Raw genomic sequence first — 53919 nt, 5'->3', positions numbered from 1 at the left:
GAGGCAGTTTTCGATTTTTCCCGCGGTGGCGCCACCGGGCTTTACCCACAATTTTTAGCTCATCTACCAGTCCTTTTGCTTCAATTTGGCCAGTGGGGTGTTCAAAATTAAATTTCGAGCGACTAAAAGAATTTTTTACCTTTTTTGGCGGTCGGAGGTGGCTCCGGCGTGGCCGTGGGTGGCGGTCGGCTCCCTTCCCAACGACTGGTTTTTCTTCTCCGGCGGGGGAGGGGCGGGCTGGCGACTAGAGTTAGGATTTGGTGTGAAGTGAATGAATTTGGTGCGTACATCGCATTTGATTTGGACCGTTTCTCGTTTAAATAGGAAATAAATCTGAATCGTTTATTGCGATTTGATCTGGACCGTACGATTGCGTTTAAAGATGGAATAAATCTAAACCGTTCATCGCATTTAATCACGACCGTCCGATTGCACCTGAGAAGGAAACGAATATGGACCGTCCACACACGCGGGAACAAATCCGGACCGTCCAATCGCGGGCATGCGGATTGCTAGCGTGGCCTCCCGCGTGGCATCGCATCAGCATGCCTTGCCACGCGGTGTGCTCTAATTCGTCAGTGCTGTTGACTGGGCGGTCCTACGTGGTATATTTTTTTTAAATTGCGTTTCGACCTCCAGTTTTTTATTTTTCTTTCAAAAATACCCCAGGAATTCAAATTTTCACCCATTTTTCCTAAAATTATTTTTAATTTCATCATCCACCTATTTTTCTTAATGTTTTACATTAAATAAAAATTCATAAATTTAAAAATTATATTTTATACATTAATTTTAAATATTTTAAAATTAATTTCAGGTATTACAACTCTCTCCCTTAAAAGAAATTTAATCTCTCAAATTCGTCTCTCTCTCACTCAATCAAATAGTTGGGGATACTGGACTCTGAAGTCTGATTTTAGCTCTCACGTGGCCTCTCTCTATGTGTGATTTTGCTATAGGACCTTAACGAATGAAATTTTATGGTTGTGGAGTACTCTGTTTTTTCGGTCCACAATACCGACCGGTACCTCCTCGTAGGACAGATCCTCCTGGAATGAAAGATGCTTATGCGCCAAAATGTTAGAAGGGTCCGGATTGTACTTGCGTAGTATAGACACATGAAACACATTATGGACTATGAAAAGTTCTAGAGGTAGTGCTAGTCTGTAGGCGGCGGTGTCAATTCTGTCTAAGATTTCAAATGGCCTAATAGACTGGGGATTTAGTTTCCCCCTCTTGTCAAACCTACTGATTCTCTTGAACAGAGTGACTTTAAGGAACATCCGATCACCTTTCTCAAATTCCAAATCCCTCCTCCGGGTATCCGCATAACTTTTCTGCTTGCTCTGAGCTGTCTGGATATTTTTCCTGATTTTAACTATTTTGGTTGTAGTCTCCTCCACAAGATCTGGACTAAATAATCTTCTATCACCCATATCTTTTCAACAGATTAGTGATCTGCATGGGCGGCCATACAATGCCTCATACGGAGCCATGCCGATACTTGCTTGGTAGCTGTTATTGTAAAAAAACTCTATTAGGGGTAAATGATCATCCCAAAGGCCTCCGAAGTCAAGAGCACAAGCTCAGAGTATATTCTCAAGTGTGTGGATCGTCCTTTCTGATTGTCAATCGGTCTGAAGATGGAATGCAATACTAAGGGACAGTTTCATTCCCATGGCCTGCTGAAAACTAGACCAGAACCGAGAAGTGAACCTGAGGTCCTTGTCGGACACTGCTGTCACTAGCACTCCATGTAACCTGACTATTTCTCGAATATACATTCTTGCTACCTTATCCAATGGATCGGTCATCCTGATAGCTAAGAAGTGGGAAGACTTGGTGAGTTGGTCAACAATTACCCAAATGCCATCATGTGTCAAGCGTGACTTAGGCAATCCTGTTACGAAATTTATTGTGATATGTTCCCACTTCCATATCGATATTGGTAATGGCTGAAGTAGTCTGCATGGGTGTTGATGTCCTGCCTTGATTTGCTGAGATACCAAACACTTAAAAATAAAGTTGACTACATCTCTTTTCATCTCGTTCTACTAAAATTGGGATCGCATATTTTGATATATCTTAGTGCTTCCAAGATGTATTACAAACTTTGAGTTATGGGCCTTTATCGTGATGTCCATTTTTAGCTCACCGTAATATTGAATACATACATTGTCCTGAAATCTAAGCAACCCATCAGCGGAGACTCGAAATTTTGAATTAACTCTATATTCTATATCTTTCTTGAGGGCTACTAGGGTGGAATCCGTGGATTTGGCTTCTTTTATTCTCTGGATCAACACAGGTTGAACAGTCAAATGACACAAACATGTGACTCTCTTCAGATCCTGAAGTTGTACTTGTTGTGTGGCCCCTATTGCCCTGCATTCTGAAACTATTATGTGAGCTAATATACCAACGCTTTTTCTGCTGAGTGCGTTGGCTACCATGTTGTCCTTACCCGGGTGATACAAGATGTTACAATGGTATTCCTTGAAGAGTTCTATCCATCTTCTACGACTCATGCTGAGATCCTTTTAAGTGAATATATATTTCAAGCTCTTATGGTCAATATAGATATGAAAGGTCTCCCTATACAAGTAATGACGTCAAGTCTTCAAGGAATGGATAATTGTGACAAATTCTAAGTCATGGGTGAGGTAGTTTTTCTCATGACTCTTCAATTGCCTGAACCCATAGGCTATGACCTTTCCATGTTACATCAGAATACAACCCAACCCCAGGTAGGAGGCATCACTATAAACTATATATCCACCTGTTCCGCTCGGCAAGGCCAACACAAGTGAGGTAGTCAACCGCTTCTTTAATTTTGAAAAACTCCTTTCACAGTCCTTGTTCCATTCGAACTTGACGTTCTTCTTTTAGAGCCGAGTCAAAAGAACAGCTAAACTAGAAAATTATTCCACAAACCTGGGGTAATAACCTGTCATTCCTAGAATGCTACGAATCTCCTTGACCAAAGTTAATTTTTCTTAGCCGAGCACTGCCTCAACTTTTTCGGAGTTCACTGACACTCTATCCCTTGATATGATATGTCATAGGAAGGTAGTTTGCTCGAGTCATAACCCACATTTGCTTAGCTTTGCATACAACTTTTTTTCTCTAAGAACTTGCAAAACCTAAGTCAGATGGTAAACGTACTTCTCTCTACTTTTTGAATAGACCATGATATCATCGGTAAATACAATGATGAACTGATCTAGAAAATCTAAAAACCCTATTCAGTTGCGCCTACTGGCGGTCTCTCGGTTCCGTAAATTTTTTTCTGGAGATTAAAACACGCCTGAAGTACCTAGAAATACGCTAAAAAACCCAAAATCGGTGTTAGAAATCCTTTCTAGCATATTTTAAGACTCCAGCATGGTGGCGTCGTCGTGCTCCGACGACGGCTCCGCCGCCTGAGGTGGTAGTTTGCCTCGGGCTGGCTATTTTCAATCAGTTTTGGCCAATTTTGGTCAGTTTTGTATTCATCCCTGCGAAAAAATACGTTAAGGGGTCTTGGCAAAAAAAAGTCAAAAAACAGAAGCTTACTGGCAGCGAAGATTTTCGGTGCGGCAGCTCCGCCGGCTCACCTTTGTTGTTGGGTGCTTCTCTTCAGTCAACTTGTGGAAAAAAAAATGGTGAATGAAATGGTAAAAAAATTGCACGAAACGGGAATCGGGAAAGGCCTCATCAAAGGTGATTTTTTATTTTTTCTGCAGTGGTGTCGCTGGATTTTACCCGCAGTTTTCGGCTCATTTGCCAGTCCTTTTGCTCCGATTTAGCTATGGGGTTGTTCAAAATCAAATTTCGAGCGATTGAGAGAATTTTTTTATCTTTTTTGACAGTCATATGTGGCTCCAGTGTGGCAACGGGCGGTGATCGGCTCCTTTCCTGGTGACCGATTCTTCTTATCTGGTAGGGGAGGGAGGGTTGGCGGCTAGGGTTAGGGTTTGGTGTGAAGTGATGTATTTATATCCGTCTCTTTTTAATATGTGCCGTCTATCGCGTTTGATTTGGACCGTCCGATCACGTTTAAATAAGAAATGAATCTGAACCATTCATCGCAATTTGATCTGGACTATATGATCGCGTTTAAAGATGGAACTAATCTGTACCGTTCATCGCGCTTGAGGAGGGAACGAGTCCGGATCGTCTGATCGCACGGGAACAAATCCGAACCATCCGACTACAGACACGCGGATTGCGTGGCCTCCTGCGTGGTACTGCGTCAACGTGCCTTACCACGCGGCGTGCTCCGGTTCATCGGGACTGCTGACTGAGTGGTCCTACGTGATACATTTTTTCTAAATTACGTTTTGACTCATAATTTTTTATTTTTCTTTCAAAAATACCCAAAGAATCCAAAATTTCACCCATTTTTCCCAAAATTATTTTTAATTTTATACTCCACCTATTTTTCTTAATTTTTTACATTAAATAAAAATTTATAAATTTAAAAATTATATTTTATATATTAATTTTAAATATTTTAAAATTAATTTAGGATATTATAAGTAATGTTATAAATATTTAATGATATATTTTATGCAATATAAGTAAACATTTATAAAATTTTTAATTAAATATATAATATATATAAATTTTAAAAAAATATATGTATTTACTTTTTTTTTTGTCTGTTTTAAAAAATTGAGCAAAATAATATATATATACATATATTTTTTTTGAAATAGGAAACAAGGGGAAATCTGAAAACTGAAAAGGCAAGACGTAGGGTCGGCTGAATCTAAAAGTGGCAAAGAAAAACCTAACACGTTCAAAGGGCTCACTCTACCCTTCCTTTTACTAGTTTCGCCATCTGACAACACCACCTACCCTTTCTACAGTTCTTGTCCCGAAATTATATGCTATCAGCGTCCTCATTCATGTTACCGTACTCCCTAGCATATATTCCTATTGTTATTATTTATTATAAATCCTAATTTTTCTTTTAACATAAATTTAAATTTAGATTAAATTTATTCCCTTATATTTGATATTTAAAATCTTTTTTTCATATTTTGTTCTCAAAACTTATAATAAATAAATATCAATTTTGATAAACATAATTAATTTATTTTATTTAAATAATTGCAGTAACTACATTTATTTTTATTTTTAATTTCTAGTCTAAACTATAAATGTTTTATGTTTACCTTATTTTTTCCACGTGGCAAAATTAGAGGAGAATCGCAAGAAATAAATATGAGATCACATCCACCGGAAACTACCCACAGAAAAGAGAGGAAGAGAAGCTGTCTGTTTTATAAGAAACTCCGCTCCCTTTTTGCTTTTAAAAATACACATCAAACCACCATTGGTATTTTCATTTTCTTGGCCTTTGCCTGCGTCTCAAAGGCCTCACCGAAATAACATCACGACCCTCGCTCCTTCTCTAGGGTTTTTGACGGACAACAATGGCCTTTTCGTCTCTCTTCCGATCTACGACTTCCGCTTCTCTGATCCAATCCACCAGAGTCGAATGCTCCTCCTTCTCCTCCTCCTCTGCCGATCCTTCCAAGGTTCCTCTCATCATCATCGTCTTCTTTATTGTTTTCACTTTCAGCTCTTGATCTGTAATTGCGTCTTTCGTCTTCTCTCTTTTCTATTTTTGCCGCCTGTTGTTTGTTTCTCTGTTTTCGTTTTAATTTCTTACTCTTAACATTCGGTTTCTATTTTTCGGTTGGTTTTTTTTTTTCTACTTTTCTTTCTTTTTTTTTTTCAGAAAATTGGAAAACTGAGCTCCAGGGAGCTTTAGATGGTAAAATGGTTTCCTTTGCCTGTTAGGACTTTGATTTGCTTTCCCTGATTTAAAGCTCCCGAATTATCTGCCTCTTATTTTTAATAATAATTTTGGCCTTTTGGTTTCACTTCTGTTTATTTTCTTTTCAATGAGAATTGGAAATTTCTGCTTCAACGAGCTTAGTGCATGAAATGCTTACGATGTAAATACATTTCAGTTTCGTTTATTGTTTTGTTTTCAAATTTTTATTTTCTTATATTACTTATTAGGTTTTTCCATCTTTCAGCCTTCTAGAGGAAACTAAAGAGAGTCTTGCGATTAAATTTCTATTAATAATAATATCAGGATTTTTTTTTAATTTACAAGTTTGTTAGATTTTTTGTGTAATTTTCATGTTTGTTGGATTTGATTCTGTTACCTTATGTTTGTTGGATTTGATTCTGTTACCTTATGTTTGTATACTGAGTAAATGAGCTCAGAAAGTAATTAGATTCTCACGTTTTACGTTTTTCTTTTTGCTTTTACATTTCATATTGTGTTTTGTTTGAATTGGGTGCTTGCTTTTTTATTTATTTATTTTTTCATGTTTCCAAGGGCAAAATCTAATTCGCTTGAATATTATCGATGCTGGAATTATTTTCTCATTTTTAGGGCTTCTTAACTTCTCTTGGCTTTGTTCTATAGCGTTAAACTTGAAGTGTAATTTAAAAAGAAAAATAAATGCAGCTCAAGCAACCTCTATAACATATCATTCAATTGCACTCGAGCACAAGGTAGTTTTATGTAAAGAACAATGATTTTAGTAGGATTTGGATTTCATAAAGGAGATGAGAGCTTATTTTAAATATTTTCTGTTTGGGAGTTTATTAGTATTTAATCTCCCTCATTCTTTAAATACCAGGTTCCACACCTTGGTTTTAGTGGCAATCTGAACTCGTCCAGCATTGTGGGTGCAGCACTTAGAACCGGGTCGTCTTCTTTAAAGTTGAGTGACCGTTATGCAATTCTTTTATATGAATGTTTGATTATTTATTTACTTTTCTAACTTTTGCACGCTTTTTTTGGTAAGATCCTAATTAATTCTGAAATATGTTGGGGAATATTTCAGGGAATGCAGCTCTAGGAATATCAAACCCATCAAGGCTACTGCTACTGAGATGCCTCCCATAGTGCAGAGTAAGAATCGGTTCCTGATCTTGACGTGTACTAAACTTTTGTTATTGTCGATTTAGTGTTTTGTGCTGATTTGTGGGTATTATTTGTTTCTCATTGTTTAGAATCGCGGAGCAGTGGAAAGACAAAGATTGGAATTAATGGTATGATTACCATCAAATGCCGTTGCGCACTGGTTTACACATCATTGAATGAAGATATGTTTGTAATATACCTAACTCTTTTTGAAGTGTTAATCAAATGTTTCTAAAATCCTTTGGCTGAATTTCCCTCTTCATGACTGACTTATTGATGTTATGATTTAAGTCGGCTGTTGATGGATGATTCCTGTCTATTTATTGCCCCTTTTGGTGTTTGCTATCTAGGGTTGGGGCTTTATTTTAACCATTTTAGTAACTACTTGGGGATGAGTTACAACAAACGAAAACAAGGGAAATGTTTGCTCTGAATAAAATCTGTGCTTGAAAATCCCAGAAGGTTACATCTTAGTGGAAGTGCCTCCAACTAAATGTTGTTTACAGCATCAAGAAAGAGAGTCTTCAGCGTTGAAATGAACCTGGAGCACTGTTGAGAAGGCTGCCATGTTTAATGCATTATAGTGCGTGTCTTTTGCCCACTTCAACTGATTCCAGAGGTTGGTTGGATTGTGTTCAAGTATGCAGATGATGAACAATTCCATTGGTGGATGACAGTTCTATACTTTTTTGATATGAAAATTTGAAACTCTATTATTACACTGTTTGATAGACGATTTTATTAGAATGTGGTCAGCTGTTCAATTTCCTGCTTTTGCGGGGCAAGAGGCTAATTCTTCAATGTGGACTTTACTTTTTCGTTTTTGAGAACTAAAAGATAATTAATTCATAAAAGCCACCAAGGGTATCTTGGCTCTATATACAAGTTACATAAGATTGAAAGTCAAAGGATATATGAAATCAACTAACTCAGCAGGTTTCCAGAGGAAGTACAGCAAAAACGTTCCTACTTACTGAACTACTAACCACCTAGTTAAGATTCATCAATTTTATACGGACTCCAAAGCCTTCTTCATTTAGGATATCATAGAATTAGGTGACCTGGGATTCATTCTCCTTTTGGCACATATAACATGCTTTTGCCATTGCCAGTCTGGATCTTTATGGCATGTAGGATGAAGCTCAGGAATTTAGAAAAGGCCGTGGGTGCTATGTTTCCTTAATTATGAAAAACCAAGTTGATCTCTTTTTTCTTTTCTCAACCCTAAAATGCATATCTTATGTTTTATTTTCTTTACAAGAACACCTATAATACTGTACTTGTGCAGGTTTTGGCCGAATAGGAAGATTAGTTTTACGAGTTGCAACATCCAGAGATGATATCGATGTTGTGGCAGTCAATGATCCTTTCATTGATGCTAAGTACATGGTGAGGATGTCAAATTCTTACCTTCTCATTTGTATGCTGGATATGAAGCCATGTTGTATTATCTAAGAAGTTATTGCATGTCAACAGTCAGTTATCATGGTAACACAAGATTTATTGTCTACTTTCTAACTGGTGTTGCCAAAGCTCGTTTTTCCCGTTTTCTATTAACAGGCAAAACTGCAACTGAGATATGAAGTGTAAGTAGAACGTGTACATGACTATGTATTGTAACCGTCCGGATATCTTCCGCTGTAGTTCTTATGCTGTAAATGGAAAATGGGAAAAATTGTATATGGTTGATAGGTTTAGTTGTGGGAACTTGATACTAACAGTAAATAATTTTGGCTCTGGTAGTAATTGATGGAGGACGAGTTAAAACTTGAAATTAGAGGTTTGATGGGTTTCTTGACATCACATCCAAGGATTTAAGGTCTAAGTTTAATAGTTTTTTGGGTAGAAAAGAAAGTAAGCCTCATATTTCGATCTCTATGCACTACAATAACTAGGGTGGAATTTAGTGGCATCATACAATCATTAAGCATTAACTTCTCTAAATTCTCTTAATAGTTGTACTCTTTTTGGAGAAATTATAGTTATTTACGACTACAATTTAATTGTAATCTTATTAGAATAGGAAATGCGAAGGTTTTGTTTTGTTCATTTTCCATTTAGGTTCTAGTCAACTTCTAGTTGTAATTAGAATAAGAACATGATTGTAGTGTAACATGTCAAACTTGCTAACAGAAAGTTCGAGGAGGATGTCTTATTCTCCATGTTTCTTTTTATTTTGTTCTCATCTTAATGATATTTGTTTTTCTATAAAAAAACGTTCTTATGTTAGTCTTGATTAAGGGTAGACAATGAATTTGTTCTTGCTCTCCATGTTTGTACTATTCTCCATGCTTGTACGGAATTTGCTTTCTTAGGTACTCCACCATCCCTTCAATTTTTTAATAGTATACACTCAATCCATACTTCTCAATGCCAATGAATTTCTAACATCAAGGAATTCAGTCTATGGTTGTGTTAACTTATACATAATGAATTATGTTCTAATTTATGCATGTTACGACTAATGTGAAATTGGAACTAGAGGTTTATTAGGAGCAAAATAGAAGTGAATCAAACACAGCGTAGAAAGAATATTAAGAGAACTTAACCCTTAAAAATTGTCTAACCCGATAAATGCCCAATCTTACCCATGCCATTACAAATACAAATTTGATAGAAATGCAAGTCCAAATTTATTTAGAAAATTTAACTAAACATCATCAATGTGTATTGTCAAAGAGGATTGACATGCTGGCGGCATCTCTTTTTTCTGTGGCATGAAATCCCCTATGTGGGTTTTGTAGTACGAGTTCAAGCAGTCATTATGGATGCCAATCTGGGCTAAAAAAATGATGATTTGAACACGTTATTTTGTTTACCATCAAACTTGATGTGAAGGTTCTCACATCCACCCTTTTTCTAAATATTCAGATTTGTACTTTTTGGAAATTTTGCATGGCTTTTCCTAATCTTTTTTTTTTAAATGAACATTCTTGTCTCTTGGAGTTTGTGCATGGAATAGGAGAGTGGGTACACAATAGGATTAGCTTAAGAGTCTGATTGATTGTACGTTATTTGTTCATCTCATTTGACGATGTTCATTTCCAAAAAGAAAAAATTTATTTGATGATGTTATAGTTGTTTTAGGCCCCAGGGTATGAAGGAATGGTTGTAATTCAATGTTTCCATTCTTGTGCAGGCTTATATGTTCAAGTACGATTCTACCCATGGAGTTTTTAAGGGAACCATCAGGGTTGTGGATGATTCTACCTTAGAGATCAATGGGAAACATATTAAAGTAGTTTGCAAGAGGTATTGCAAATTGATAGTTTCTATTTGCCTGTATACTTCCATAGGTAGTCTATGACATACTTGCTACAATTGCTTCTACTCGAACAAATATCTTGGGAGTTAGAGATATGTTTTAATAAAGTGTCTAAACTTGATTGTCATTTACCAAGGGACCCAGTAGAAATCGCTTGGGGTGATCTTGGGGCTGAGTATGTTGTCGAATCTTCTGGGGTTTTCACAACATTGGGAAAGGCTTCAGCACATTTGAAGGTCAGTTTGTACTCAAGTTCTGGTTTTCTGTTTCCCAATCTTGCCCCTCGAACATCTTGACATGCACATGCCCATGAAATTGCGTTTATCTACGTGCTCACAATGCCTCTGATTGACCTTTCTTTTAAGTTTTGTAGGGTGGTGCCAAGAAAGTGGTAATATCAGCTCCTTCAGCTGATGCACCCATGTTTGTGGTTGGAGTGAATGAGAAGACATACAAGCCAAACATGGACATTGTTTCTAATGCAAGCTGTACCACAAATTGTCTCGCTCCTCTTGCCAAGGTTGAAACACAGCCATTGATTCCAAGTTATATATATGTATACATATTTCTTTCAAAAAAAAATATATATGTATACATATATTTGGTAGTATCATAAAAAAGGGCTTATTATTTGATATGTAAATTGTGTCTGGTAAAAGCTGAAGTTATGGGATACTTGTTGTACTGTGATCTTATGTGGATTAATTTTTTAATATTTCTTCTGCTGGTAGGTGGTGCACGAAGAATTTGGCATCGTGGAAGGGCTAATGACAACTGTACATGCAACTACAGGTATCTGTCTCTGTGGCTTTCCTTTAAGTCATGGGTTTATCAATGGGCTTTGTGGTAAAAGTTATCCTCTTCTAATCTTCAGCAACACAAAAGACTGTGGATGGCCCATCAATGAAGGATTGGAGAGGGGGCCGTGGAGCTGGTCAAAACATCATTCCTAGTTCAACTGGTGCTGCTAAGGTATTCAAGAATAGACTTGTTCAGACTTAGGAGAAATTTAAAGAATTACCGGAGGAATGAGATCTCAGGTCTCTTTTTTTTAATGTAGGCTGTTGGAAAGGTTCTTCCAGAACTCAATGGAAAACTGACTGGAATGGCATTCCGTGTCCCGACACCTAATGTATCTGTTGTGGACTTAACTTGTCGACTTGATAAAAGTGCATCCTATGAAGATGTTAAAGCAGCCATAAAGTATGTTGTCTAATTTTCTGCTTTAATACACAATTTGCATTGATAGATCATTTATTTACTAATTTATTCTGGTGGGGTTGGGGTAGATTTTTGTCTGCTTCCTCAGTATTTTTCGCAAGGATTTTTATCTTAACATAGTTCTTTGTGATTCTAAAAACATTCTTCAATTTCAAAAAATAGGTATGCTTCAGAGGGGCCACTCAAGGGCATTCTTGGATACACAGATGAGCATGTTGTCTCTAACGATTTTATGGGTGATTCAAGGTATAATGCTTTCTCTCTCTTCTCTCTCTCTCTCTCTATCTATCTATCTATCTATCTAATCTGTGTTTCCGCCATCTCTCTTCAACAGATGTTTTTCCATTTCTTAGCATTGATATAATTACTTCCACAGGCCTGTGCCTGCTTGTAAATACATAAACAATTAACAAAGCAAGCAAATATGTGTACATGTTTTTCATGGTTTCATTCATTGAAAAATGTTGGTTGTGGAAAAGAGTGGTCATTTTGTTTAAAGTATGCTTAGATAAAAAGACCAAGAACCTATCACAGAGAGCATATCCCATAATGTGAAAAATAGCTTCTGAGATTTGATTCGGATTGGATTGCCAATTCCAGAGTTTTTATGGACATTTTGAACTCCCAAATGGTTGTTATAGTACTGATGGGCTTTGTCATTTCAGGTCAAGTATATTTGATGCTTTGGCTGGTATAGGACTGAGTGATTCCTTTATGAAGCTTGTTTCGTGGTATGACAATGAATGGGGTTACAGGTATAGTTCCTCCCCCTTCTCTTGCCGCCAACAGGAAAAACCAACTATTATACCCTTATTATCCATATCATAAGACAATTTGTTTTCATTATTGTTAAGGCAAAGTACTTGTTGATACTTTATGGTTTGGGTTCCTTCAGATTTCATTTACTTAAGTTTATTTTTAGTAGTTTCAGTATTCTTAGTTGCATTGTTATATTACTTGACTGATAATTATAACGATGTATATGAGCTCTCCATGTATTAAATTTTTTTTAAAATCTAGAATGTTTGTGTTCTAGCTATGGTGTTAACTGAAATTGTAAAAACTAAACTACATGCATTGGATCTTGAAAAATCCAGAATTGCATAATATCAAATCATACATCGATATTATTATTGTTACTTTTTGCCACATTACATTGTAATTGGTTTTAACAAGGTGTTGGGTTCCTTTTTTTTTTTTTTTTGGTACTCTCTTTGTAGCAACCGCGTGCTTGACCTGATAGAGCATATGGCATTGGTGGCAGCCAATCAGTAAATGGCAAGAGGTTTTTCTGGCAATGCTGGTGATTATGAAAATTTTGCACTCCATACCATTATTAAGTTGAGATATTAGTTTTATTAGTTTATTACTGAAAATCTTCTGTTTTTATCAGTGTGAATTTGGACATCAAGTGATGCTACTTATTAAAATAAACCAAGTCTCTGAATATTTTTGTGATCCAAAGCAATTCAATTTGGATGCTAAAGAAACTTCTATCTATATATCTAATTTTAATTGAATTTTAATTATGTTTTTTTCATCATGCATAAAGGAATTACTTTTAGAAGTTTACAACAGACTTTAATTCCATACAAACTCCCAAAAAAAGAGAGGTGAATAGGGAGATTCTAATAAGTCTCACAATGGCACACACGTTATATGCACTGGGAATCAACTATTTCTAATCTATTTTCAGAGATCTAATTTGACTCTCAAAAACAGAGATATGATAATGTGTTGGATGGAACACAGACCATATTTCTGAAACACCATTTAGGATTGTTTATATATGATTATGACAGGCTTTTGCAAGAAGTTCGAGTCTGATGATAGTCCAGCAGAATTCTATAATAGTAAATTGAGGGTCTGAGCTACAATCATCCATATCTGATCAATTTCAATTTAATATTTGATAGTTTACCCAGCTAATGTGAGGGTTTATTTGGTTATCTTTTCAGAATGTTTTAAAAGATCAGTGTTAGGGATTCATTTATGATTTTTATAAGTTAGATAAAAAAAAAATATATATATATATTATCTATATGTTTGATTTGAAAAATGGAACTTTGGACCGTAGAAAGAGGAGGTTATTCCGAAGCGGCAATGGTTTCTTCATAAATCTTAAAATTTGTATCGTTTAGCATGAGGATGAAATTGATATTAGAATATGTCAACAGAAGTAGAAAAATGACTGAATAGCGAAGAAGCTCAGAGTTAATAAATAATACAAATACAAACGTATGTAGTGATTATTAAATTCCAAAATGTTGACATTTAATGTTTGGATGGAAACACCAATTTGCAATCAAATATTGACAAAAAAAAAATCCAGTCAAACAATAAGCCATGTCTTTTACCAATTTATTATTTATACGGCGTGTATTTAATTTGGTAAAAGATATGGACATTCCTTTACACCACCCACCCCCTCTCAGTATATGCGCAACAATCTTGGTGTTCTTAAACAATTATTATTTACAAAAGAGATTACTTTACTTTTGACGAACCACATGTTGTTTCAATCAATTTATTAAAGAAAATCTATATTTAATGACCATACCAAAATTTAAATTTTGAGGTTGATTAAAATTCCAAACATTAAATTTTTAAACTTTTAACGACCTAAAGTGGTAAATGAAAATTTCAACTTTATGTGACTTTAAATTATAAACTTATATCCAAGTAATCAATAAATAAATAAATAAAAAGTAATCACATTAAAACACCGAAGAAAAATAACATTGATTTGAATTCTTAATTATGAAAGATTACTTAATGATTATTTTAATAAAAGAAATTTAACATTAAACTATTCAACATTAAGATTTAATACTGCTTTTAGAAAACTAAACTTTATGGATGAAAACCTTTATTAAAAAAAAAAAAAAACTAATTAGAATACCTTTTTTAATCAGCTTATCAGAAGAGCTTTTAAGTTGATTTTTGTGAAAGATGAGATTTTTGACCATAACATCTTTATTTATAACTCAAGGATCATAAGCTTCCCAAGTTCTAATCTAGTTCATTATAAAATTAATAATTAAACTTTACTTTTGTAATAACATATTATTGAATATATGCAGGCCCACTAGTGTAAGTGTAAATTATATTCAACATTGACTATTTTATCTTTTTCTATTAGAAAATTGAAGGAAATTAAACGATTGAATCAAATATAAAAATATTGAGTGACTAAATTATAACAAATTTCAAACTTTGAAAACTAATTCCATAATTTATTTTTTTATTATTAAAAAATAATTAACAATTTTATTATAATTAATCACTTCATAAACCCAAATTAATCAGTCGGAAAAAGTAATTTCCATTTCCGTAAAATTTAAAAAAGTTGCAGAAACGGAAACCAGAAGCCTATTTAAACCCCTGTCCATTACCTCTTTCTTCCTACGCCCCTTCCTCTTCGCCTCTTCGTGTTCCGATCGTACGACTGAGATGAGACTACCGTTACAGGCTTCCAAAGCATTCTAATCAAGCATTGTATCCTGATCAAAGGAAAAAAAGCAGAACGATCAATTCGAAAGCATCGATGATGCATCGGAAAGAACAGGACGGAGAAGAAGAAATTCAGACACTCATCGGCCAATCAAGCGCCGAAACCGTCGAGTCGAAAGAGCTTCTCTGCAAATCTCCAGATAACTCCGGTTTTCTTTTCCGTTTTCCGCAGAGTTCAATATGGTCCCCGCTGGTCCCTATTCCTTACGCCGCGTACGCCTTGGACTCTGACTGTCATACTGCCAGAAAGTTTTCTTGCGAAGGCCTCTGTAAGAAGGGTATTTTTAGTTTGAAGAACAAGATCGGTGATCTTGGGGTGAATCTGAAAGGTCTTAAGTTGATGAAGAAGAAAAAGAAGATGACGCCGATGAAGACGAGGAAAGGTTCCGGATTGTCTCCGGCTCCGTCGAAGGCTGCATCGTGTGCGCCTGTTGAATGGAAGAAAATGTTGAAAGTTGTTTCTAAAGGGTTCAAGAAGACGAAGAAAGACCGCACGGCTCATGTGAAGCTTTCGGTTTATTTGAATGGCCTTTGAGGAAGTTTCATATATTTCTTTAGGAATTTCAGCCAGTGAAGAAGAATTCACTGTGATTTTTTCTAGGGTGTATTTTTGAATTTTGGAAATAAAAGTTTTCCCCCACTTCCTTTAATTCTTTAATTCTTTTTTTTTTTTTTTTTTTTTTTTTTTTTTGCTATCTCACACAATTATTGAATGAAGATCTGTTTGTAATATAGTTTAACTCTTTTCAATCTGTGAATTGGATATTTCTAAATGTTGTTTAAAGAATCAAGAAAGAGGGATCTTGCAAAGTTTTTCTCCTTGCCTTTGATTTTTAGGCTCTTTCTTGTAGGACTCTCTCCTTTCTTCTCCATGTTCACAGCCTTTCGTGCAAAATATACATCATGCATCGTCTTTCTCTGAAAGAAAAGATCAGAAGACTCTCTCAACTTCTTTTCTTATTTGTTTGTGAAGTTGATTGTGACCATGGAAGATCAAGGAGGATTATAAGAAAAAGATTTTGCAAAGTTGGTGTTTGATGCTAAGAAAGAAAGGAAAAGGGACAAAATCCTTCTCTGGTTTGCTTTAATCTATACTTTTATCAAGAAAGTCTTGTAAGATGTTTAGGCTAAGGGAATATTAACCTTTTCTGAAACTTTAATGGTCTATGATATTGTGAACTTAGGTTCTTTAAAGTAGTAATATCGTAGATGTCACTAAAGGTTATTTTGATATGAATAATAACAAGAAAAATCTCAGTTACTCGAATCCCCAATTTAAAATAAAATTTTAATTTTTTCTGTCTTTTTTTAATAATAAATACTATAATATATTAAAAAATATTTTTTTTTCTTAAAAATAACAATAATAATAAATTCAAATTAACTCTGTTGAATTCAGAGCCATAAACATTCTTCTTAAAAGAAAGGTAATATACATCACTCAGAAGTAAGACTTGCTGGAGATATAATTGCTTAGTCTTCGGCTTAATTATCTCAACCCAATTTTCTTTAGTCATGCAATTGCTGTTTTGCTAATGGTTCTGTTCTACTTGCCCTGTTAGCTGCTAGGCTTATTTTCACACATCAATTTAGCCTTGTACATTTCAGTGTACAAAATGTTTCACATATATGTCACAGGTTTAAGCCACATGATTATAAATAACAGACATCTTTATGAAAATAAGACACATTATGTAATTAATATATCTTCAAGTAGAAAATTTGTAAAGATTAACCAACAACTTGAAAGTTTTAACATAAAAACTCAAAGCTAGCCAAAAATTTGATCAAACTAATTACTTTTTCTCTTCCTTCTCAGCCTCGGCAGCCCTCTTCATTCTAACACCAACATGGCGTTGATTCACGCGCTCAATACGGAGCTTGTCATATGCCTTGAATGACTTCATTTCCTCTGTAACCTTAACAAGCTCCACTCCAGCCTTCTCAAGCACAATAGGCATGTATTGCCCCTGAACTTGAGTAACTGTTGCTAGTTCCTCGGGTGCAGAATCACCAGCCTACGGCAGAGAGAGGAGAGTAAAATATTCACCTTTCACATAAACAACCAAGCTAACCAAACTTACTTCAATAATCTGAATTACCTTGAATTTCCGTGCCCGTCTTGGGAAGACAACCAATTTCGCCTTGTACGTTTTCAGCCTCTGAACATTGGTTTGAAGACCCTCCAGAGAACGGTTCTTACGACGATGATCAACTGATATACCAATAGTAGGTGCCAACTTCTTTGGAATACCTGCGGCCTGGAAAGTAAACAAAAACTTTCTTTGAAATAAGGAAATTAAACAAAAAACTTAAAAAGTACAAAACTGAATGGATGCATACAAGACTGATAGTATTTAAATGCCATAAATGGTACACCAATATCAAGAGGTAACGATACTCTAAGAGGATGTTCGTGTTTCTCACCTTGTGAAGAGTAAATGTAACCTTCCAAAAAATTAAGCACTCTTAAACTTACAATGTTATGAATAATTATACATTTTTTGAAGGAAAAATATGTATAATTATACATTTTTAGAAGGAAAAAATGCATGTTATACAATATCCATAGCAAACAGAAAGCAGTAAGTGTAAGATCAGGTAGCATCATTGAGCCGATCCAGACTCAGGACCTCATAGCTCATCAAAACCAAGAAACATTGTCATGAGAACACACGATAAACTCACAAACAAAGAACTTGAATTCAAAAAATATGGAAGGCTAAGTAAAAAAACTAAAAGAACAACTCACCTTGAGCTCCTCAAGAGAAAAACCCCTTCCAGCTCTCACTTTCATGTTGTACTTCAAAGTCTGGCCATGGACAATCGGACGTAACGGACCAGCAGTTGGGCGAGGGAAAATTTTCACAGCCTTCCTTTGTCTTGCTGTAAAGCAATTAAAAATTAAAAATAAGCCAGAGTAACAGCCATAAAAGAAAATTTTGCAAATGCCACGCAAACCATCCATAGCAGAATGTGAACTCCTAAAAAGCAGAAAACAACTCACCAATTCTTCTCCTGGTTTTCCTAGCAGGCTGGTTGAACCACGTTTTCACATAGTTTTGCCAATGTTTCTTAAAATGCCCATTAGGAATAACATTGTTGTGCTTAACCATTTTTATTTACCTGAAAAGTCAATGGAAGGAGTGAAAAAATTGCCAACTACAGATAACGACTGCTTCTTATTCAATCATATAGTAATTCAAAAGAGTTTTTCTTTTATTTCTTGATGAGGATATCCATGACAGAATTGAAGGGAAACTAACATGCATTTGATTTGTATTATAAATACATAACATAAAACTATTTGCAGTAAAAAACTCTTGATAAAATTTTAGGGGAAAAAACCAAAAGAAACCAAAACAAAAACAAAAAAAAAAAGGAAAACGAAAGACAAACAAGAAAATGAGCAAAACATGAATTAAAAAAATGTTATACATTCAAAAGACAATGGACCTTAACAGATATCAAAGCTAATAAACGTACCCGCATATATCTACAGATCTAGACAAGAAAATCTTTGCGTTGAAAAAATAAAAATCAATCAATGAATTAATGAGAAGAAGAACGAATAAATGACAAAATAGTTATAAGCAGATCGGAGAATCTCGGTACGGGAGATAAGACAGAATTTTAAAAACCAGATAAATGAAAGAACCAAAAAATTGCCATAAACAATCATTCGGTAGCAAACAATATACTTTAATCAAGAACGAAAGAACCTTTTAAACCAAAGCAGCGTGTTCATATAGACTTGTTTCACTCTTAAACACGTTTGCTGTTCATCTTTACCATCACCTACACATTCTCTACTGGAAACAGATTTGTCAAAAGGAAAAGCCTAACGATCAACCAAGCAGCATATAAGCGCATATGACAGAAAAACACAAAGAAAGAGAATTGACAAGCTTAAGTCGAGAAATAAAAGCAGAATCGTGCATGATTAATCGATTGTAAAGAAGGCAATTAAAATAAAACGTCTAGAAATTAAAATGTAGAATAAGTAAAAGAATGGAGGATAACACTACACAAATGGAGAAAGAGAGAGGCTGAGGTATTACCTGATGTGAGCGCTCCTGAGGCGTTCGAGGGAGAGTCGCACACTTAGGGTTATATATATAAATATATATATATACGGCGCGCACAGAACGGTAATTAGGGTTTATAGACATAAGCTAAATTACACATGCTAGCGCTAGCACTATTTCTGCTTTTACCGGCGTAATGTGAAAATACACAAGTATAGTTGACTGCTTGAAAATAAAAATATTTTAGTTAAAAATGAAAATTACTTTTTTTATAAAATATGAAATCAAAAGTTAAAAATAAATACTTTTGAGATAGAGCTTATATTATTATTAATTTTATAACAAAATTAGTTAAATATACAAATATATTTATATTAAAATTATATAGTTGTAAATTTTACTAAAGTCTACCATTTTTCATCTTAAAAATATTTTAACGAGACAAACAAATTCTTACATTAATTTAGTTATGAGACAAGTGTAAGCCATTTATAGTAAAAATATAAATATTTATTTATTTTTTAATCTTTTTTTCCATTTTTATTTTAATGTGTTAATACTCTTTTCACAACTTCTTATTTAACTTAATATAATGAGTTACTTTTTAAAAAAAAAAAAAAAATGTGTTGAAGGCTTATTTAATTTTCTCATTTTAAAAAAAAAAAATTCCTTGCTTAGGCTTTTAATGTTCTTTGGTCTTCAAATGTTGTTGGCCTAGAATTTTAAAATTGTAATGTTATTGAATGTTTTCTTGTGGTGCTAGAGCATTTATGATAAACTTTATATGGAAATGGGTAGCATTCTAAAGTGAGTTTTTGATATATATTTTTTCTATAATATCTGAGTCCCGAATTTAACGCAAAATCAATTTTAATAATTTAAAAATAAATAAAAATGTATTTATAAGTTAATTTAATTTAATTTTGTTGAATTTATTGAAAAATAGGTTATGAATGTAATCGAAAATAATTTTAGAAAAAAAAAGTAAAAAATTGAGTTCGGAGGTATTTTTTTAAAAAAAATAGAAATAAAGGGATCAAAGTGCAAATAAAAAAATTGTGTCACGTAGGTTCGTCTAGTCAGCAGTCTCGACGAACTAGAGCATGTCGCGTGGTAAGGCACGCTGACATCGGTGCCACACAGGAGGTTATGCGGGCGATCTGCGTGCCCTGCGATCGGATGACTTAGGATTGATCTCGCGCACGTGAACAGCCTAGATTTGTTCCTCCCTTAAGCGCGATCGGACGTCGAAATCAAATCACGATGGATGACTATTCGTTTACTTTTTAGGCGCGATCAGATGGACGACATCGATTGCGATGGACGGTCCAAATCAATGCGGGATGTGTATAAATACTTTGCATCACATGGGAACCTTAGCCAGCAATAGGCCGTCGGAGAAGAAGAACCAGACGCTGGAGAAGAAGGCCGACCGCTGATTACCACCGCACCAGAGTCACCGCCAACTGTCACCGCACCAGAGTCACCATCAACTGCTAAAGAAGGTAAAAATTCCCTCTACCTGCTCGAAATTCGATTCCGAGCACCCATGTAGCCAAATTGGAGCAAAAAGGACGGCAGGTGAGCGAAAAAATCGTGGGTAAAGTCTGACGGAGCCGCCACGTCCAAAACCCCAAAATTTCTCTGATGAGCCCCTTCCCAATTTCTGTTTCACGTATTTTTTTAATTATTGTGTTTACTGTCCATTTATGTGTAGATTACTCGAAGAAAGAACCTCAACTGCGAAGGAAAACCGGCGGAGCCGCCGCACCCAGGGGTTCCTCATGCTGGTAGGTTCAATTTTTTGTGATTTTTCAGCCAACTGAGGCAGCTAACATGTTTTTTTGCAGGGACACAGCTAAAACCGGTCAAACCGAGGAGAACTACCGTCGTGGGTGGCAGAGCCAGTGTTGGAGCATGGTGGCGTCGCAATGCTTGAATTTTAAATTGGCCGGAATGAGATTTGGACACCGATTTTAGATTTCTGGGGTATTTTTAGGTATGTGGCGAGTGTTTTAGATTCAACAGAAAAAATTCAGGAAATTTGATACCTAATAAGAGGCGTAGTAGATAGCTCGACGTCTTGGAATACCGATCCGAGTAAGAATTCCTCATTTTATTTTTCATTATGGTAAATTGAAACTTAACTATATATAATTTTGTATTTTTATGAAAATTATAAAATTCTAAAAATAATTACGGGTTACTAGTGGAACTAGAACTGGTTAATTCATATTTATCCTGATTCCCTGTTTATTTTCATATACTGCCTAAATTGTTTACTATTATATTGTGTATATTTACATTGATAGTTTTTATAGTTTTCTCGATTATCTGGGTTATTTAATCCCTTTCTGCATGATTTATCTGCTTATCTGATTACTTGGTTGTTGGTTATGATAAGTTAAATCGCTTGTTTAAATATTGTTTTATTGATTTATGAATATACAATGAGATATTGGTATTGTGTGATTGATTGTTTTATTGATTGAAATATATATATGCAAGACTTACTAGGTACTCGAGAAAGGACGGATGGACTCGGTACATAGGGAACCCTATAGTGAATGTTACCCCAGTTAGACGGGGCTGGGAAGTCCCTTACCATAAAGGTTTGGGAGATATAGTTCACCTTTATATCGGACGGAGTATCGAGACGATTGAATGTTTGGCGCCCATTACTAGATGGAGTATGAAAACGACCGGTTAATTAATTAAATTGGATATCGGGTTTACGGGTAGGAAAAACACTCCTATGGACCCCCAAGGGTATTATTAACCAGGTAAGAAAGGAAAACTATAATCTCTTGTTCTCTTTTATGTAAAAATAAAAAGTATATGAATATGAGTCTTTAGAAGTTGTCTTTGGAAAACTCGTTATGGTAAGTATTAAACAAATGTTTTCAAGTTTAAATGAATTTAAATAAAGCAAGGGCTCCATTAGTTATTTTTTTTGTTTTTACCAATCTTTAATTTTTCGTATATGTGATTAGTGTGATATTCTTACTAAACTAGTGTATCTCACATTTTCATTAATTATTTTAGATAAAAAAGATTAAGATCTAGATATCGATCAACAAGAGGGTTGTGAGTAGTTAACGACCCAGAGTCCCTTCAAGTGTTAGTGAAGGTTGTTATAAGATATTTAGTTATTCACTTTTCATTTTATTTCTTTAATTTTCTTTTGTCTTTTAGAAGAGACATTCTTGTAACTCTATTGGACATTTTAAATTATTGTGTAAGGAATGTAAATTTTGATTCTATGAATCGCTTCTGTATTTAATTTATGAATTTATTTTTATTTAAGTTCTGGACTTTTACATTCTCCCTGGTGTAAACTACCTTTAATGGGTCTTAAGTCTATCTTTAGTTTTTCCATTTTTATTCATTTTTCTTTCTTTTTTATTTTTAAATTTTTTGTCTTTGCTTTTTTTTTTCTCCTCTTTTTTATTGAAATAGAAAAGACTATTTGATGCAAAAAAAAATATTTATTAATGAAATACTACAATTACACAAGAAAAAAACAAGATATGTCAATAATCTTTCATTTTTAGCTCAATCAGGATAATACGTTTATTCATGCCAACTAATTCACTTCTTTTTCCCCCTAGTTTGGTAATGGATTGGTAGTGATACTTGTCTCATTATTTTTTTAGTTGACAAATTAAAATATACCAAAGTCTTTTAAGTTATATACTTTATGTTTGAATTGAAAATAATTCTCTACAATATGATTAAGTGCGCCCATGTGGTATTTTTGTTTTGCATCGGGGTCAAATCATTGGAAAGTAGATTAAAAGTTGGTCGAGAGACTTCAGAATTGATTTTAACTTATCTTTAATAGTTAGTTGTAAATTTGTATCAAGAAAATAAAAAATGTGTCAAATATTGTCATTTTCTTTATGAAAATTTAAGAGATCATGTTTTAAAGTGAGATCGAGTTACTGTTTTTATTTGTATTGAATATATTATTTGATAGAACAGAAGATGGTGGTTAGAGAAATAAGTACATATTTTCTGAATTTTTATTTGATAGTACATGAGCTATTCAACATTTACTATACGAATTTGTTGTCCAATTTTATTTACTTATTTATTTTGATTCACTTTTTACTCATGTTTGTCTCTTTTGCTTTCTTTCTTATTGGTTTTAAATACTTAATTTTTTTTTTTCATTTATTAATTAAAAAAACTGAAACTTATTAGACCATATTTGACATTTTGAACAATAACTCAACAAAAAATTTTAATTAATTAATCAAATTAATACACCGATAACAAGAAATTAATAAATTAAAAATATTAATTAATTTATTTAGTAAAAATTATTCTCCTGAATTATTTTTTAAAGTGTGCAAATATAATTTTGAAATTAAACATTTGAAATAACTATAAAATATTAAAAAACAAACTATAATGAAATTAGAGATCAAATCGTACAAGTGTTAAATTTTAAAAATTAATTTAGTAATATATCTAAAAATATTTAAAACTAAACAAGTATATTTAGGGTTACTTTTTATAAATCTCAATAAAAATAGAGCCGTATGATCAAACCGTAAATTATCAATTCTCTTCTTCCAGACTTCTCACTGAACAAAATACTAAAATGAAAACAAAATCTATACTAGTATTGCAGTAAAACCAAAACAAAAGTTTCTGCTACATTTTGAAGCATACTAGCATTGCCATTACTGCTAGCTTGTCACTCCATCTCCTTCATCCTACATGGAAACTCCATACCCAGAACCTATATCGCCCTCACGTACCCGTATCGGGTGGATTGGCGTCGGAGTTATGGGTGCCGCCATGGCTTCTCACCTCCTTTCCGCCGGCTACTCTCTCACCATCTACGCTCGTACTCCCTCTAGATGCCTCCCTCTTCAAGCCCAGGGAGCCCGTCTGGTCCCCTCGCCGCACGACCTCGCTCGTTCGTGCGATGTTGTTTTCACCATGCTGGGTAACCCACAAGATGTTCGAGAAATTGTCCTGGGTCCCAACGGCTTGCTTTCTGGCCTAAATTCCGGTGCCGTCATCGTTGACACAACCAGCAGCCACCCTTCTCTGGCTCGGGAGATTTTCACGGCCGCGCGCGCCAAAGGCTGCTGGTCTGTGGACGCGCCGGTATCTGGAGGCGACATTGGCGCGAGAGAAGGAAAGCTTGCTATCTTTGCTGGAGGTGATTGCGAAGTGGTGGAGTGGTTATCGCCGTTGTTTAAATTCATGGGAAAGGTTACGTATATAGGTGAGGCGGGTTGTGGGCAAAGTTGCAAGATAGCAAATCAGGTTATTGTGGGGGCGAATTTGCTTGGGTTGAGTGAAGGTTTTGTGTTTGCAGAGAAGGCAGGGTTGGATGTGGGAGAATTTATGGAGGCAGTGAGAGGTGGGGCTGCTGGGTCAATGGCTATGGAGTTGTTTGGGGAGAGGGTGATTGGGAAGGATTTTAGGCCAGGTGGGTTCACTGAATATATGGTGAAGGATTTGGGCATGGGTGTTGATGTTGTAGAGGAGGATGAGGATAAGAGGGTGGTTGTGTTACCTGGTGCTGCATTGTGCAAGCAGCTCTTCTCTGCAATGGTGGCAAATGGAGATGGGAAGCTTGGCACCCAAGGTCTTATCACAGTCATAGAGAGGATCAATGGCAAGTAAGATGCAGCATCTACGTACATAACAAGTAATCCTCGATTGTCCCTTTTCTGTGCACTTATTTTATGTGTGTTCTAGCAGTAAGCAACACTGGGTTGAGTGGGTTAATGATTCTGAGTCTTCATTCCGATATGGGTTAAAGCTAGGGCAGAGAGAAGATACTTAATTGGTTACAGAACGTAGGTGGAGAAGAAAAGATAGATTTAAGCCCTGGGAAACTAATTGTTATGCTTGCTTGTTTCTTCATGAATAAAACTTATATGCTGTGCAGTAAATTAATATCAGTTGAAGGTGATGTCTGTCAACTTTCACTTCTTCATAGGAAGCCTAAACAAAAGGAAAATTAAGATCATTCTTGTCATGTGTCCACCTCTTGTTAGCAATATGTTTGGACTGGGAATGGTTGGATATGTAGAAAAGGATAGGATCGATTTTAAATTTTTGTAATAAAATTGTGAAAACGTAATTTAAAATGTATCAATCTCTACTCGCAGAGCACATAATAGTTTTTGAACTAGAATTACTGCTAGTTAAATGTTTATTTTCTCCATATTGTTCCTTGTCTTCTCAACTAGGGATGGTAAAAAATCCCGTAACCTGCTAAAATCGTCCATGCAATGTTTTTTCTTTTTTCTCAACAAGATGATGACTTCTTTTTTCTTCTCAACAAAAGCTCTTTCTCTAATCCTTGTTTGTAGTTTAGTAAATCCGTGGAAAAGCAATGGAAGAGAATTTCTTACTTTTAATGGGGCGAGATGATGTGGGTTTCAACGAGAACCTGCACGATTTGAAGAAAATTGTTTTTACACAAACCGGCTCCAGGTTGAGGCAATTTTGGAAAATTCAACAAACTTCATGCGACAATTCATCATATAATATACCAAATTATAAATAATGTGTTGTACCAAGTTTACAATCCCTATAAATGCATAAAAAGTATTGAGATACATCCACAATTAATTTGCATCTAATATCAGTATATTGAACATTTTGTCTACGCTAACAACTTTCTCAATGCTCATTACATATTACTAGTTGAATATTGAGTATGAAATAAATTTTTGTTTTTTAGATGAAGTATGAAATAGGCTTACACAAGAAGATAAGAAAGCATGAAATTTTCTGCAAGAACTAAAGTTTAAGTTTAATAGTAGAATTAATACTTCTCATGCGATAAAAGAGATAAAACTTAGTTTTTCTTAGGACCTCGGTAGCAGCCAAGAGATACTGGTCCATGGGATACCAAGACATATCAATCCATGCACTATAATTCTTTTTATATCATTTTGTCTAAAATAATAAAATATAGGCCAAATGAAAAGAAGTTTCACGATCACTTGCTTTTAGGCTGTTCGGTCTCACAGCACCTATGGAACACAATTCTTACCCTTATGGGGTTGTCTTGGGTCATGAACAACAACATACACATAGAACTCCTAGTATGGAAGGCATCAGCAGCAAGAGAAAAAGGTTAAGATTAATCTCACTCACCATTATGTGAGTCCTTAAAAAAGAGAGAAACAATCGCGTTTTTTAAGGAATAAAATTTGATTTTAATAAAATCATTTATTGTTGGTTTCACTATTTTGATTCGATTATTTTGGGATATAACATTGGCTATCATGATCATTTTGGTTTAATTGTTAATAATTTAATCGATTTGTAAATATATTGTAAATGAGTTGTGTCCTCTTAATGCTCTTACATTAATGCTGACTCTACATTTTTATTTTTTTAAAAATAATATATAGATAAAAAAACGATAAGACAAAAAAATATAAGACAAAAAACTGATTTTATCGATGATTAAAGTCATGTGTAATGTATTATGAGCCTATAAACCCAGGTCAAGAGGATTCTAAAGATACATTTATGGAAATCCGACAGAAGTAAACACATTGCACCAAAGTATATATCACAGAAGCAAGATTATACAAAGGCATTTACCAAGCATCTCTAGGACAGTCTTTTGATCCGTTTTATAGAAGTTGAAAACACATCCATTAAAATTTACATGCCTGGGTAAACATGAACACACAATTCAAAACCGTAAGTCATGAAATTTGTCCTTTCAACAAGTCTGATTAAACCAGATTATCATAAAAATATTTGGTAAGTTATACCAACTTTGGAGAGAGATTTAATGGCGAGAATAGAATGCGCCAAAGATCACCTAAAAAGAGACTTAATCTGTGTAAAAATATTGCCTTAAAATATCATTACCGCTAAACTAATCTTTGTCTGGGAGAATTATCATGACAATAATGCATTGCATACATCCATATATGTTGGTGAAGGAATCTTTGGGATGGTCGTACCCAACTCTTCAGAAACGAGATTTTGCCTTTTGCCATATATATATATAGGCATCTTGCCTGGTTTCTCTGCCGAATACATGACAAGAGCTCTCCATTACAAGAACAAACTGCATACACCATTTTAGGCGACCAAAAATGTACTTTAATCATCAAACTAACTCCTGGTTTTTCATTTAATCCTTTGCACATCCCAATATGAAGCCATCTGGTGCCAGTTATAATGCGCAAGCAATTCAATGAAGCTGAACCAAATGTCCAAACTTAAACAGGCAAATACATATGGGAAAAGCCGATTGTATGTAACATCCAAGTTCTTCTTGAACATCCGACACATGATGTATTCAATATATCTTCCAATTCAAAAATTCAACAGAATGACTAACAACTTGCTGTCTAACATCAAAACTCAATGGTACCCAATATTTAATCAAACTAATTACTTTTTCTCTTCCTTCTCAGCCTCGGCAGCCCTCTTCATCCTAATACCGACATGGCGTTGATTCACGCGCTCAATGCGGAGCTTGTCATATGCCTTGAAAGACTTCATCTCCTCTGTAACCTTAACAAGCTCCACTCCAGCTTTCTCGCGCACAATAGGCATGTATTGTCCCTGAACTTGAGTAGCTGTTGCTAGTTCCTTAGGTGCAGAATCACCAGCCTACAGCAGAGAGAGGAGCCAAAGTACAATATTCAGCTTTCATATGAACAACCAAGCTTACAAAACATACTTCAATAACTTGAATTACCTTGAATTTGAGTGCTCGTCTTGGGAAGACAACCAATTTGGCCTTGTAGGTTTTCAGCCTCTGAACATTGGCTTGAAGACCCTCCAGAGAACGGTTCTTACGGCGATGATCAACTGAGATACCAATAGTAGGTGCCAACTTCTTTGGAATACCTGCAGCCTGGAAAGTAAATAAAAATTTTAACTGCTAAAAAACTGAATGGGTGCATATAAGACTACGGTAATATGTCATGGAAATTCAATTTTTTTATATATATCTTCAATTTTTAGAAACTTATAAAATTTTCCATTAAGCCCTAATCAATCAACCTACAAAATCCTTCAAATTGTATCTGACTCAACCTAGGTATTGTAGACATTCTCTCATTTCCATCCCCAAGGTTATTTTTTTTTTAATTTCCCCCATTTATCGAGAAAGTCTCATTATTCTTTATGGAATCATAAGTAAGAATGGAATTTCTATTCCATTTACTGAAACACGTGAAAGTTTTTTACCCAACTATACATATATATGTAGTGTATGAAATTCGTAAGAACGGAGAAATAAAAATTATACTCAAATTGCAGAGAAATAAAAATTACACTCAAATTGCAATTTATCAGACACATAGAAATGGAAACGACTTAATAAATGTCACTTAGACTCTTGGGTTTTTAATAAAATATCAGAACAAAAAAAGTTATTCAATTTCTATCATTATTATGATATTACATACTCTCCAATTGAATACGAGAAAAATAAATGTACTTATAATTTGATCTGTTTGTGAAGATAAAGACATAATAATCAGAAATAATAAATAGAAAGTTGATTTTTCTAACACTTCACTTTTTTGTGTATTCCACTGTTTGAAAAATGATTCACAGAGAAAAGATATATTTTTACCTTTTTTTAGTAGAATTAAAGTATCATTGAACTGCATAAGAAAGCTTGTATTTCTTTTATTTACTAAAATATGCAGATATTTACATCTTTCCTTCTTCCTTTATTGCATTACGGTTCTATTCGGGCCAGCATATGCTGTACTCTACTAAAAATTCCTATTTTCTCTTCAGTCTGTTTCAATGTATTCAATGCAAAAATGAAGACAATGAATGGGCAATTCCCTATTGTATACTATACAGATAAAATACCCTATTAGGTACCTATAGTTATATACCAACTTATGCTCCAGGGTTTACATATACTGAAATTTGCTGTTGTAATCGAATTTAGAAGGATTTTTTAATTGAAAATTAAAAGAAAAAAAATGAATGCTGATTAATTATGTTATATATCCATTTTGGATTTTCTTATATCATTAGGTAAATAAAATTTGAAGTGCAAATACAAAAACGGTCATGAATTTCCAGTCAAGAGTTAGTGGTTCTAATTTGTCCTGAATTTTTGCTTTTGTGACTGAAAATCCACATTTTCTTTCTCAAAAGAGGGGGAAGATTTTCATCTAGTTTGTATTGTTTTTGCAATATGATCGCAGTGGTAAGACAGGGGACTGCAAATCCTTTTTCCCCAGTTCAACTTGCCCTAGCAAAAGACTCGAAATCCTTTATTCTGTTTTGCTGATATAACTCATCAAATTTGCCCTAGCAAAAGCAAGTGTAGGAAAGAGACTCTTGATAATGCTTTGCATCTTATCCCATTTGCTCCCCAAGCTTTTCATCTCCTAGTGTCTACTTAGCAGAGTGCTTTCACCACTGGTGTTCTTCTTAATTTGTATGCATTTCACCGCTCCACTAAAAATTCCCTTTGCCCCATCATACTCCAGCTTGGTAGCTTCCATCGCCTACCTAGGGTTGAGCCCTAGGATTGACCGTGGATTTTGTATCTAATCCCATTTGCTCCCCTACCTTTTGTCTCTTATTGTCAATGTCCACCAGCAGAGAACTTTCTCGTTGGTGTTTTTCTCGATCTATACGCATTTCACCACTCCATCGAAAATTCCCTCTGCCTCACTGTACTATAGCTTGGTAGTTTCTATCACCTGCCCAAGGATGAGCCTTGGGATTGAGGTAGACCTAAAAACCCACCTACAAAAGTTTTACACCCAATCATTCTGAATAACGCTTACATAATCTGAAATACCGCAGCTACTAGCACATAGTCAGCCAATGCATATTTCCCATATACAATCATTGCTTCTTCTTCGTGAAAGAAGGTTCACGGGTTGTGGATTCTTCTACCTCAGCGCGGTATTGCTTCGTCAGGCCTTTACTCATTGCGGAGAATTCCCCACTGTTGCCTATAAGACTAACTACTGATCATCACCTTAGTAAGCTATTGCCTTACCAACTAGCTAATAAGACACGAGCTCCCCAAGTGGATTTCTCATTTTACTCCTCAACATATAGGGTATTAGTAGTCGTTTTTAGCTATTGTTCCTCTCCTAAGTGTAGGTTCTTGCGTGTTACTCACCTGTCCATCATTGGAAATCACCATTTCCCATCCGACTTGCATGTATTAAGCATGTCACTATGTTAATCTTGAGTCAAGATCGAACTCTCCATAAGATTCATAGTTGCATTACCTATAGCTTCCTTGTTCGAAGAAAAAGCTTATTTGAAATTGTCTTTAATTACAAGGCATAACTTGTATCCATGTGCTTCATATTCACCTGGAGTTCGCTCCAAAAAATATAGTCATCCCTATCCCCTCATGTCAATCCCATGAGCCACTTATCCATTCTTTTTTTATCACGGCGAAGGACCAAAACAAAATAGAAAAACGTGACGACTTCTCCCACATCAAATTCCATAACTAGTACACCTATATACCCAAGAGGTAAAATTCTTAGAGGACATCCACATTTCTAATCTTCCGAAGATTAGAGTAACATGTAACTTCATGAAAACTAAAAAATCCTAAACTTAGAATGTTATGTATAATATTCAATGTCCATTACAAAAAGGATCCCCAGACTGAACACCTCATAGCCACATCAAGCCAAGAAACATTGTCACGAGAACACATGATAACTCCCAAACGAAGAACATAAAATTCAAAAAATAATGGAAGGCAAAGTAAACATCAAACCAAAAGAACTAAAAGGACAACCCACCTTGAGCTCCTCAAGAGTAAAACCCCTCCCAGCTCTCACTTTCATGTTGTACTTCAAAGTCTGGCCATGGGCAATGGGACGTAGTGGACCAGCAGTTGGGCGAGGGAAAATTTTCACGGCCTTCTCTTGTCTTGCTGGAAAGTATTTGAAATAATAAAAATAAGCCAGAGTAACGAACACAGAAGAAAATTTTTGCAAAGGTCACAAATACCATTCATACGTACAGAGACAACACAAACAGAACTTAAACGCCTAAAAATCAGAAAACCACTCACCAATTCTTCTCCTGGTTTTCCTAGCAGGCTGGTTGAACCATGTTTTCACATAGTTTTGCCAATGCTTCTTAAAGTGTCCATTGGGAATAACATTGTTGTGCTTAACCATCTTTTATTTTACCTGAAAATTCAATGGGAGGCATGAAAAAATGTGCAAATATTGATAAAAGTAGGATGCTTGGTTCAATCATATAGTAAATTCAAAAGATTTTTTAATTTTTTGAGGACAACATCTGTGAAGGAATCAAGAGGAAACTGACAATCATTTGGTTCCTTTTTGCATTGGTATTTAAGAGCTTGAGGGAGCTCAACGAGAAGGAAACAAAGGCACCGTGGAAAAGACTGAGAGACCTTTTTGACACACTGTAAATTATCAGTTCCAAGTCCACAGCATGGTTACAGTCAGCAAACAAGAAAGCCAAACTCTGAAGTTGTAGCCGTGGAAAGAAAATGAACCAGACACCATATTAACCACATTTTGCTTAGAGGGAATCAGTTGACATGCTAAGAAAGAAAAGCGGGCAGCTATTGCAATGTCTGGGAACAAGCAGAAGGAATTTTTTTCAAAAGGTCAACATGGATGTCTACCGGTCCAAATATTATCCCAGCACATTTCCAGACTGACTTTCACGCAACCAACATCAAGTATGCAACCCCACATATAGAGATATGCTGGAACCAGAATGAAAACAAACTCAGTGTCATTATACAAGAGATTTCGGACGTCACATGCTATGGCTTTATTTAGTTTTCCATTTTATGACTCATCAACTGCTAGTAATAAATTAAAGCGAATGCTGTTCTCAGCAAAACTTTCATCCCATATTGTAGCAACAGTTTATCAAATAAATCAAATGTTCTAAGTAGAACTGACATAATCGAAGTCCGAGCTCATAATCATCGAAAACAGTTTACAAAAAATCAGAAAATGCAAAGTAGAAAAGATTTTACCACCGCTCTGCCGCTCCTCAGTTCAGCTCCGCAAGAGCGTCGCGCCAAAGGTCGTTGCTTCTCTTCTCTATCGCTCTTCCTATTCTCTGAACAGGAACCCTATACCCCTCTTTTTTTTTTTTTTTTTTTTCAGCCTCTGGGAATGAGAGAGGAATGCATTTCAGCCTTGGGCTGGAGCTTCGGTTAGCTTTGGGTTGGTTTGGAGTTGGACTGGGTTTCGGTTCTTTTTCTTTGGGTTTGGGCTTAAATTTTAAAAGCTGACCTTTTCTCTTTTTATTTTTTTATTTATTATTTTCTCTGTTTTTATCTTCTTTTCTCTTTTGGATAATGTAATAATATCAATAATATCAGTAATAATAGTAATGATAACACAAATGGGACTATGACAAGACTTTTTGTCTCTTTTATTGTGTTTTTTAGAATAGAAAAAGTATATTGCATTTTGATAAATATACAGTATTTATTGCTCAAATACTCTGATAAGTGATAATTAGTTCTGTGTTATACTCCTAAAAAACATAGTTAGATGAAATCAATCATTTGACGCTCATGGATGAATTTGTAATGAGGTCCATGATTAAGCGAAAACTTGTTTGTCTACTATTCATTATCCTTAACTAAATGAGAGAAACAAATGACAAATTTGATCTCTTATCTTGTTAGTCTTTGGTATGAGGAATAGTGAAGTTGTAGTAAGCTTAAAAATTTTTGTGAAAGAAGCAATCTTGAATCTCCTAAGTAACTTGGCCTTTAATGACTTGAATACATTAAGTAAAGTTAGTATGTTGAAATTCTCTCCACCTAAAACAAAATATTTACTCAGTTGTCCTCCTAATAAGATAATCAATTTCTTCTTAAAGAAATTTTAGATCAAGATTAGATAATTATTGAAGTCGACAAAAGATAATAACATTGTCTGGGGTCAACCTTTTAGAATATTTAGTTTAATTAAAGTATGTAATCTTAGATGAGCAATGACTCATGATGGTATAAAATGTTTTGTAATAAAAACATCTTAAACATTTTTTTATTTAAAATATTTTGTAATTTACCATTTATCTCTACTTCATGGACATAACTATAAAGTCAAAATTCGTATAGAAACAATCACTTTTGAAATTTCAAACTTAGTACAGAAATTAGGTATACAAACTAGGAGTAGTTAAGTATGTCATAAAAAAACTATAAAGAAGACAAAGCAATAGGACTATGAATTAGTTAGGACTTGAAAGACTACAAACATTAACCTGTTAAAATAAAAACTCCTATACAGTAATAAATAAAAAATAATATATGAAACTTAAAAGAGAAACTATAATAAGGAGATTGAGAAATAACCTAAAAACTAAGTCCTCAGAAGAAGATAGGAGAATGTGGGTAATGATCCTAATTAACAAACACTAATACTTTTCTTTAAGATCAAGAGACCTAACTAATAAATAACATGCATAGGATTTCTTAGTGACTTTTAGCACTAGAAATCATGAAGAAGGATAATGAGACTACTTTCTCTATCAATTCACTGAGATTGAGTTATACATATGTGAGTCATGTTATGGGCTATGAAATCATGAAGGAGTAGCAAAACACCTAGAATCAACTTAAAAATGTTAATCAATAATATGAGCAACTAGTAAAGGGAAATATAAAGCTTTGGTTCATAATAAACTACTTGAACTAAGCAAAAGGGAGTGCATTCTCATTCCACCTTACTGAATTTTCATGCATAAATTAACGGGAGCATAAAGCTTTGGCTCATTTATTGTCTTTTTCCACATGATCCCTTATGCTTTATTGTAAATATTAATAAGGGGTTGTGTGAGAAAATTGATGGATTCAGATATACCAAATGATATTATTTAAAGTCCTTACATGAACCATAAAAATATTATCTACACCTTTTGGGCCGATAATGAAAAAGGGAGACAAAAGTTGATATATTCTTATGCAAAGAAATATTTAGGAGAGATACCTTATGTGTGCTTACATTGAATAACGTTGTTTTTTGTTTTATAAATACTTTTAATGCAGAATCTAAAATCAACCAACATGATCAGGAACTCACACAATTTCATTCAAGACACCAAAGGAATTTGATCATATGAAAACTTTCCCTATTTAACCCTCTATCAAGAATGATAGGAACTAAAATAACTGAAAAACGGAGAATTAAAATAAGAATGAAAAAACACCACAAGAAATTACCTTGATAAGTAGATCAACTCATTACTCAATAAGAGAAATGAAGACACATCTCTTAAATAAAACTCACAATAGTATTGGTTTTAATCTTAAATGCTTATAATGAAGACTTGATGACCTATTTATAGGGTAAACCATGTGAATAAAAAGGTAATAAAAATATCCTAATTAAAATTACAATTACATAAGAAATTAATCAAAATGAAAGTTTAAATTCCTAACTAGGTGCAATTACATATGAAATCAATTAAAATTAAAGTCTTATTGGCTTTGCGGGCATATGATTTGTTCTTTTTTTCCAAGTGTTCCTGTACCTTTTTGTGTATAGTTTTAACTAACTCTACTCTTTATTGTCCATCTAGATTAGCAAGTTCCTGCAAAGGTAAATGAGTAAAGTTAAGTGGGATTAGTGGGTTAAACGCATATACAATCTCAAAAGGAGATAAGCCAGTGGAAGAGTGAATAGTCCTGTTATAAGCAAACTCCAATAAAGGTAAACATTTTTTCCATATTTTTAAATTTTTTCCAACTATCACCTTTAATAAGGCTTCTAGAGTCCTATTAACTACTTTTGTCTATCCATTTGTCTAGAAGTGACATGTAGTGAAAAATAACAGTTAGTCCCTAATTTATGCTACATGACTCTCCAAAAGTAACTTAGAAACTTGACATCCTTATCACTAACTATGGTCCTGGAGACATCATGTAGTCGCACGACATTAATGAAAAATATATTGGCTATGTTTGTTGCATCATCTGTTCTATAACACGCTATAAAGGGTGTCAATTTACTGAACCTATCCACTACAACGAATATACTATCACTTCCTTGCTTAGTCCTTCGTAACCCTAACACAAAATTCATACACACATCCATCTATGATGCTGACGGAATAGGTAACAGAATGTACAATATGTGCAGTAAGGACCTAAACTTGGCCTGCCTACATGTAATATACTATTTACACACTCGCTCTACATCCCTACACATGTTAAGCTAGTAGAAGTGTTTCTGTAGGATACTTAGAGTTTTAACTACCCTAAAATGTCACATGAGTCCCCCACTATGTGACTCATGTACTAACAATTTCTGCTGGGAGTATACAAATACGTACAATTTTCCATCTTTAAATAGAAACTCATCGTGCTGATAGAACCTCTAGAAGGTACATTTTTCACATGCTACATAAACATTAGCAAAGTCGCTATCACTGGGATATAATTCCTTAATATACTTGAAATCTAGCAATTTAGAATCAAGAGTTGTAACTAATACATACCTCCATGACAATGTATCTAGTACAATATTGTCCTTACCTTTCTTGTACTTAATGATGTAAGGAATTGTTTCAATAAATTCCACCCACTTACCATGTTAGCAGTTGAGTTTACCCTGTCCCTTTAGATGTTCTAATGATTCATGATCTGTGTAGATCACAAATTCCTTAGGCAGGAGATACTGCTGCATACCTCCAATGCTCTGATTAGTGCACACAGTTCTTTATCATAGGTGGAATAATTAAGGGGTACATCGTTGAGCTTTTCACTAAAATAGGCAATGGGACAACCTTTCTTTAGTAGTACTGCTCCTACACCGATACCTGAAACAACACATTCAAGCTCAAATATTTTATTAATATTTAGTAATATTATAATAGGTGTAGTACACAACTTTTCTTTAAGTAAAGTAAAAGCATTTTCCTGTTTATCAATCTATATAAATTTTGTGTCATTCTTAACAAGTTCATTTAAAGGTACAACTATGGAACTGAAATCCCTTATAAACCATTGGTAGAAACAGGCTAGTCCATGAAAACTCCTTACTTTGCTTGTAGTCTTAGGCGTAGGCCAATTTCTAATGGCTTTTACTTTCCCTTCATGTACTTCGATATCCTGTGTGTTAATAACAAAGCTCAAAAAGATTAATTTTTCACTACAAAAGGTACGTTTTTTGAGGTTAACATACAACTTTTCTTTTTGCAGTATCTCTAGAACACTTTTAATATGTTTAATATGATCTTTTAATGATTTGCTATATATTAAAATGTTATTAAAGTAAACAAATACAAACTTACTAAGATATGACCATAAAATATTATTCATTAAACGCATAAAGGTGCTAGGAGTGTTAGTCAACACAAAGGGCATAACCAACCACTCATGCAAACTGTATTTTGTTTTGAAGGTAATCTTCCACTTATCTTCAGCATTCATACGGATCTGATGGTAGCCACTCTTCAAGTCGATCTTGCTGAAGACACTTGCGCTGCTTAACTCGTCGAGCATATCATCGAGTTGATGAATGGGGTGTGTAACACCCCGAAACCTTTGCGCTTAATTTGTATTGAGAACCTCTATTTATTCAGACTTGAGGCCATTTGAACTCTTTAAATTTTCACGCTTTAATTACTGGATGAAATTTAATATTTTCGAATTATAATATTTATTGAGTTTAAATAATTATTAAAATTTATTTTATTTGTTTCTGTTAAGAATTTATTTTTTTAAAATTTTCTTAAAAGGTTATAGGAAAAAAAACGAAGGAGAAAACGACGAAAAAATCCCACGAGAAAGACCCCGGCCCGCACTGGCCCCGTACGTCGCCTATGCATGCGCGCGCGTGGCCAGCACGGGATTTGCGCCAGTGCGTATGTCCCATCTGCAGGGGCATAAGGCGCGCGATCTGCGTGTGTCACATCGCGTGTAGATAGGCGCACGGCTTCGGCACCCTGTGCACTCGCTATCCACACAGTAGGCCAGCGCAGTAGACCTACACGTAATATGCTTGTACGCGCGGTAAGCTGAGGCAGCCTATGTGGCCTCGGGTAAGCGTGCTGCCTTCAGATGGCAAGCTAGTTGGGCGGCGTGCCTCCAGTTTTCACACTGCCATCATGTCGTCTATCCATCAGTCGCATAAGTCACCTTTGTTTTCCTCTCTCTTCACAAGATTTTACAACGTGACACAAATCTAACAGTCCTCATTTTCTATAAATGGGGATCCCTTTTCACCATTTTGTCACCACTCCCACTTTATTTTTTCATCCACTAAAGAGTTTTAGAGGGAGAGAGAGTGAGCTAGAGAAAGAAGGGGAAGAAAGACATAAGAAACTCTAAGATTTCAGTAAGAAATTTAATATTTTCTTTTAATAGAGTAAGGAGTATTTTTAGATTAAATTAATTTAAATAATTGCATGCTTAATTTTTAAGAAAATTATTACATGTTAATGGATGTTTATATGAACGTATATAAACCGATTAATTGCATATTCAACTGAAAGGATTAATTTGCATGTAATAAATGTTGATTGCACGATGATGAAATAACGAGCATGATGTTATATTTTAAGCATGAGAATATGTATTGGTATTGACATGCATGGTTCATAAAGTGTTTAATTAGACTTTTTATCTTTGAGGAGTTTCTGTTTCTCCCCCATTTAGTTTGAAAATACGTGAGAGGACCATTTCCTGTGGATGACAGTGTGCCTTTTGATGAGAGTTGTAACGCGATATGATTGTAGGAGTCACCTTTGGTGAAGTACAATCGTGGGCATAGTTTACATGTAGGACCACTGTGGTTGGCATATCTGTGGTCATAGATCGTATTATGGTTTAGTAAACCGTAAATGTGTTGTTGGTTTAGTAAGCCGCAAATTGCTGATATAATATGAAATAAATCAGTCATTCCACATGGATAGTTGGAAATGTATTACTCTTAATAGATGGAAGTTGGAACGACTTCGCACGAAGACTAAAATGAAATAAAGAACATGTCATGATTTGTTTTATTTTGTCTACTTTCTGCATGATGAATTTGATTGACATAATATGATAATGGCATGATGGATTTGATGTTTCTTTAATAAAGTAAATTATTTTTATAATTAATAAATAAACTTCTGACACAATTCTCGATGATGAGTAATGATGGTACTTTATTTTAGTTTTTAATTACCTTTGAAATCTTAGTGATGTTATTTAAATATTGCTTTCCTTATTGAGTATGTGGAACTCACTCATTTCTATGCCCCTCTCAAGATGAGAAAGATAGTGAGAAACCAATTGTTGATTTACCCTTTAAAGCTTTCGAGGATCCCGTGCATCCGTGAACTTTATGAGTGCAGAGTTGTTCCCCCACTCTGATGAGTCCATTTTTGTAGAGGTTTGTAATTTTATTTCTACCTCAGTATTGTATGAAATTCTATTATTATTTTTTAAGAGATTGTAATTATTTATTTTACTGCATATACTTATCTTATATGCACTTGTATTTGTTTCTGTATCTGGCACTCTTATACTTTAATTAGCATTTGGGATGTCACAAATGGTATTAGAGCAGTTACGCGAAATAATCCTTTACAACTGAGGTTGTAGTTAAGAAACCATTATAGAATACTTATGATATGTCTTCTTTCAAAAACTAGACCACAAACTCGTGTCTTCCTTTTCTTTTATAGGAATGACGCAAGGACGACCTTCTGTAGAGTGAACTGAGAGACCTGAGGTCTAGGATCATTCGATTAGGGCCGAGTTACCAAGCTCTTTTGAGCCATCTAGGGTCTAACCGTAGCCGTTAGCCAAAACCAAACAATTCTTTGCCAACACCCTCCTATCTGCGACTATCGCCCAGTCAAGAGATCTATCTCCTACAACATAGCAGAGTTTAGGAAACTCAACCCACCTTACTTTGAATGAGGCCCCGACCCCTTAGTAGTTGAAACTTGAATCTTATAGATAGAGAAATTTTTTTTTGTCTTAAACTTAACCGAAGGACAAAAGGTTCCCCTAACAGCCTTCATGTTAACTAGTGAAGTCGAATATTGGTGGCGGCTTAAGAAGGAAGTCTTACCTATTCTTACCACTTGGGAGATTTTCATGAATGCTTTCTTTGAAAACTTCTTCCTTATCTATGTCCGAGACAACGAAGATGAGTTTCACAATCTCTGCTAGGGAAATTTGATGGTTGCCTAATATACAACCCGATTTGTTCGGTTGTCTACCTTTGCCCCACTAATGGTCACCCTTGAGAGTCGTAAGGTTAGGAAGTTTTTAAAGGGCCTTCATGTCGACATCTATGATCGAGTCGCGATGCTGAGACCTAACTCGTATGTTGAGGTGCTGAAACATGTTCAGTTGATTGAAGATCTTATCTCGACTTGACACGAACATATTGCCTGAGTTCGTTCCCAACAACAATAACACCATCACCAACACCAACAATCAAGAACAAGATTGTCTGACCCAATTAGTAGTCATCCTAATAAATGACTCCGAGTTGCCCATCCCCATACTTTGCCTCCACCTACTAAACACCTTGTGTGACCTACCCAATTATGTAGCATTATGGACGTATAGATGACAATCAGCCCTGTCGGCATTTGAACAATGCCTGTAATAATTGCGAAAGCACTCAACACTTTATGAAAGACTACCCACAGCGGCTAAAGGACACTGTCAGACCAATAGCCTAGGATCGTGTGTACCACCGTGATGAAGTCAATGCTCTCACCACTCCTATTGTTATCCATGATATGTTTTCTATTCATGACACTTCTGCTCGAGCTCTGATTGATACAGGTGCTACCTACTTTTTAATTCTTATTCTTTTACTTGTAAGTTAGATATAGGCCTAAACCTTTAAATGAAGTATTAGTAGTAAAAACTCCCTCTAGAGATCTTCTAGAAACTCATTATGAGTATAAAAATAGTAAAATAAAAATCTCAGGAATAGAATTGTTAGTAGACCATATTCTCTTAGATTTTTCAGGATTCGATATTATCTTATATATGGATTGGTTAGAGAAGTATAGGAAAATCATTAACTGCAAAAGTAAGATTATAACTTTACGTTCACCGAGAATGAAATAAAAATCTTTTGAATTTGTTTTGCTACTTTTTAACCTTTGAATAAACATGAATATGGATGTCGATCTCACCGTATATACTATTGCTACTATTTGTAACTTTTCATATGTCTTTTTAGAGGAACTACCTGGTCTACCTCCCCCATAGGAGATAGAACTTTTTATTGATCTGCTCCCAGGAACACAACCTATCTCGAGGCCCACTTATCGTATGAGTTACATTGAACTCGCTGAACTTGAACACCAGCTCTCCGAGCTCCTTGGGCAGAGATTTATTCGCCCTAGTCATTGCCCTTAGGGTGCCTCGATGTTATTCGTTAAGAAGAATGATGGTTCCTTATGATTATATGTAGACTACAGAGAGTTTAACCGAGTAACAATGAAAAGTAAGTATTTTTTACCTCATATTGATAACCACTTCAATCAGTTGCAAGGAGTTATAGTTTTCTTGAAGATTGACCTCAAATTGAGCTACTACTAGTTGAGGGTGAAGGAAGAAGACATTTCTAAGATAGTTTTCAATGCCGATATTGTCAATACGAGTTCAAAGTTATGTCTTTTGGACTAATTAATGCCCACTCCTGTTTTCATAGATCTTATGAACATGGTTTTTCGGCATGCACTAGATCAATACGTCATCATGCTCATTGATGATATCCTGATGTATTCTAGGAGCCATAAAAAATATGCAGCTCACTTGTCTCGAGTATTAGAAACCCTCCGTCGAAATCATTTGTATCATAAGTTCAGTAAATGTTCATTTTTCTTGGATTGAGTCTCCTTCATTGGCCATATAATTTTTGACGAAGGAGTTTCTGTGGATTCATCCAAGGTTGAAATGGTGATAAATTGGAACCTGCCAATGAATGTCGCTGAGGTACATAGTTTTCTTAGTTTGGCAAGTTATTATCGACGATTCGTCAATGGTTCTCCAAGATTGCAACTCCATTGACCCCTCTCACCAGGAAAGGTGCATCTTTTGTTTGGGATTATGAATTTGATGAAATTTTTGCTGAGTTGAAGTATTGTCTTACCTCTGTTCTAGTGTTGATCCCCCCTGAAAATACTGGACAATTTCAGGTTTACTGTGATGCATCTCACATGGGTTTGAGATTTTTTTTATGCAGCACGGTTGGGTAGTTTTTTACGGATCTAGAAATTTGAAGTCTCATGAGTGTAACTACTCTACTCATGACCTAGAGTTGGCGGTCATAATCTTTATCTTAAAAATATGGCACCATTATTTATATGGTCAAATATTTAAAATCTATATTGACCATAAAAGTTTAAAATATATATTTTTGCAGAAAGAATTGAATACAAGATAGAGACGTTGGATGAGCCTCCTGAAGGATTACGACTGCAAGATCATCTATCACCTTAGTAGAGGTAATGTGATTGTTGATGCTCTGAGCTAAAAGGAGTTCGCTTTGTTGGCCTAAAAAATGGCCTCCAGTTAGAAACTAGTAGATGTTATATAGGCACTTCGCCTGCACCATTATGATAATGGTCCCTACTTCGCCCAGATTCGAGCTTTGCCTGATTTTTTATGAAGATTTGATAAGCTCAATTCATTGACCCAAAGATAACAAAAAATATGAGTAAGTTTACCTCTAAGGAATTTTTTGATTTCGGATTCACAGATAATGGATTGTGCTGATTCTGGGATCGTGTTTGGGTCCCTATTGCTATCAGGATGGATGTTCTCAAGGCTGCTCATGCCTCCAAATTATCCATCTACCCCATAAGTATCAAGATGTATCGGGACCTAAGGCGTCAATATTGGTGGCCTGGAATAAAGAAAGATATTGTTGACTATGTCTTCTGATGCCTTACTTGCCAACGAGTTAAGGCCAAACACTAGAGACTTGGTGGTTTATTACAAGGCCTCCCTATTCCATAATGGAAGTGGGAGCATGTGACCATGGACTATGTTACCAGGTTTTCTCACAACCTGTTCCGGTTAAAATGCAATATGGGTCATTATTGACCTGTTGACCAAGATCGATAATTTTTTATCAATCAGAACAATAGATTCCACTAGCAGGTTAGCTTGCCTGTACGTCATGGAGAGTGTTCGACTCCATAGTGTTCTCTCATTCATTATATCAAACAGAGATCCTCGATTCACTTTTTATTTATGGGACAGTTTTCAAGAAGCACTTGGCTCGAAGTTGTACTTCAACACTGCCTATCATCCTCAGACCGATGGTCAGTTTGAATGTACTATCCAAACACTCGAAGATATGTTGCGCACTTGTGTCCTCGACTGTGGTACTAACTGATATGAGTACTTTCCCTTATGTGAATTTACTTATAATAACAGTTATTATTTCAGCATCGACATGACTACGTATGAAGCTCTGTATGGTAGGCTCTATCATTCTCCTATTTGTTGGGAAAAAATCGGAAACCAGCGTCACTTAGGACCATACTACATTCAAAAGACTATAAAAAAAGTCATCATTATACGAAGGAACCTAGCCACCACTCAGAGTCGCTAGAAAAGTTATGCCCACAATCGTAGAAGACCCCTAGAGTTTGCTGTTAGCGATCAAGTTTTCCTTAAGATCTTCTCTTAAATGAAACAAATGCGGTTCCATAAGAAGGGTAAGTTGAGCCTCTCTTTGAAGATCGTGGAATATGTCGGACCCGTGGCGTACTGCGTCGCTCTATCCTGAGAGTTCGTGGGTTTGCATGATGTTTTCCATATCTCCATGCTCAAAATGTATCACCTTGACCTTTCTCACATAATTCCTAACCAATAAATACAGGTTCAAGCATACATGACTTATAAGGAACTCCCTGTAAAAAATTTTTATTGGACTAATAAAGTCTTACGCAATAAAAGGATCCAGATTGTGAAGGTGCAGTGGCAGCATCACACTCTAGAAGAGGCGACATAGGAACTAGAGAGTGAAATGCGAGAGAAGTTTTCTGACTTATTCATGACAAATTTTGAGGACAAATTTTCTAAAGGTGGAGAAAATGTAACACCTCAAAAACTTTCGTGCTTAATTTGTATTAAGAACTCATAGTTATTCGTGCTCTAAGGCCATTTAAACTCTTTAAATTTTCATACTTTAATTTTCAGATGAAATTTAATGTTTTTGAATTATCATATTTATTGAGTTTAAATAATTATTAAAATTTATTTTATTATATTTTTTAAAAATTTATTTTTTAAAATTTTCTTAAAAAGGTTTCAGGGAAAAACAGATGAGAAAACAACAGAAAAATCCAGCAGAAAAGATCCCTGCGCGCGCAGGACGTGCGCCTATGCACACATCCCATCCACACAAGGTATGAGGTGCGCGATCTACACATGTTACGTAGGACATTGTGCGTGCGCCATTCATGCGGTAGGCCTGTCCACGCGACAAGCGAGGGCGGTTTGTGCCACCCCAGGCAATATGCACTACCACCTTGGGGGCTGTGCACCGCTGACTTTGGGGGGCGAGCCACCGTCTTTTGGGTAACATGACTCTGGTTTTCATACTGCTGTCACGTCACCATCGTCATGTCGTCCATCCGTTAGTCGCATCAAATCACTTTTGCTTTTCTCTCTCTTCACAAGATTTTGCCACTTTGTACAAATCTAATGGTCTCCATTTTTTATAAATAAGGACCCATCTTCACCATTTCCTTACCACTCTTACTTCATTCTTCCATCCACCAAAGAGTTTTAGAAAAAGAGAGTGAGCTAGAGAGAGAAGAGGAAGAAATAGAGGAAGAAAGACATAGGAAACTCCAAAGTTTCAGTAAGGAATTTAATATTTTCTTTTAACATAATGAGTATTTTTAGATTAAATTAACGAAGTTTTAATTAAATGATTGCATGCTTAATTTTTTAAGAAAATTATTATATGTTAATGCATGTTTATATGAACGTATATAAACCGATTAATTGCATGTTCAACTGGAAGGATTAATTTGCATGTAATAAATGTCGATTGCACGATGATGAAATAATGAACATGATGCTATATTTTAAGCATGAGAATATGTATCGATATTGGCATGCATAGTTCATAAGATATTTCATTAGACTTTTTATCTCTAAAGAATTTTTATTTCTCCTACATCTGGTCTGAAAAGATGTGAGAGGATCACTTCCTGTGGATGATGCGATGCTCTCTGATGAGAGTGATGACGCGATATGATTGTAGGGGTCATTTTTAGCAAAGTACGGTCATGATTATAGTTTACATATAGGACCTCTGTATTGGTACGATCGTGGTCATACATCGCGTCATAGTTTGACAAGCCGTAAATGTGTTGTTGGTTTAACAAGCTACAAATTACTAATATAATATAAAATGAATTAGTTATTCCACATGGGTAGTCAAAAATCCGTATTGTCCTCAATAGATAGAAGTCGGAACGATTTCACGCGAAAAATAAAATAAAATAAAGAGCATGTCATAATTTGTTTGATTTTCTTTGCTTTATAGATGATAGATTTGATTGACATGATGGATTTAATTTTTTTAATAAAATAAATTATTTTCATAATTAATAAATGAATTCCTAACACAATTCTCGATGGTGAGTAATGATTGTACTTTATTTTAGTTTTTAATTACCTTTGAAATCTTAGTGATGTTATTTAAATACTTTTTTTTCTTATTGAGTATGTAGAACTCACTCCTTTCCATGCCCCTCTCTAGATGAGGAAGATAATGAGAAATTGATTGTTGATCTACCTCTTGAAGCTTTTGAGGATCCCATGAATTCGATTTGATGCTCAATCTCTCATATCGGTGGTAATCCATCTGGTATCTCATCTGGAAATACATCCTCGAATTCCTGCAAAACAAACAACAGAGCACTAGGCAAAGAGGGGTTAATGTTAGTTAAACTCAAATAAGCTTCCTTCTATCGAAGTACAACTAGACTTTTTTTCCTCACAATATGTTCTCCTCAACTCTCTCTCCCTCATAAATAAGCACTCTTTTTTTCTTTTTTCTCTCTTTCCTCGTTGGGTCTTCTCTTTTCTTTTGGGCCTTTTGCTCTCTTAACGGGCCTTTTTTTGCCTCTTTATTACTCAGTGGGCCTTCTATTTTTTTTACCCAATTTTTGGTCACTCATTAAGTCTTTTTTTTTGGGCCTCTTTTATTTCTTTTTCTTTTTGTTCTGTTATTCCTTCTATTGACTTTTTGGTTTTCAATTGGTCTTCGCATATCTCCTTAGGTGTCAACAAGATGATAGTGTGATTTTTTCCATTAAAGCTAAAGGCATAGCGGTTCTTTAAACCATCATGAGTAATTTGCTGATCATATTGACATGGTCACCCTAAAAAATGTGACTGGTATGCATAGGTACGACATCACAAAGAACTTGATCACGATATATTCATATGGTGAAAGTTATCATTATCTACTTATTTACTCGGATATCTCCACACTCATTCAGTCACTGTAGCCAGTATGGGTTGGGGTGCTTGGTACAAGCTAATCCCAACTTCTCAACGTGTTGCGTTGGCTACATTGACGCACCTACCTCTATTGATGATGATGTTACATAATTTTCCACCCACAAGACCCCGTGTATGGAATATGTTCTCTCTCTGATCACCTCCTCCTTTATTTGGATGTTTAGGGTTCTCCTTATAACCAGATACTCTCCTTGAGCCGCATACTCATTTTCTTCATCCTCATCCTTTAGGGATGATATTTTATTGCTTTCAGAGTTATTATCGATCACATCATTGTTTCTTAACAACATCACTCTCTGATTCGGGCATTGGGAATCAATGTGCCCGGATTCTAAACACTTGAAACATTTGATAGTGTTATGTTTTTTAGATGAGATAGGGTTTTACCTTTATAGTTGAGTGTGGTCGCCTTCTCCTTTTTTGCCTTAACTCCCTTCCTTTCCTCTGTCTTCGGCCATCTTGAGTTAAAGGTAAGTGTTATGGAATGTTCCCTTACTTTTACTCTTTAGTTGTCTCTCAATCTTCATGGCCATGTGGACCATGTCCTCCAACTCCATATAGTGCTATAATTCCACCATGTTGGCAATGTTTTTATTGAGACCTCCAAGAAATCTTGTTATTGTTGCTTCGGAATCTTCTTCTATATTGGCCATAATCATAATCATCTCTACCTCTTTGTGGTAGTCCTCAACGGGTATAGACCCTACACTAAGTACTATAACTTTTAATGCATATCTCTATATTAGTAAAAAGGTACAGACCTTTTTTGCATGATTGTTTTCATCTCTCTCTAGAAGGATATTGGTCGCCCTCCATTACGCCATCTAGTGAGGAGTAGTTGATCCCACCACACTAAGGTGTAGTCAATGAACTATATCACTGCTAGTTTGATTTTCTTTTCTTTATGGTAGTTATGACAATCAAAGACTAGTTCTACCTTCTTCTCACACTCCCAGTATGCTTCAGCATCATTCTTATCCTTAAAAGGTGGTATTCTTATCTTGATGGAGCTAATATTACTATTTTTCCTTTCTTCTCTCCTCTCCACCCTATCTTCCTCCTGATCATTACAAGACCCAGCCTTATTGTCATGGTGTTAAGTCCTAGGTCGTTTGGTTTTGGGTTCTCATGTCTTGCCTCACTTCAACCACTAATTAGATTATCTATCTTTTTTATTGAATCATGTTAATTCTGCTTGGATAGCCTCCAGAAAGAGTTTTATGTCAGTGGACCTTTGGTGCTCGCTTCACATTTTTAGAAAAGAGTTTCCTATAAAAGATGTTAATAATAACAAATAAAGATTCCTCACTAGTTCTCTTCATGTTTTACACATTTGGCTTTTATCTTCAGATATTTTCACACACTCTTTCCTTTTACCTTTCTATCTCTCACCCTCAATTTGAGTGACGGATAGATCCTCTTTAATTAAAATATTCTCAAGCATTGTTTTAAGATACCATAATGAGTCCTATAGAACAAACACCGCACCAATACTAGAAGTAAAAGTGTAACACACAGAGAAAGAGATAGTGTGTTATTAATTATGTTAAGCTCTAAAATGCAATTTAGATACTTAGATGTATCAAAAAACTAAAGCTTAAAAGAATAAAAGAAACTAAAAGTAGAAAAAATTGACGGTTTATAGAAGATGTAGGGATTTAGTATTTGCCCTAAGAAAAAATTCAAAAGATATTCCTACCAATCTATTCCCGATGTACGTTGCGTTCTATATAAAAAAATATAGTCTTTAATGAACTGTATAGGTGTAAATGCACGTGGTTGTAAAAAAAAATTGTAGAATAAAAGGGACTTTTGTCTTATGAAAAGGTGGTTCTTGCACCATTTTAAAGAAGGATGGATGAGTACCAAAAAGGTAAGTACTTTCCTTATGAAATTTCTTTCTTCTGTTTCTTTTTTTATTCTCTCTTTTTTCTTTTCTTTTTTTTTTCTTTTTTTTTTTCACAGGAAACAAAATTGCAAGAAAAATATATTTAAAAAATCGATACTCAATAACAATTTTATCAAGTCAAGAAAGTGTCAATTGACGTTATGTCTTACTTGGATCGATATATGAGATAATCTTTTTTTTAAATAGATGAACAAAAAAATAAATAAATAAATAAACAGTGCATTAAAAGTACAAAATAAAATATAGTAAGTTTATATAGAGCCAAAACTCTGATATCAAATAATGCAGAATCCAAGATCAATCAACATGATCAGAAACTCACACTATTTCATTCAAGACACCAAAAGAATTTGATCCTATGAAAACTCTCCCTACTTAACCTTCTATAAAAAATGATAGGAATTAAGATTACTGGAAAACGAAAAATTAAAAGAAGAATGAAAAAACACCACAAAGAATTACCTTAATAAATAGATCAACTCCTTACTCAACAAAAATGATGAAGACACCTCTTTTGAATAAAACTCATAATATTATTGATTTTAATCTTGAATGCTTATAATGAAGACTTGATAGTCTATTTATAGGGTAAAGTATGTGAATAAAAGGGTATTTAAAAATCTCTTAATTAAAATTGCAATTACATAAGAAATTAATTAAAATAAAAGTCTAAATCCCTAACTATGTGCAATTACATAGAAAATTAATTAAAATTAAATTTTAAATTCCTAAGTACGATAGATATGGTCTTCCTCCCCCTTTTCTTGGTCGATTACTTCTTTTTCTTACTCATTTCTATTATGTACTTGAAGAAAGTTGATAGAACTATTATGCCCTTAAGTTAATTGGTTGGGTAGCTTATTTTCTTAGACTTCTTTAGTGGATCCAAACTCGTCTTCCTTATTAATCTAAGTTTGGATGAAGAGTTGGAAAGCTTGTTGTAATCTTTGGATCTGATTCCTCGTTATGGGCCCACTTGGCATGATGATGTCTCTTCCAAGTGGCTTAGGGTGATCCATGCTCACATCAATTGCTTCTCATAACTATTATATTTAGACAAATTAAGTTTTATCATTTTATTAAAAAGGGAAGATTATTGGTATTAGTGCCCTAGTTTTGACAGACAATAAACACTTAATTGATGTTAATGTTGTTTTAGGATTAAGTTTAAGACGAACAAAGCAACCAATAGCTAAAGCAACTAAATATATTAAGAAATATTCGTGAGATAAATGGGAAGAAGAAAAAGACATGAAAATATAATCTTCAAAACCTCAAGGAAGAGATCAAAGAAAAAACTAACAAAATAGGTTTTTAGGTATAATTTCTAGAAGTTGTAAAATTATGTGGTTTTCATTGTAGCTCAAGAAGAAAGTTTTATCATATCACATATAATGTTTTAAAAGAAAATATTCTTTGTAAAAAAAATTTTACAAATTAAAAGTTTTATAAACAAAAACAGTGTTGACTCACATTGAGGATATACTCTAACATTACTTGAGTCACATTAATTTTTAACTTTAAAAATAAAAATATTTTTTACCGCTAGAAAAAAACAAAAAAAAAACATATTTTTTTACAACTGCCTCTCTCTGAAGACTTTTTCTTTCTATTTTACAAATATCTTTCATCTACTTTAAAAAGTAGTTTAAAGGGGAGATGTGAATAAGAAAGACAAAAGAGAAAAGAGAAAGTGTGTGAGTGAGTAAAAGAGAAGAAGAAGATTTCATGAAGAAGACCTGAAGATCATTATTTCAAAATCTTCTCTCCTTCTGCACCTCCTCCACCTTCGAGCTTCATGAAAAGTTTATATTTTTGAAAAATAAGCTTTGAGGTAATTTTCTAAATCTTCTTTGAATAATTCCTTCACGAAACGCGTATTCAATCTTTTTTGAACTTATGTTGAAAAAGAAATTTGAGAAATTCTTTTATTGAACTAAAATGAACTATTAGTGTATCTCAAATTTGTGCTTTTAGTATTTTACTCTTTTTATGTGATTGATTTTCAAAGAGTCTTCACTTGGGTTTGCGAAGAAGACTTTGTGCATGGTACCAATGAACAAAACCAGTGAAGATTATAAGTCTTGTGATAATTATACCAAAAATATAATAAATTAATACAAGCATTTAGAAGGATTCAGAGCTTAATAATGTGCTAGGTTGAGATAGATCTATCCATATACGGTGAGTTAAGTGTTTTAGGTAAGAAGAGTTGTGTCTTCAATGTCAGGTGACAGTAATTTCCTCGAATGTTAACAGAAAAGAGAAAGTAAAAGTGTCACCTTACTAGCATCTGATTAAGAGGTAATGCTACAATTAATTTAATAGAATATAAGTTCTGCAAGTCTTCCAAATATAATTATTTCCAAAACAAACATACATGCAGTAAAAAGCTTGCAAACTGATGCTAAGAACCCCAAAAGCCTACCATACAATCAGGCCATCGTATAGATCATTTTATGTATAAATAACACAAATGTAATACACACATCATACGTAATATGTATATTATATTATTCTCTATGATACACTAATACATATTTACTACAAGTACAAAATTATATTATTAATTAATGATTATTTTAGAAAAATAAATAAATAAAAAAATTGTTGAATGCAGTAGTAGCTTCCATGTTAAAGCTATTAAAAACAATTCAAGTATTTTCAGTTTTTCTCTATGATTTAGCATAGCAGCAAAGGGTGCAGGTAAAAAACCTGCTGCCAAAACGGCCACTAAAAGTTGATGTAAGCATCAAGAAACATACTAGTGATTTAAGGGAAAATAACTCATTCAGTTGGACCATTTATCATCAATGTTCCAAAAATAGATCCAAGCAGTTAAGGAAGGATGCCCCTCTGGAAAGAAATTACATTTATTCTTAAGTCACCCTATAGCCTCTACAAGATCTGCTGCCATACACTCTCTGGATGAAAAACCATCCACCAGCCATACAATAAAGATAAAAACAAACAGTGTGTACCAAACTCCAGACCAGTTCATGCATCGTCAAGAGCAAGGACTCCGGGGAGGGGTTTCCCCTCTAGAAGTTCTAAGCTGGCACCACCTCCTGTGGAGATGTGGCTCATCTTGTCGGCGAGACCAACCTTCTCTACTGCTGCAACAGAATCACCTCCTCCAATAATTGTTGTGACTCCCTTCCCACTCACCTCTGCCAGCTTCCTCGCAATTGCCTGCAAAAATAACAATGAAAATCCACCATTTGGTTCAATAATTCTGATTTGGATCTATTGCTGGCAAAATTGATTGCTCTCAGTAAGAAATAAGTAGGCCCTGAATGGGATAGAAATCTGTTAATAAAATAAAACCACAAAAACCTACCTCAGTTCCCACTGCAAATTTATCAAATTCGAAAACACCCATAGGTCCATTCCAGATGACGGTTTTCGTTGTGTCCAAAGCTTCATTGAACGTCTTGATGGAATCTGGTCCAATATCCAAACCCATCCAACCATCTGGGATTTCAGATGCTGGAACCACCTGAAAGAACATTCAACTGAACTTTCAACCCCTTTCACAGCGTAAATTATAAAAATTAAATGGTTCAAGCAACATCAATCCCTCTGTGAGTGATAGAAACAGGCCAACAGCAAATTATCCTCCATTGCACCATCATATAATTAACCCATAGTGGCTCTCCTCTAAACCAGAGATACAAACCTTGCTCTCGGCATCAGCAGCAAACTTGTTTGCAATAACCACATCAGTAGGAAGCAGAAGGGATACTCCTTTTGCCTTGGCCTTCTCAATAAGTGAAGTTGCAAGATCAAGCTTATCTTCCTCTACAAGGGATGAGCCAACTTTATAACCTTGAGCCTTGTAGAAAGTGAAGATCATCCCTCCACCAAGCAAGAGAACATTAACCTTTGCCAAGAGGGATTCAATCACTCCAATCTTTGTTGACACCTTTGAACCACCAACAATAGCAGCGAAAGGCTTCGCAGGGTTCGCCACAGCTCCAACAAGATAGTCAAGTTCCTATAATAATAAAACAAGAAATATTGAGAACTATGCTAAACAAATAAGAAAAATGAAGGAACAAATGACCCGTGTAGTGCAACTTTAGGATAAGAACAAACAGCAAAATACCTTTTGCATAAGAAAACCAGCAACAGAAGGCTTCAAAAACTTAGCCACTCCCTCAGTAGAAGCATGAGCTCTGTGAGCAGTGCCAAATGCGTCATTTACATAGAGATCTGCAAGTGAAGCAAGCTTCTTGGCAAACTCAGGGTCATTCTTCTCCTCCTCCTTATGGAACCTCACATTCTCAAGTAGGAGAACACCTCCATTGGGGATTTCTGCTACCATCTTCTCAACATCCTCACCAATACAGTCATTTGCCATCTTAACCTGTTAAAAGAAAGAGAATGGGGGGAGGAGAAGATGTAAATGAAGGCTTTATACGCGTAAAATCATGGCAGGGAGACTAAACAGGAGGGAACAAGACAAACCTCTACTCCAAGCAGTTCAGACAGCCTTGGCACCAGCGGCTTCAAGCTGTACTTTGGAGTAACACCCTTTGGACGGCCCTGAAAACCAGTTTAGATAAGATAAATTAGCAAACTTTAGCAAAGAGACCAGACCAGCACAAATTATATCCCACGTTAACAAAATAATGATATTAAAATCTTCACAGTGGCACATACATATGGAACAAAATGCCAAATCCAAATTGCCACAGCCCACCCTCAGCTAACCCATTGACTGTATAGTAGAGCATTTGCAAACGTATAGTAGTAATAGGCGAAGAGGTACCATAGACTAATAGAATGAAGAGCTTAAGCCTGCTTTACATGTTAAAGTTTATTTATCCCTTTACATGGACCTAATTAAGAATCAAACAAATTTCTACAAACCAAACAAAATGCCTCGAATAAAAATGATGTCCTAGCATAGTAACATATTACCCATACTTTCTATAAGCTTCCAAAATGTTTTTTTTTTTTAATTAAGTAAATAAAGATTTTTTTTTTTTTTTTGACAAATTCAAGGCGAAAATAATGGAGAACAGAACAAATACAGTTGCACAAACAACAAAACACTTTACAGCATCTAGAAAACGGAAAACTTGTCAATTGATAACCAACAAGTGGAAAAACCACGAAGTTCAAATAGCTGAAAACTGAAGCAAACGAAATTCAGCGTCACAAGTTGCAAGGAAGTGCAACAACTCAATAAAAATAACCGTTCAGTGCTAATCTAACTTAATCGGAAAAACGCAGTCAGCAACTACAAGGCTTAGAAAGAAATACTTAGTTCTAAAATTCTCATATCTACCAAGTCACAGAGTTCATTCAAGGAATTTTCTCATACACACCGCTATACACCATGAATAGATTGTCTGAGGAGAGAAATCATGATGGCTATGCACTAAAATGAAAGGAATCTCCTCAGTCAAACACAATTGAATAAAAATACTAAGCAATTTAATCAACCAGACGGAAATTGATGTTTGCATGGTATTTATCTTTGATATTCGCGTCCTTGATGAATATAATTACAATTAATCGAAACTCATTTACATAAACTCCGAGATCCGACGAAAGATTGCAATTTCCCAGAATGATGAAGTGAAAACAGGCTTTAACGGGAATTAAAAAAAAACTGATCGAATTTAGATAGATCTGAACGGAGCTAGCCATAAGAGGATGAAAAGAAAATCGCATTTCTCAACCAAAAAAAAAAAAAGAAGGAAATGAAAGGGACAATTAACATGAATCTTCGAAGTGATTTAAACCAGAAATCACCCGAAAATGGAAGAAGCAAGAGAGGAGGGGAATCAGGGACAATAACATACCAAATGAGTAGAAAGAATAACTCTAGCTCCACGCTCCATCAAGTACTTGATGGTAGGGACTGCAGCTCGTATTCTAGTGTCATCTGTGATGTTGAAGTTATCATCCAAAGGAACGTTAAGATCCACCCTCACAAAAACTCTCTTTCCTTTCAGATCGGCCTCCGTCAAATCACCTACACTCTTCTTTCTCATCGCCATTGCAATCAAATAACTGCACCAACAAGCACTCTGCAAATAAAAAAGGCAGGCAGTTAGATAGATCGAAACAAACAGAGGTAAACAATCAGTGATTATTTGTGAAGAAACTTACGATGATAGGGATAGGGAGAGGAGAGACGCAGGAGAGGGCGATGAGTTCAATGGAAGAGTAATGAGGAAGGTTCGAGAATTTATAGGGAGAGAAGAAGACAGAATGATGCGTATTCCGATTTGTGTTATTACGGTTTTGCCACTCTGGAACCCTGACCTACTTTTTCTTGAGAGGCATGAATCACGATGGCCTGGCCTGGGCTCGTGAGTCTGTGGTCTGATTCAAACAACAGGCACATCAGCTGGTTTTGATTGTAATAATTATTTTTTTTAATTTTTTATTGAAATATTTAATATTTTACAGATATTAAAAAAAAATCTATTCAACTCATATTATTTAAATTTTAATAAATTTAAAGCAGACATATAATTTGAATTATTTTATTATTATAACTACACTAAAATTATTAATACTTTCTTTTTTCAT

At 34.9% G+C, this 53919-nt stretch overlaps 5 protein-coding genes and 1 pseudogene across 11 annotated transcripts; 3 read left to right on the top strand and 3 right to left on the bottom strand.

Moving 5' to 3' along the window:
* The first annotated feature begins 5291 nt into the window (after positions 1-5291).
* On the top strand, positions 5292-12949 carry GAPCP-2 (glyceraldehyde-3-phosphate dehydrogenase of plastid 2). 2 transcript variants are annotated; one of them, XM_022045736.2, is made up of 14 exons: positions 5292-5528; positions 6651-6733; positions 6858-6925; positions 7027-7065; positions 8226-8326; positions 10077-10189; positions 10339-10438; positions 10576-10722; positions 10934-10994; positions 11077-11174; positions 11263-11405; positions 11586-11669; positions 12089-12178; positions 12644-12949. In XM_022045736.2, exons 1-14 carry the CDS (start codon positions 5424-5426, stop codon positions 12696-12698), a joined length of 1287 nt encoding a protein of 428 aa, XP_021901428.1. In that variant the 5' UTR covers positions 5292-5423; the 3' UTR covers positions 12699-12949. The 2 variants fall into 2 exon arrangements, with proteins under 2 accessions (XP_021901428.1, XP_088069570.1); XM_088213444.1 differs by lacking the exon at positions 6651-6733 and having other exon boundaries at positions 5295-5528.
* Positions 12950-14805: 1856 nt separating this feature from the next.
* LOC110817293 (uncharacterized) lies at positions 14806-15594 on the top strand. Its single transcript, XM_022045756.2, has one exon. The coding sequence runs from the start codon at positions 14971-14973 to the stop codon at positions 15469-15471; it is 501 nt and encodes a 166-aa protein (XP_021901448.1). The 5' UTR covers positions 14806-14970; the 3' UTR covers positions 15472-15594.
* A 1013-nt stretch (positions 15595-16607) lies between these two features.
* LOC110817246 (large ribosomal subunit protein eL13z) lies at positions 16608-19147 on the bottom strand. Of its 2 annotated transcripts, XM_088213442.1 has the most exons (6): positions 18998-19018; positions 18659-18748; positions 17944-18062; positions 17689-17822; positions 17039-17197; positions 16608-16954 (listed from the first exon to the last, which is right to left on the bottom strand). In XM_088213442.1, exons 3-6 carry the CDS (start codon positions 18050-18052, stop codon positions 16733-16735), a joined length of 624 nt encoding a protein of 207 aa, XP_088069568.1. In that variant the 5' UTR covers positions 18053-18062; positions 18659-18748; positions 18998-19018; the 3' UTR covers positions 16608-16732. The 2 variants fall into 2 exon arrangements, with proteins under 2 accessions (XP_088069568.1, XP_021901390.1); XM_022045698.2 differs by lacking the exon at positions 18659-18748 and having other exon boundaries at positions 18998-19147.
* A 4350-nt stretch (positions 19148-23497) lies between these two features.
* On the top strand, positions 23498-38214 carry LOC110817245 (putative 3-hydroxyisobutyrate dehydrogenase-like 2, mitochondrial pseudogene; annotated as a pseudogene). Of its 4 annotated transcripts, none has more exons than XR_015817057.1 (2): positions 23498-24638; positions 38196-38214. The product of XR_015817057.1 is annotated as a putative 3-hydroxyisobutyrate dehydrogenase-like 2, mitochondrial pseudogene, transcript variant X4 (transcript). The 4 variants fall into 4 exon arrangements; XR_015817056.1 differs by lacking the exon at positions 38196-38214 and adding an exon at positions 31299-31928; XR_015817055.1 differs by lacking the exon at positions 38196-38214 and adding an exon at positions 25314-25557.
* On the bottom strand, positions 27166-32107 carry LOC110817247 (large ribosomal subunit protein eL13z-like). Its single transcript, XM_022045700.2, has 5 exons — positions 31956-32107; positions 31005-31125; positions 30730-30863; positions 27675-27833; positions 27166-27586 (listed from the first exon to the last, which is right to left on the bottom strand). The coding sequence occupies exons 2-5, from the start codon at positions 31111-31113 to the stop codon at positions 27365-27367; spliced, it is 624 nt and encodes a 207-aa protein (XP_021901392.2). The 5' UTR covers positions 31114-31125; positions 31956-32107; the 3' UTR covers positions 27166-27364.
* An 11924-nt stretch (positions 38215-50138) lies between the features above and the next one.
* Positions 50139-53649, bottom strand: LOC110821331 (phosphoglycerate kinase, cytosolic). Its single transcript, XM_022051128.2, has 7 exons — positions 53494-53649; positions 53184-53411; positions 51838-51915; positions 51476-51736; positions 51047-51364; positions 50708-50866; positions 50139-50559 (listed from the first exon to the last, which is right to left on the bottom strand). Exons 2-7 carry the CDS (start codon positions 53379-53381, stop codon positions 50365-50367), a joined length of 1209 nt encoding a protein of 402 aa, XP_021906820.1. The 5' UTR covers positions 53382-53411; positions 53494-53649; the 3' UTR covers positions 50139-50364.
* Between the last annotated feature and the right edge of the window lie 270 nt (positions 53650-53919).

Source organism: Carica papaya, chromosome 2 (assembly GCF_054855325.1).
Source record: "Carica papaya isolate Zhongbai chromosome 2, ASM5485532v1, whole genome shotgun sequence".
In the NCBI taxonomy this organism is placed as follows: Eukaryota; Viridiplantae; Streptophyta; class Magnoliopsida; order Brassicales; family Caricaceae; genus Carica; species Carica papaya.
The sequence above is the reverse complement of the archived record's forward strand: the minus strand, read 5'-3'. Positions and strand labels throughout refer to the sequence as shown.

Excerpts from the sequence above, each read along its gene's own strand:
- LOC110817293 (XM_022045756.2), top strand. The coding sequence starts at position 14,971 with ATGATGCATCGGAAAGAACAGGACGGAGAAGAAGAAATTCAGACACTC.
- LOC110817246 (XM_022045698.2), bottom strand. The coding sequence starts at position 18,052 with ATGGTTAAGCACAACAATGTTATTCCTAATGGGCATTTTAAGAAACAT. Across the intron at positions 17,823-17,943 it reads GAAAACCAGGAGAAGAATTG|CAAGACAAAGGAAGGCTGTG; the intron begins GTGAGTTGTTTT and ends ATTGCTTTACAG. Across the intron at positions 17,198-17,688 it reads TTTCTCTTGAGGAGCTCAAG|GCCGCAGGTATTCCAAAGAA; the intron begins GTGAGTTGTTCT and ends TTTACTTTCCAG.
- LOC110817247 (XM_022045700.2), bottom strand. The coding sequence starts at position 31,113 with ATGGTTAAGCACAACAATGTTATTCCCAATGGACACTTTAAGAAGCAT. Across the intron at positions 30,864-31,004 it reads GAAAACCAGGAGAAGAATTG|CAAGACAAGAGAAGGCCGTG; the intron begins GTGAGTGGTTTT and ends AATACTTTCCAG. Across the intron at positions 27,834-30,729 it reads TTACTCTTGAGGAGCTCAAG|GCTGCAGGTATTCCAAAGAA; the intron begins GTGGGTTGTCCT and ends TTTACTTTCCAG.
- GAPCP-2 (XM_022045736.2), top strand. The coding sequence starts at position 5,424 with ATGGCCTTTTCGTCTCTCTTCCGATCTACGACTTCCGCTTCTCTGATC. Across the intron at positions 8,327-10,076 it reads TCATTGATGCTAAGTACATG|GCTTATATGTTCAAGTACGA; the intron begins GTGAGGATGTCA and ends ATTCTTGTGCAG. Across the intron at positions 10,995-11,076 it reads AACTGTACATGCAACTACAG|CAACACAAAAGACTGTGGAT; the intron begins GTATCTGTCTCT and ends TCTAATCTTCAG.
- LOC110821331 (XM_022051128.2), bottom strand. The coding sequence starts at position 53,381 with ATGGCGATGAGAAAGAAGAGTGTAGGTGATTTGACGGAGGCCGATCTG. Across the intron at positions 51,365-51,475 it reads CTGGTTTTCTTATGCAAAAG|GAACTTGACTATCTTGTTGG; the intron begins GTATTTTGCTGT and ends TTATTATTATAG. Across the intron at positions 50,560-50,707 it reads AATTTGCAGTGGGAACTGAG|GCAATTGCGAGGAAGCTGGC; the intron begins GTAGGTTTTTGT and ends TTATTTTTGCAG.